Below are 72,089 nucleotides of genomic sequence, written 5' to 3'. Positions count from 1 at the left end.
TTTCCTCTTGCTTCTCTAGTTCTTTTAATTGTAATGCTTGGGAGTCAATTTTAGATCTTTCCTGCTTTCTCTTGTGGGCATTTAGTGCTATAAGTTTCCCTCTACACACTGCTTTAAATGTGTCCCAGAGATTCTGGTATGTTGTATCTTTGTTCACATTGGTTTCAAAGAACATCTTTACTTCTGCCTTCATTTTGTTATGTACCCAGTAGTCATTCAGGACAGTTTGTTCAGTTTCCATGTAGCTGAGCGGTATTGTGTGAGTTTCTTAATCCTGAGTTCTAGTTTGATTGCACTGTGGTCTGAGAGACAGTTTGTTATAATTTCTGTTATTTTACATGTGCTAAGGAGTGCTTTACTTCCACCTATGTGGTCAATTTTGGAATAAGTGCAATGTGGTGCTGAGGAGAATGTATATTCTGTTGATTTGGGGTGGAGAGTTCTGTAGATGTCTATCAGGTCTCCTTGGTGCAGAGGTCTTTTCACATAGTCCCCTATTTCTTGGAGGCTTTGTTCATTTCTTTTTACTCTTTTTTCTCTAAACTTCTCTTCTCACTTCATTTCATTCACTTGATCTTCAATCACTGATACCTTTTCTTCCAGTTGATTGAATCAGTTACTGAGGCTTGTGCATTTGTCACATAGTTCTCGTGCCATGGTTTTCAGCTCTATCAGGCCATTTAAGGACTTCTCTACATTGGTTATTCTAGTTAGGCATTCGTCTAATCTTTTTTCAAGGTTTTTAGCTTCTTTGCGATGGGTTCAAACTTCCTCCTTTAGCTCAGATAAGTTTGATTGTCTGAAGCCTTCTTCTGTCAACTCATCAAAGTCATTCTCTGCCAAGCTTTGTTCCATTGCTGGTGAGGAGCTGCGTTTCTTTGGAGGTGGAGAGGCACTCTGATTTTTAGAATTTTCAGGTTTTCTGCTCTGTTTTTACCCCATCTTTGTGGTTTTATCTCCCTCTGGTCTTTGTTGATGGTGATGTACAGACGGTATTTTGGTGTGGATGTCCTTTCTATTGGTTAGTTTTCCTTCTAACAGTCAGGACCCTCAGCTGCAGGTCTGTTGAAGTTTGCTGGAGGTCCACTCCAGACCCTGTTTGCCTGGGTATCAGCAGCGGAGGCTGCAGAACAGCAAATATTGCTGAACAGCAAATGCTGCTGCCTGACCATTCCTCTGGAGGCTTCGTCTCAGAGGGGTACCCAGCTGTGTGAGGTGTCAGTCTGCCCCTTCTGGGGAGTGCCTCCCAGTTAGGCTACTCGGGGGTCAGGGACCCACTTGAGGAGGCAGTCTGTCCATTCTCAGATCTCAAACTCCATGCTGGGAGAACCACTACTCTCTTCAAAGCTGTCAGACAGGGACATTTAAATCTTCAGATGTTTCTGCTGCCTTTTGTTTGGCTATGCCCTGTCCCCAGAGATGGAGTCTACAGAGGCAGGCAGGCCTCCTTGAGCTGCAATGGGCTTCACCCAGTTTGAGCTTCCCGGCCACTTTGTTTACCTACCGAAGCCTCAGCAATGGTGGGTGCACCTCCCCCAGCCTCACTGCCACCTTGCAGTTAGATCTCAGACTGCTGTGCTAGCAATGAGGGAGGCCCTGTGGGCATGGGACCCTCTGAGTCAGGTGCGGGACATAATCTCCTGGTGTGCTGTTTGCTAAGACCCTTGGAAAAGTGCAGTATTAGGATGGGAGTGATCCGATTTTCCAGGTGCTGTGTGAAACAGTTTCCCTTGGCTAGGAAAGGGAATTCCCTTACCCCTTGCACTTCCTGGGTGAGGTGATGACTTGCCCTGCTTCGGCTCTCCTCCATGGGCTGCGCTTACTGTCCTGCACCCACTGTCCAACATGCCCCAGTGAGATGAACCCAGTACCTCAGTTGGAAATGCAGAAATCACCCGTCTTCTGTGTCTTTCACGTTGGAGCTGTAGCCTGGAGCAGTTCTTATTCGGCCATCTTGGAACTGCTCCCCAGAGACTCACTTTCAAACTAAGACACACATAGGTTAAAAACAAAAGAGTGGGAAAAGATATTCTATGCAGACAATAATCAAAAGAGAGCGGGGTGACTATATTAAAAATGAGAGTCTATTTCTGAACTGTATATTCAGTACTTTGGGTCCTCTGCAGTACTAGAATTACAACACAAAATATTGTAACTTCATCATAAATTTTGTGATCAGAAGGCGTATGTTTGTTTTTATATGCTTTTATGTAACTTCCTTTGCCTTTCAGACATTTTGTCTCTTTCAGATAAATTTTAGAACTATTTCATTAAGTTTTTCAAAAATCCCAATCTGGGTTTGACTGAAACCATGTAAAATTTTTGTATGCATTTGTGGAAAATAGACATCTTTACTAGACTAAGGTATCCTATCCAGGAATGTGTCATGTATCTTCATTTAGCCCTATACAGGTTTTGATATACCAGAAAAGTCTACAAAAGAGTCGTACACTAAATTTACACTTTTTATTTCTATAAATATTTTAGAATTAGCTTGACAATTTACACACAAGAATACAAGAGAACCGACATGCTATTGAGCCTCACATCTCACTAGCATAGTCGTATGTCTCCATTTATTTACGTCTTCTATAAAATTTTGAATACATGTTTGTATTTTTCCCCAATGTCCTTAAATGTCTTTTGTTAGATTTATTTCTAGATCCTTTATATTGTTTATGGTTTTTGTAAATGAAATAATCTCTCTAAAATTTTCCACTTGATTCTGGTATAGAGTAATATAAACGAATTTGGGATATTGCTTCTGTATTCAGGAACCTTGTGCTTCTAATTCTAAAAATTACCTGTAGTTTTTTTTTTTTTTTTCTACAAAGAAAAATCACATCATCTGTGTATGATGATGTTTTTCTTCCTTTCCAAGCATGGGTTTTTGTTTCTTTTTCTTGCATATTGTACTTGCTGGACTCTCAAGCCTGTCCAACCCATGGCCCTGGGCTGCATGCAACCCAGGACAGCTTTAAATGCGGCCCAATGCAAATTCGTAACCTTTCTTAAAACATTTTGAGTTTTTTTTTGGTAATGTTTTTCTTTAGTTCATCAGCTGTCACTAGTGTTAGTGTATTTTGTGTGTGACCTAAGACAATTCTTCTTCCAATGTGGCCCAGGGAAACCAAAAGATTGGACAACCTTGCTCTAGTACAGTGCTAAGTGAAAGCTGTGAAAACAGAAATGTGTAGCTTGTTTCTGGTCTTAAAGGGGACTCCTGCATTTGTACACTTTTTTTTTTTTTACAGAATTTACAAAAAATTCTCCTTACCAGGCACTTTGTCTTCCAGTTTGTTGAGGGTTTGTATCATAGATTTTCTTTAACTTTTATTTTAAGTTCTGGGGTACATGTGCAGGTTTGTTATATAGGTAAACTCATGTCACAAGGGTTTGTTATACAGATTATTTCATCAACCAGGTACTAAACCTAGTACCCAATGTTGTTTTTTCTGATCCTCTCCTTCCTGCTATCCTCAAGTAGGCCCCAGCGTCTGTTGTTCCCTTCTTTGTGTTCATGGGCTCTCATCATTTAACTCCCACTTACAAGTGAGAACATTCTGTTCCTTCATTAGTTTGCTAAGGATAATGGCCTCTAGCTCCATTTGTGTTCCTGTGTTATGTCATTCTTTTTTATGCCTGTATAGCATTCCATGGTGTATACTTACCACATTTTCCTTATCAAATCTGTCATTGATGGGTATTTAGGTTGATTCCATGTCTTTGCTATTGTGAATAGTGCTGCAATGAACATATGCATGCATAAGTCTTTATGGCAGAATGCTTTATTTCCTCTGGGTATGTACTCAGTAATGGGATTGCAGGTTTGAAAGGTAGTTCTTTTTTTAGCTCTTTTTCTTATTTGTATCCCTCTCTTTTTCTTAGATTAGTGGAAACTTACTAGACATGCTCCTCTTTACTTGCTTTTTTTCTCTTAAATATAAAATTTAGTTAAATAATTACATCAATTGAAAAACTTAAACTTCAATTAAAAGTTTTTCTGAGATCACTTAATAACAATATACACAAAGTAGGAGCTAAATATTGTGTACTTGTGGACATAAAGATGGAAATAATAGACTCTGGAACTACTAGAGGGAGGAGGAAGGGAGGGGGCAAGGGTTGAAAAGCTAACTATTGGGTACTATGCTCACTGCCTGAATGATGGAATGATTCATATCCCAAACCTCAGCGTCATACAATATACCCAAGTAGCAAACCAGCACATGTACCCCTGAATCTGAAATAACAGTGGAAATTATTTTTTTAAAATTTAAAAACCAAATATATAAAGATATTCCTCATTTCTTTTTTATAGCTGTTTTCTCTTCCTTGTGTAGTACATCACACATACTTGATAAATACTCACAAAATTATTCAATCAAAATTCCAGGTACAGAGAGATTAAGTAGCTTGACCAAGAGCTCACAGATGAATTCAATAAGAATCTGTTTAATATCATTATGAAAATTAAATCACATCTACTGTAGTAGAGTGAGCTTTTATTATTACTATGTACTCTATTCAGAATGACAAAATTATTAAGATTCAGAAGTGTTGTTTCTTTACTTTCATCTTTTTATAAACATCTTTCCAGCAAATAAATTCAGAAAGAATCAATATTTAAAAGCTCTCAGACTATTAATGCAAGTGAAATAGGAGAGTTCCCTGATTCCCCTCACAGGACATGCAGCAGGGGAATGACTCACCTGCTCGGTAGCCCTGCAGCTCAACCCCCTGGGGGAGCCTGCAGACAGGCAGGTGCAGAGGCCAGGGTGAGCGCTTCAGGCTGTCAGCCCCACTGCAGTATCTAGGAGCTGGTTGGCAGCCTGCATCGCCAGTGTTACAAAGCCCTTTCAGCTTTGCCATCTGCAGATGGCTTGTGTGTTAATCAGCTCAATGGACTCTGCTTTATTGCAAGGGCAGAGGGCCAGTGTGACAGCCTTCTGTATCCCCAGCTCTGACTCAGTGTCCCAAAAGAATCAGATCACTTGTGGGCTCAAAGGAAGAGTGCCAGGTTTTACAGCGTGGTGGAGGTGGCTCTCAGTGAGGACGATGGGGAGCTGGAAGGGGGTATGAAGTGGGAAGGTGTTTTTCCCCTGGAGTCGGGCCGCCCAGCAGCCAGACTCTTCTCCAACCACCCCCAGCCAAACTACTCTTGGCATCTGGACGTCTGTCCTCTTCTCTCTTTCTCTACCACGTCATTCCACCATCACTGGTCTGCTGGTCTGCTGGTCTCAATGTTCAGCTGCTTCTGTGTGTGCCCACCGAGGCCTCAGGTTTATATGGGCACAGGAGGCGGGGCGTGGTGGGCCAGAGTGGTCTTTGAAAATGCAACATTTGAGCATAAAAATAGGAGTGCCTGTTCTCACTTATGCCTGTGGGCAGAGGCCTGAGGGTGGAGCCCTCACCAGGGACACTCCCCCCTACCCCTTGTCTACCCAACACTTCCCTGCCTCCTTCCCATATCACAAACATTAATTAACATTGTTTGGAAAACTGCCTTTTGAACTGATGTTTTTGATGTAGTATTTGAAATTCCTTAAGGTGCTTAAGAAAAAATTTTAATTGTAACCTTAAAGCCAGTAAAAATACATTGTTATGTAAGTGCTAAAATACTGAAATTTGCTGATCTTTTAAAATGCTATGTGAAAAGCCCATTAATTTGCCATGAGTTTCAAGAACACTTCATATACTACTGAGAAACTGAATGAATGTGCAGAAAAAAGGAGAACAAAATGTAACTCCCTCAGCCATTATTCCTGGATGCTACACAAAGAAATGCTGAAGATGAGTGATCTGGCAATTCTTCAAATAATTCAAGTGCTTCCAAATAGCCCAGATAATTAATATGCCTTCAGAGAACTGGCAGTGGAAACAGAATCAAGTAGAATAATTTCAAAATGGAATTCTTTTCTCCAGCTTGTTTCATTTAGATGACTTAGATGTAACCTTGGAATATTATTGTAGAAATAGTTGTATATATGTGTGTGTGTGTGTGTGTGTGTGTTTAAAATAGGCACATAAAACTAATATGAGAGAGAAGCCAGCAAAGTGGCTGACTAGAGATGCCTGGCACTTGTCTTCCCCATAGGACAGGACCAGGACAATGTATAAATGCTAATATTTGACTGGAGTGTCAAAGAAGAGAGCACTGGGCTGCAGTGGAGGGCTGGAGGCGCACTGTGGTGGGTGAAAGTCCAGGAGGGCAGCTTGGAGGCACATGGCCTCTTAAATCCCATTTCTCACAACCTAGATTGGATAGGCCTGGAGACAGGGTGGACTTTCTATTGCAAGGAAAAGGTAAGCAGAAGATCCCCACCAGCCCTTACTGCCATAACAAACACCTGTGTTCCATACTACAGGAGAATAAAACAGTCCTCATAAGCCCTGAGCCCAGTTTGGAGTGCTGCTGGGAATTCAGGCAGTTGTACTGCCCCAGATTAGGAGCACGAGGTATGCACTCTCCAGCCCCAACACACTCCCTGTGAGCCACACTGCTGCAGCACGTACCATCATGAAACCAGAGCCACCTCGAAACTCCATACCTCTGGAGTGCACCCTTCTCTGAGGGCGAGTAGCTGCTGTACCTCTCTAGCACTCAGGCTCCATTTTCATTATGCAAGGCCCACATAGGTGACTGAATGCTACAAAACCAGCTGTGTGGACTCTGGGCCCAGGATTGGCTACACTTCCAGTCAAAGGAACAGTCTGCCAGTCCTGCCCAGGATGAACATACTCTTGAGTCAGCTAAGCTGCTGCACATACTCCCCTATATGGGAGACCCTGAGCTTCCAAGCAGCTGATACACTCTGGGGCCAATGGAATGGCTACATACTTGCTCTCAGAACCTACATAACAGCCCCATAGTACCCTCAACCCCCACAAACTTGCTCCTGGCGCCCAATGACCCTGCATCTCCAATATGGGTCTAAGAAAGAGTCTCACAGATTGCCCTTGGTGGGCACACCCCCAGGTCAGCCAAGTAACTGTGCACTCACATCCTAGGCCTGAAAAACAGCCCCACAAGTTGCTCCTGGCAGCAATGCCCCCAGGTTGACTGAGCAACCATGTGCTTGTGTTCCTGGCTGGAGTAATAGCCCCACAGCTCCAACCCCAGTGAGTCAGAATGCAGTTGGCTGACCTACCATGTGAATACACACACTCTCTACATGAGAAATAGCCTGGCAAGCCCACCCTTGGCAAAGCACAACACTGTCACTGCAAACTGTCTTAACCTAGGCCACTGAGAAACTTGCAAATGCCACTTGTATAGATTACAGCTAAAGAATCTACACAGAGACTACACTAATGCATCCACCTAGAACCAAAGCCCACCTAGAACCACCCCACTGAACTAGCACTCCAAGACCCATTCGTACAAGTAAGTCCTTCCCTGCAAAACCTACTCCATAAAATGGAAAGAGGGGACTTTCCCCCAAGATGCATAGAAATCAATGTAGGGACGCATCAACCATGAAAAAGCAAGGAAACACGTCACCTCCAGTGGAAAACAATAATTTTCCTGTAACAGAAACCAGTCATAAGGAAATTCATGAAATACCAGAAAAAGAATTCAAAACAATAATCCTAAGGTGACTCAATGAGATATAAGAGAACATGAATAGACAATTCAATGAAATCAGGAAAATAATTCATGATTTTAATGAGAAATTCAACAAAAGATATCATTAAAAAGAATGAAATGAAAATCCTAGAGCTGAAGAAATCAATGAATGAAATAAAAAACACAATAGAGAGTTTCAACAACAGACTAGACCAAGCAGAAGAAAGAATTTCTAAACTTGAAGATACATCTCTTGAAATAATATAGGCAGACAAAGCAAAACAAAAAATGAAGAAAGCCTACATGATTTATGGGACACCATTAAGCAAACAAATATTTGTATGATGGGCATTCTAAAAGGAGAAGAAAAAAGTGAGGAAAACATATTTAATGAAATAATAACAGAAAACCTCTCAAGTCTTGGGAGAGAGATGGACATCAGGCCCAGGAAACTAAAAAAATTCTAAATAGATCCAATCCAAACAGGTTCTCTCCAAGGCATGTTACAGTCAAATTGTCAAAAGTCAAAGACAAAGAAAGAATTTAAATCAGCAAGAGAAAAACCATCAAGTCACATATAATGGAATCTCCATTAGACTAACAATGAATTTCTCCACAGAAATCTTACAGGCCAGGAGATAATTAGATGATATATTCAAAGTATTGAAAGAAAAAAACTGCTAACCAAGTATATTATACCAAGGAAGTCTGTAGTTCTGAAATAAAAGATAAACAAAACCTCTTCACAGACAAGTAAAAACTAAGGGAATTTATCATCACTAGACTGGCCTTACAAGAAATACTTAAGGGAGTCTTACATCTGGAAGTGAAAAGACAATAACCACCATCATAAAAGTATGTGAAACTATAAAAACTCACAGGTACAACCAATACACAAAGGAGAAAGAGAAAAGAATCAAACCTTATCATTGCAGAAAACCACCCAACCACAAAAATAAACAATAAGAGAAGATGTAAGGAGCAAAGGAATACCAAACAACAAGAAAGCAGTCAATAAAATGACAAAAGTTCTCACTTATCTATATTAACCTGGAATGTAAATGGATTAAATTCCTCACTTGAAAAATATAGACTGGCTGAATGGATAAAGAAAGACCCAACTATATACCACCTGCAAGAAACTCACCTCAACTGCAAAGACACACATAGACTGAAAGCGCAAGGATGGAAAAAGTTATTTCATGCGAATGGAAACCAAAAGTGAGCAGAAATAGCTATACTTATGTCAGACAAAACAAACGTCTTTAAGTTAAAAGCTGTAAAAAGAGGCAAACAAGTACCCATTGTATAACAATAAAGGGGTCAATTCAGCAAGAGAATATAACAATTGTAAATATATATGCACCCAACCACACAACTCCCACATATATAAAGCAAATATTACATCTAAAGGAAGTGATAGATCCCGATGCAATGATAGTTGAGGGTTTCAACACTCCACTCTCAGCATTAAAGAGATCATCCTGACAGAAAATCAACAAATAAATATCAGATTTAAAATTCCACTGTAGACCAAATGAACCTAACAAACATTTACAGAACATTTCACCCAATGGCTGCAGAACATATAATACATTATTTTCATCAGCTCCTGGAATATTCTCCAGGATTGACCATATGTTAAGAACACAAAAAAAGTCTCAAATTTTTTTACACATGGAAATATATCAAATACATAATCTGACCACAATGAAATAAAACCAGACATCAATACCAAAAGGAACACTTAAACTATAAAAATGAATGGAAATTAAGCAACCTGCTTCAGAATGACTGATTGGTGAAGAAAGAAATTAATAATTAAATTTAAACATTCCTCGAAACAAATGAAAATAAAAGTACAATGTAACAAAACCAATGAAACACAGCAAAAGCAATATTAAGAGCCAAGTTTATAGCAGTATGATGTGATTTGGCTGCATCCCCACTCAAATCTCATCTCGAATTGTGGCTCCCATAATTCCCACATGTTGTATGAGGGACCTAGTGGGAGATAATTGAATCATGGGGGCAGTTTCTCCCATACTGTTCTTGTGATAGTCAATAAGTCTCATGAAATCTGATGGTTTTATAAGGGGAAACCCCTTTCACTTGGTTCTCATTCTCTCTCTTGCCTGCCGCCATTTAAGACCTGTCTTTCACCTCCTGCCATGATTGTGAGGCCTTCCAAGCCATGTGGAGCTGTGAGTTCATTAAACCTCTTTTTTCTTTATAAATTACCCAGTCTCAGGTACATCTTTATCAGCAGCATGAAAATGAACTAATACACAGTAAGTGCTATAAACTTGCCTACATCAGAAATAGAAAGATTTTAAATAAACAACCTAACAGTGCATCTCAAGGAACTAGAAAAGCAAGAATAAACCAAAGCTAAAATTGGCAGAAGGAAAGATATAATAAAGATCAAAGCAGAAATAAACAAAATTGAGACTAAAAAATAACATAAACGATCAATGAAACAATAAGCTTGTACTTCAAAAAGATAAACAAAATCAATAAACCATTAGCTAAACTAAGAAAAAAACTGAAGACTGGGTGTGGTGGCTCATGTCTGTAATCCCAGCACTTTGGGAGGCCAAGGCAGATGGATCGCCCAAGGTCAGGAGTTTGAGACCAGCTTGGCCAACATGGTGAAACCTGTCTCCACTAAAAAAACAAAAAAATTAGCTGGGCGTAGTGGTGTGCACCTGTAATCCCAGCTACTCAGGAGGCTGAGGCAGGAGAATTACTTGAACCTGGGAGGCAGAGGTTGCAGTGAGCTGAGATTGTGCCATTGCACTCCAGCCTGGGCAACAAGAGTGAAACTGTCTCAAAAAAAGAAAGAAAGAAAGAAACCCAAATAAATAAAATAAGAAATGCAAAAAGATTTTACAAGGGATATCATAGAAATACAAAGGATTATTAGAAACTACTATGAACAACTATAGGCCAATAAATTCAAAAACCTACAGGAAATGGATAAATTCCTAGATGCATACAACCTACCAAGATTGAAACAAGAAGTAACTAAAAATCCTGAAAAGACCAATAACAAGTAACGAGATTGAATCAGTAGTAAAGTCTTCCAGTAAAGCAAAGTCCAGGACCAGATGGCTTCACCACTGAATTTTTCTGAACCTTTAAAGAAGAATTTATAATAACTATTCTCAAACTATTCAAAAAAATTGAAGCAGAGGAAATTCTTTCTAACTCATTCTATGAGACCAGCATAATCCTGATACCAAAACCAGATAAGAACACAACAAAAAAGGAAAACTACAGGCCAATATCCCTAATGAACACAGACACAAAAAACATTCAACAAAATACCAACTAATTGAATCAAACAACACATCAAAAACAACACATCCCCCATGATCAAGTTGAATTTATCCCAAGAATACAAGGAGGCTTCAAAATGTGCAAATCAATAAATGTCACATCACATCTGTAGAATGAAGGGCAAAAAACATGTGATCATCTCAATAGATGCAGAAAAAACTTTTGATAAAAAACTTTTCATAATAAAAAAATCCTCTTAGTAAGTTAAGTATAGAAGGAAAGTACCTCAAGTAATAAAGGCCATATATGATAAATCCACAGCTAACATCTTATTGAATAGGGAACAGCTGAAAGTTTTTTCTCTAAGAACAATAGCAAAACAAGAACATCCATTCTCACCACTCTTATTTAATGTAATACAGGGAGGCCTAGCCAAAGTAATTAGGCAGGGGAAAGAAATAACGGTCATCCAAATTAGAAAGGAGGATATCACATTGTCCCTGTTTGCAGACAGCATGATCTGATATAGAAAAACCTACAGACTCTACAAAAAAACAAAACAAAACCAAAAAAAACTTAAAAACGGGAAGTTGCCTTGTTTGATCGCTCTGAGTGTTTATTAAAAGAAACCAGACCTCCATCACAGATGGAGGCCTTAATAGACACAGTGAAATTATTCCTGTTTTTGGTGTTCAGATAATTCTATAGTATAGCAATGTAGTTAGTTCTAGTGTTTCATAAAATACATTATTAATCTTTATTTTCCAAAAGATACAGTCCCTTCAGACTCCTCATTTGGGTGAATAACATAATTCAATCTGTTAAACAGAAGACATCAACCAAAGACATTGTAAAATTCTCACAACTATAAAAGTATTGAAATAGCCAGGCAGGGTGGCTCACACTGGTAATCCCAGCACTTTGGGTGGCCAAGGCAGGCAGATCACGAGGTCAGGAGATCAATACCATCCTGGCTTACATGGTCAAACCCTGTCTCTACTAAAAATACAAAAAATTAGCCAGGCATGGTGGCGGGTACCGAGTAGTCCCAGCTACTCGGGAGGCTGAGGCAGGTAAATCGCTTGAACCCGGGAGGTGGAGGTTGCAGTGAACTGAGATCATACCACTGCATGCCAGCCTGGGTGACAGAGCAAGACTCTGTCTCAAAAAAAAAAAAAAATGTATTGAAATAACATTTTGTAGTTATTTCTAGGAAAATTTTTCTCAATTCCAAAATTTTATTATTTTCCCTTAAAACATTTTCTACTTTGTCCTAATAAAATCTGAATTTGTTCTTTTCAGAATCTGATTAAGCAAATGAAGATCATAATTACCCTATATGGCAATTTTGTATGAATTAGAAAAAGGTACTTCCTCTGGTAGACAGCAATCTGGGCTTACAGCCTTGCTGAGCAAAAGGCACATTTGCACACAGAAAAGGATATCACCTCTCTGTGCTGATGCTAACTAACACTAGGGCATGTAACTTGAAGAGGAAAGCTTGGACTAATTCAAACTCCCACTTATCCTGTCCATTATTCTGGTATGTAATTTGTGAAATGGAAGGTGAGGTGAAACGTCATTTAGGTCAGATCGAATTATGAAAAATATAGCATAAATTTTTTTTCTGTTTTAAAATTAAAATAGTAAAATTAAAAATATAAAAAGTACAATGAAGAAAATAACAATCTTTCATATTATGACCACCTAGAATTCCTAGAATTAATCATATCTTGTCACATTTATTTGCTTTGTTTTCTCAAAAATTATCTTATTACTTTTGTTTTATTCATTATTTTAATCAACATATAATAATTGTACATCTTTATGGGGTACAGTGTGTTATTTTGATATATGTAAACCATGTGTAAGAATCAAATCAAGGTAATTAGTGTATTTTACATCTGGAGATGCAATCTTACTAGTTGCCCGGGCTGGTCTCAAACTCCTGAACTCAAGCAATGCTCCCAGATCAGTCTCCCAAAGTGTTGGGATTAAGGATGTCAGCCACTATGCCCAGTGTAATTAGTACATCTATCACCTCAAACATTTATTGGTTCTTTGTGTTGGGAACATTCAAAACCCTCTCTTCTAGCTGTTTGAAATGTACAATAAAGTACTGTTAACCATAATAACCCTACAGAGCTGTAGAACACTAGAGCTCTCATGTAGCTGTAATTTTATATCTGTTAACTGACCTCTCTCTATTCCTCCTCCTCCCCTGTCTTATTACGTTTGTATAAAAGTCATGCTCATTATGAAGAACTAAAATGATAGAAAAAATATGCAAATTAAGGGTCCCACCAAATTCTGCCACACAAAAATTACAACAGTTAACATTGGGGAACATTATTTTAGATATTTTCCTATACACATATTTATGGAAAGATAGAAATAATTTTATCATGCAAAATCATATTATAGGTGTGATTTTTAAAATAAAAATGATTCAAAAATAATAAATAACAAAACAATTTTTAATTTTTGGCAGTCTCTATTAATTTCCTGCTTTGGAAGAGAAGAACACCAGTACTCTCATTTCTTTCCATCTCCTTTTCTCCACCTACCTCCAAATACTTATTAATGACTTTATGCATCATAGATTTAGAATATTAGAATTCTCTGTGCAGCTATAATTTATGTCATGGTTCACTATTGATTAGTTCTACAGATAGATTCAGGAGTCACCACCAGTCCTTTCACTGCAGCTTCTCCTTTCCTGAGTTCTTTATTCTGATTCACCTTTTGATTGGCTGGATTTTTTTAAGGAGGCTCATGAGGACTATATTCCTGAATATCTTTATTACAGTTTCATCTGGTGACCATTTTTCTTGAACTACATCTTAACATCTTAATTGGGTATAATAGTCTTGGGCCACATTGTCTTTTCTCAGCACGTTGCTTTCTTGTCTTTTGATTGAATGTCCCACTTGGGAAGTCTCTATCATGTCTTATTTAGCACCTTGTCGATGATGTGTACTGTCGTTCTAGATATAGATGAAATATTTTCTGTCACTGAAGTTCAATAACTTGCATAGGATGTATTTTGGTGTTGAGCATTCTGTATTAACTATCCCTCAAAGAGCATATACGTCTTAAAATTATAGATTAAATTATTCATTTCAGGAAAATTCTACTATATTATAAACATCTTCCCTCTTTCCTTCACTGATTTTTTAACTTTAGGGATGCCAATTATTTTTATGTTGGACCATCCTTGTCTTTCTTCCTCTTTCTTTCTTTCTTTCTTTCTTTCTTTCTTTCTTTCTTTCTTTCTNTCTTTCTTCCTCTTTCTTTCTTTCTTTCTTTCTTTCTTTCTTTCTTTCTTTCTTTCTTTCTTTCTTTCTTTCTTTCTTTCTGTCTTTCTTTCTGATTTGATCTTCTCTTTTCAAAAATAGTCATTGTGATTATTTCAAAATTTTTATTTTGGTCAATAATTAGATTTTCAGCAGTCTCTATTGTGACCTTTTCTGTTTCTAACTTACTTATTAGTTGGATATTGGTATTGTTTTGAACCTTGGTGTATCTCTTAGGACTCAAACTTCATTTTATTCAGTTGTTTCATCATCTTACCATTGATCATTTGTTCATGGATATTATGTTTTTGTTAAGTTATTCTACAATAAAGAGAATATTCTGAGTTACATTTTATTTCACTCAAACTTTTTGTGTTTTTATGCCATCTCTCTGCTACTCCTTTTTTCCTTCTCGTTCTCCACCCTGTCTTCTCTTCCTTTTTCTCCCTCTCCTCTGGTTTCCTGTCACCCTCTTCTCTCTTCCTCTTTCTCTTCATCCTCCTCTTTCTTTATCTTTTCCTTATCTTCCTTCTTCACTTCCTTTTTCCTCTGCTATCTGTTTACATGGTTTTTCTGCTGTGTCTTCTCATCCTGCGCATGTTTGGGTGCCTCCAGACATGTTATTTCTCCTGATAAAGTGTGAGTAATATCTCTTTCTGTTGTATCTATCACCAGCTTTTTCCTTGGTGAGTAACTTTCCTCCCTGAGTGAGAAGTAGTCACTTTGTATTTTTTCCATATTTTTGTAGCCTGAGGGAATAAAAGTGTATTATGTGGTTGTATAAAAGTGTATGATTGAGAAAGGCTTAGTGAAGCAGTTGCAGTTAATATTAGAATAACTGGGCTCTGCCTTTTCTTCCTATGCCAGAGTTTATTCAATCTAGATAGATGAAAAATACTATCCCATGGAGAGATTGCCTTGCACTTCAATTTCCTCAATTTGGTATATAGACCTGAAGCCTTATTTTTATTACATTGTTAGTCCTGTTATTTAGTTTCTTAACTTTATATTTTTCTCTCCTACAACGGTCTTTTTAAAAATTTTTTAACCAGAGAATAACAAGATAAGGCTATTTCTGGATTTATTTATTCCTATATTTGAGGTATAAGTGACAGATCTCAGGATTTTGTGACTTTACCAAAATAATTTTGGAGAATGGTGGTGAAGTTATTATATTCCATTTCTTTTGTTATTCCTAGTTTTGGAAGCTTATTGCTGTTGTTTTTTCTTAATAGTTGTTCTTGGAATTTTTATCCCCCTCACCCCAACCCATTTTGTTAAGCATTGTGAGAGATAAATTCTGTAAAGTTTTGCTTACCATTTTAAACTCAGAACCATATTGTGTTTTCAATAAGAACAATTTCTTTCTGGAGTAATTCCTCAGTACATTTTCATAATTTTTTAATGGACTCCAAATGTTGGAATGGGCCTTAGGGATAATTTTATTGATATTGTTCTATCCATATGCCCAGCTGACTTCCTCACTGAAACTCTCATAGGCCTCTTAGACCTAATGTCTATGAAGAAACTTTTGGCTCCTCCCTGGTCCCATTGATCTGCTCCTTACCTAGTCTTTTTCCATGTCACTAAATGGTACCACCATTTCTCCTGTTGCTCAAGCCAGCAACTTTGATCTATTTGACTTTTCTTTCTGTTACATCACACATCCAATCTATAAGCAATCCCTAATAGCTCTGCTTTTCAAATATAATCTAATTTAGATAATCTCTCACTATTTCCTGTTCACCTTGATTACGATAGCAGCTTCCTAACTAGTTTTACTGTTTCCTCTCATTCTATACACCATCTTCACACAGTGACAACAGTAATCCTTTTAAAATATAAATCGAATTTACTCCTTGTTCAAAAAACACCACAAGATTCCCACTAGCCTGAAGCAAAATCACAAATCCTGCAAGGTCATTATCTGGCCCTGGCTGCCTCTCAATCCTGTACCATTTTTCCTGTGTTTGCCAAGCTCCAGTCCTGTTGTCTTCATTTCTGATGCCTCAACATGCTTTTTGCCTGGGGGCTTAGCACTTGTTACCTCTCCGACTTCTAAACCCTTCTTTTGTGTATTTTCATGGCTCATACCTTTACTTTATTAAAGTTACTTCCCAAATACCACCTCTGCAGAGAAGTCTTTTACTCCACTCACTGTCTCCTCAACCTGCTTTACTTTTCTTCAGAGGAGTGTCACTACCTGATATTTTAAAAATATATTTATCTATTGGTTATCTGCCTCCTCTTCTAGAGTATAAGTTCCCCAGGGCAGAGTCTATTTTGTGTGCTTCTGTTTCCCCAAAGCTGAAGACAATGATTGACACATTGTTGACATACAGTAATTTTTTAAAGTAAATGAATGAATTACTATATGATTCTGTTTTCACTTGAATCATATTTCTATGAATGGTGACAGAAGAGCCAATTCATTCAATTCTATTATTGATGCTGCTGGTATGTTCTATTTTCATGAATATGTCAGTAGAAAACGACATGGTCCTTGTATGTCTCTGAAAAATATCGAACACTTCACTTTGAGAAACTATATTCTCTCCATTATTCCTACTAATGGATTCACTTAGGTAAAAACACTGACCTACAGCTTGAAGACATCCAAGCAGAGAGTAAACTCCCCCTTCCTCAGCCCTTTGTTCTGTTCAAGTCTTCCACGGATTGGACAAGGCCCACCACTATGAGAGAGGGCAATCTGATTTATTCAATTGAACAACTTGCATATTCATCTTATCCACAAGCATCTCCACAGACACACCCAGAAATGATTTCTAACAAAGCGACTCAACACCCTGTGGCCCAGTCAAGTTAATGCATAAAACTAAACAGTGTAGCCCCTTTTCATAGTCTTCTGCCCAGAAATATTAGGTTCCTATTGGACTTTTAGCCACCAGCTCCAAGACTGGAGACTGCTGCTGTTGGGGAAAAAGAAAAAGAGAAAACCATCTTTATGTAGGTCCTCTCCAAGTTGACTCACCTTCAAAATCTTTCCATTTTATTTTTCAGAATCCTCAGGTGGTTATCTTTTTTTCCAAATTTGTCCAGAGTTTTTAGTTGTAATCAGCGAGAAAGATGGACTGTATTGGGCTTCCCCCACCACATGGAAATTGGAGCCAAATTACCAAATTAAAAAAAAATCTGGTAACTTTTATGTAATCTGTCTTTCCTATTGGACTAAAAGGGGATCATATTCATTTTCTAGTATATCTCTTATGTGTAGGATACCTTATATCCTCAAAAACATATAAATACGTAAGTAAACCTGGAAAATTTTCTAGCACAATATTTAAAAATTGAGAGCTACTGACACTTGGAATTCTCCCAGAATGTCAAACATTTCCCACCTTCAATTTATATGTTTGTCTTAGTAATTTCTAGGCATACTGAAGTTTTTTTTATTAAGAATTCTAGCAGTAATTTTTAGATGATGAAGCCTCCACAAACATAAACCAGCCATTCATTGGCAGCTGATGAGTGGGCCATTGTGTTCCATCATATTGAAATTCAATCAGACACGAATTGGGGGTTTCCCTGAATAGACGAATCAGAAACATTTTGTGCATTTTGCTATTAAACGGATGACACATTTAAGGCAAGTAGATTTCTCAATTTCATATCCAATGTTTACGTTCTCTTTAGTAAGAATGAAACAGTTCTACAGATCTAGACAGACTCACCGGACACAACTCCATGCAAGAATTTGAGTGGGTAATGGACTCCTGTGGAGAATGAGAGAGGAGTCTCGCCAGTAACAGAGACCTGTTCAGCTTTGGGTAAATTCTCTCCAAGGCCCTGGATTTTTTGGAAGTAGTATCACAAATAAAACTGTTTCTTTTTTCAAGGGGAAAAAATTATAGGTTGAGGGAGGGCAGGCAAAAATGTAGTGGTTTCAACTCTGTGAATATACTAAGAGCCATTGGATTGTATACTTTACATTGGTAAATTGCATAATATGTAAATTATATCTCAATAAAGCTGCTTCTATATATATTATATAAATATATGTATAAACATAGTGATATATTATATATTATATAAATTTATATTATATTAGTTAATATATTATATTATATTATTAAATTTATATTATATATATATATATAAATGTAGTGATTTAATCTGCCTGACCCCAGCAGGAAGGGAGAGGCCAAATCTGGGTTGCCACAATGGTGCTCTGCTTTTGTGGCTATGAAAGTCTACTGCAGAAATAATCAATCCGCCAAAACCATATGTTGAGAATTTGAGGATGCTTCAGAAGCCATTTTACAGATAAAATTGTCCTATGTTTTTTCCCAAGGTGATTCTTCACAGTGTCATAATAATGCCGTGACTCAATTAGTAAAGCTATGAGAGGTGTGAACTGCGAGTAACGTGCTGTCAGCCTAAGTAGCTGCTGGTATCACAGCAGTGCCCAACAATTGGGAATGCAGACTAAGAAAAGACAGATTTCTTTCATCAACAACTTTCCATTTGTATTGTATTCATAGAATGAATCTGGCATGATTCAAATTTATATGGAAATTGATTCCTTTTCTACTGGGATTTTCTTTATTTGTAAAAATCGAATTCTTGATGTTTTGCACAAATACAAGGGTGTAGGCAGATATCAAAATGTAAATGACTATGTTTTTGTTTTGAGTGTGTGAGTACAACATTTATACCTGAATATAGACATTCAAAATAAATTGCTAGAGACTTGAATCAGACCAAATTCAGAACCAAAATAGGTATAAATGGCACTCACTATTGTATAAACTTTGAATTGAAATCATCAGTTTGCCATAGTGTCACACATAATTGTGTGGTCTTTGAGTTCAAATCTCAGTTCCCTCATTAACTGCACCGTATGATTCCGGGAAGCTACCCCACCTCTCTCCACCTTTGGTTTTCTCATCTATAAACTGAGTTAATAGATTGTTCAGAGAATAAATAAGAAATTTATATAAAGTACAGTGTAAATATTCAGTAAATTGTTCTTGTGACTTTTTTTTCAAATTATTGTTACTAGAAACTGGACAAAATAAAAATATACATAACATAATTAATTAGTGTAAGTCAGAATAGAAATGATCTGTCCAGTTCTTCAAAACCATCCTCACCAGGCTGATAGTTCATTTGATTCAAGTCCCTGAGTTCACAGTGTTACCAAACCGAACTGGTTCCATTTGCCCACATGTAGTGGAAAGCCAAATACTGAAGCACTGGAGTTTTGCAGCAAGAAGGGATTTTACCAAGCAGCTGAGCAAGGACACAGGAGTTGGGCTCAAGTGTGTCTCCTGAGTCAGCGGTTGGGGCAGGTTGTATGGTCAGAGGGTAGTGAGGCATCATCTGATTGGGTCTTGCAATGAGTGGTGCTGGGAAGTGTGGTCTGACTGGATCCTGCCATGGCTTATGCAAGGGTTCAACCTGATTGGATCCTGGACCCCACCATATTGTGTCCACTTCTTAATTCAGTCTCTGCTCCTCAGCCCAACCACCGAGGTTACGCCCATGTTGCACACTTGGTTTATCTGGGCGTGCTCAGGTTATGTGACCTTTAACATGGGGGTCTGTGGAAACTGAAAAATAATTCAAAACTTAGTCACATAAAAGTTGAACCAGATTGGTTTAGTTACAACAGACCCAGCCAGCAACTCCCTTTGAAGGCTCCCTGGCTCTCTCCTGTTTCCACTCCAAACCCTCCCAGTTCATTGTTCTCTTTTTCCCCCTTTTTTCACATCTGTCACTTTTTAACATATTGATTACTTTATCTGCAAACAATTCTGTCTTTCCTCAGGAATCATATTCACAAGTCTCAGGGCCCTTTTGGAAAGATCCTTTCTGGTTTTCCTATGTGGTGTTTTGGTGGCACAACTCCTTAAAACACAGTATTTGGAGTTTTCCCCACCTCAGAGAGTGGTTTGAATAAACAAAACTCGGTAGATTTCTAGGAGGACAAATAAAACAGCCTTGAGGCAAGTTGTAATCTGTAACTATCAATCTTTTCTTTTTCTTTTTGAGACAAGGTCTCGCTCCCTCACTCAGACTGGAGTGCAGTGGCTCAGTCATGGCTCACTGCAGCTTTGAACTCTTAGGCTCAAGCGATCCTCCCACCTCAGACTGCCGAGTAGCTGGGACTACAGGTGCACATCACCACGGAGCTAATTTTTTTTTTTTTAACTTCTTGTGGAGAAAGGGTCTCACTATGCTGCCCAGGCTGTTCTCAAACTCCTGAGCTCAAGTGATCCTCTTGCCTTGCTTCCCCAAAGTGTTCGGGTCATAGGCATTCGCCACTCTACCTGGCCATGAGTCTTCTTCATCAGAGATATTTTGCGTGGTTTATTCCTCTCATTGATGCTTTTCTTTGTATTACATTTGAGTGTAGGAGGGCTAAATTTAATTCTAAGTTTATTATGCAGAATATTTGGTAAATATGAAGGTCCCTAGTAATTTACTTTAGAGAATTAGTTTTTTAAATTTACAAATTTCGGGCAGCAATCCAATCTCATTTTTTATTTAGTTCATTTTCATATTTGGAACTCTTTCTCTGTTTGAATCAAGTGAAAATACACATTTCCAGAATTTCTGTTTATACCTTTTACGTACAATGTTAAGCCACTGGAACAGCATTTGTGCCGATTATGCCTTACAACGAAATAAGGAGAGAAGAGTTTATTAGCTTTTGATTACATGGAAAACTATATTTTGAATAATCACATAATGATTTTAACATTTCCAGGAGCGTTCAGAAATCTATCTCAACATCTATTTTTGAAAGTCACAGAAAGCTTGAAAATAGGTGTAATAATCTGTCTCTTGCCTGCAGGCAAGATTATACCCACATTATCCCCAGTAAGTAGTTGTGGCACTATGGAAATTTTTTTAAACTGCTTTTATATGTACTGTAAGTATTTACAACAGAAATACAAAAAAAAAAAAGAATAAAAGGTAATCATGTTATTTTTGAAGGGCTGCTGATGAGTCTTATTTCCCCACCCTCATTGACTGGAACGAATTTTGCTCATTTTGGTTTTTTTTCTTTCATACTCTCCTCCTCCTTATGGATCTGATTATTTTTTCCCAAGGAAACTAATGATTCAGGAAAAGGAGTGACAGTTTGAGGGCAGTTAGACGTCAGTGATGTAGTGGGAGGGCCGTGGTGCCGGCACAGGGAGAACTTTTGTGGTCCCCACAGTTCCAAAGACCGCTGCTTCCCAGGAGCGTCCATCCGTCCCTGCCGCCCACAAGAATCAGGGTTGCTGATGGACAACTGATTAGCGAAGCTTTTCTAGGTCCTTCAGGTTGCCAGGTTGACTTGGGTGCTTTGAAATGGAAGCCAAGTGTACCTGCCCAGAACCAAATTCTGTACCAGCCTGTCCCAAACCGCAAATCTTTGGAGGAGGAGAGGGCTGTGCAGGGGTGGAGTGAAGACAGACAGTTTTCTGAAGGTTTTCCAGCCCGAGGGTTGTGAGGAGTGAGAAGTGGGAAGCCTGGTTTGCTGAGAATTTCAGTTTAGTCGAGCAAATGAATGAGGTGGATTTGGTGCTTATGCTGCTACAAATTTAAAAACCACTAAGTTCTTACAAGTATCACAGAATATTCTTGGCTTTCAAATTCTTAACCAGCAGCTCATTTTAATGATAATAAGGTAGGATGAGGAAGGCAAGGCTCTTCCTCCTAAAGCTTAGGCTTTGTTCGAACAATCGTTTGCCCCTTTTCCAGTTGGACCTGAGGGGTCCACACGGATTGGATTGCTTCCACCCCAAGGGAACTGCATCATCTGCAGCCTGTGGCATTCTTCGGGCCCTGTCGTGGCTTGAAACTGCTGTGCGTTCACGCTTACAAACTTGCTCATACCCACCCACAGCCTTGTTGAAACACACCTTCCAGAGGCTCTGGAACCTCCCTGCTCACCTCCCCACATCATGACTAACCACCCTAACCCCTGCCCCACCTTCACCCGCTCTTCAATTTGGTCTCATGATGTCCCTGGGGACCCTGAGAACACATCACTGTCTTGTCTGTCTTCCACGTTCACCTTCCCAAGATTCTGCTTTCCTCCATTCTATCCGAGGCTGTTGAACATAGCTGGAGAACTGAATAAACCGAACCCCAAACCTTGCATTACTGATTTGCTTCCACCTCTCAAAACCTGCAGACCTTGATCTCACTTTCCTCCATTTTTTCCTTGTACGTGTGTCATATACTCCTTCAGGACGAAGAAAATGTCTTATTCACCTTTTTATGCCTCATAATAACAGATCAACATCTAACAAATAATACATATCTGATAGATTAAATGTGTTTAAAAGTGTTTATTAAATTGAGTAACAAAGAATAATGAGAAAAATGATTTGATTATTGCTGAGAAAAAGTCTACACATGAGAGTCGTGTGAATTGCAATATCTGGTTGGATATTGTCTTATGCTATAAACTTAGCGTTTCTTAAGCATGAATCTTATCTAAACAAGCTCACTGGCCGGGCGCAGTGGCTCAAGCCTGTAATCCCAGCACTTTGGGAGGCCGAGACGGGCGGATCACGAGGTCAGGAGATCGAGACCATCCTCGCTAACACGGTGAAACCCCGTCTCTACTAAAAAATACAAAAAAAATAGCCGGGCGAGGTGGCAGGCGCCTGTAGTCCCACCTACTCGGGAGGCTGAGGCTGGAGAATGGTGTAAACCTGGGAGGCGGAGCTTGCAGTGAGCTGAGATCTGGCCACTGCTCTCCAGCCTGGGTGACAGAGCAAGACTCCGTCTCAAAAATTAAAAAAAAAAAAAAAAAGCTCACTGTAAGGTCTGTTAGTTAAGGAATGGCATGTTGTATTTCTCTTTAAATTCCCATGTTATTTATCCAATGGGCTAAATAATTCACCAAATTCCAGAGTAAAAAGGGTCCCTAGAATTATGTCCAATAACTGACTACATCAGGGTCACCTGGGGAGGCTTACAGAATCGGCTTCTTAGGCTGTAATCAGGAACTTCTGAATCAGAATCTCAGAGGCACAGGTACACATGACTTTAGGAATTCCCAAAGTAATTCTGTTCTGCAAATAGGTTGGCAGCCATGAGTGTACTCCAGTCTTCCCAAAATGCAGATGAAAAAACCAAGAGAGGACCAGAGAATTCAAGCGATTCTCTGAAGTGGGGGGTGTCAGTGTCCTTTCCTTGGTGTGTGGGCTTTGTTCATGTCCAATTTCTTGTGCAGAACTCGTGCCCTCAGTGTCACCTTACAGAGGCAGGGGGCTGTCTCCTGGGCCCTTGGGTTGAGTCTGTGCTGACAGTGCCTTGCCTGACACTTGGCCCACACTTCCTGTCTTAGGCTCCTTTGAAGCCTGCCCTGCGTTCCTGTGAGCACAGACAGAAATGGCAGGGAGTCTACACTCCATGACACACTTCTCAACTGCTGGGAGTGGGTTGACAGAGACTGCTTCTAATCTTCAGTCTGCTAGCAGATAATTCTGAGAAGTGTTTTATATGCTCCCAGAAGGTCCTGGTGACCAACGGGTAATGCCTTCCTGGGTCAGTTTCCCTCTTTTCCATTTCACTTCCTCTGGTCTTTCATTCCTGCTCTCTGGAATAACTTTCCAGGAAACTGCATGGACAGAAGTCTTTGCCTTGGGTTCTGATTTCGAGGGAAGTCCAGATCGAGACAGTTAGGCCCTTAGGATGAGATCTGAAGCCAGAGCTGACGGCACTGAGGCCCACATTGCTAGGAAGTGTCACGCATTGGCATCAGAACTACTGAGCCCTTATCTGTAGAGAATACGAATGGAAGGAGTTGTAACATGTGAACCATTGGGCTGTGTGATAGCCCTGATAGTTGGATGATTTAAGGGCAACTAATCATTAAAATAATTTTAATGATTTTGAGTTAGTTGGCTTTTAAATGCTTTGGAAGCCTTGAGAAACCAGTGGCAGGCTTAGGATTAAGCAACCTGGTGAGAACTGGTCCTTGTGGGTTGCTGGGATGGCCCCCGGGACACAGTGTGTCCACAGCAAATGAACAGGGGCAGCGGAACTGCCTGGGCCAGATGTTGAGGGAGGGTCAGGAGGCTCTGAGAGTGGGTTTCTCATGTGATGCCGGTATACTCTGCTGGGAGACCCTGGAGAACGTGTCCCCTGATAAGGCTACTGAGGATTTTCCTGAGGAGCAGACACTGGTGTAACTGAGAAGTGTGGGGTGCTGAGCCCTGGAAGCTGAGGCTAGCAGTGGGAAATGCAGCCACAGAACTGGGGTCCTGGTATCAGTTGGGACGCAGGGTTCCGGAATGACAGCAGTCAGTTGTTACAAACTGCCAGAAGCAGGGTGGGCAACAGCAACACAGCCACAAGCAGCAAGAAGGAAACCTGGGGACGTGTGTGTCTGGAGACCCGGGGGTCAGGATGGTGGCAAGTCACTCACGGTGTGGAGAGACAGGTGGACAGCAGATGCTGACTGAGGGTGTTACCTGAATTGCATAACAGAAAAAAAATCGAGTTGCTGAGATGTCTGTGTTGTGCTGTCACAACGTCACTTGGCATTGCAGAAGGTAGGAAATAAGTATCCGATCTGCCAACTTGTGGTCCAGGCTAGCAGGGTTGGAACTGAGGAGAGTAGATGGACAGGGTCTGTCCAGAGGCTCTAGAGTTTGCTGACAGATTAAACGTGGGGCAGGGTGGAAGTGGAATCAAGGATAATGCCCGTGTTTTGACTTAAGCAGTTTGGTGGACAGTGGTGCCAAGAATGCCAGGGTAGGGCAGGAAGAGGAGCCAGCAGTGGAGGAGCTAAGAGTTCTCCTTAGAACAGTCAACATCTGAGGCATCTGCAAGACAACCAAGGGGAAAGCCAGATAGGCCGTCAGGTCCAGGAGTCTAAGACTCGACAGAGACATAGACTTGGCTAAGACTGACACAGAGGTAATCATCACTGTGTGAGAATACCTGAAGAGAGAGTGTGGCTAGGGTGGACAGAGAGCCAGTGGCACACCCCTGGTGCATGCTAGTGTTTAAGTTCTGGTAGAGGAGTAGGGTCTAGCAAAGGAAGCAGAGCAGGCAGAGCCAGGGAGGCTGCAGGAAACCCAAAGGATTCTGGAATCGAGAAGTGGAGAAGAAAGTATTTGAAATGGGAGAAAATACAAAAGGACAGTGCGACCAACTGTTTTCAATCCTGCTGAGAGTTTGGATAACAGCTGAGGACAGAGGAGTAACTGGTGGCAAAGTGGAGGCCAGTGATGATGGCAAAGTGGAGGCCGGTGATGGTGTTGACAAGAGCCAGGTCAATAGAGTGGGACACAGTAGGCTTTTGAGAATGGATTGAGGAGAACCTGGTGCTACCACTCACGGTCATGGTGTGGAACAGGAAAAACATGGGGTTTCAAATGTGCAAGTCTTCATGTTCATTACAAAGAAAGATCAACCATACTTTTAAAATATTTTGCTATATTTGGTAGCTTAAAATACTTAGAAAAAAAGATCCGATTTCCTAAAAAGACCAGGTGTTACAATGGAAGACCTACTTTCTAGGAAATAGAATTCTCACATGAATCCTGAGGAGTACCAGATTGAACTGTGTTTCTCTATTTTGAGAGTGAAAGTTCAGAAAGGTAGTAAAGAGTAAACAAAACAAATTGGACACAGATCTGGAGGAGAGAAAAATGGATGGCAAATCATGAGTGTACAGGAAGAGATGGAGCTAAGGCCAAGAAGCTGTACCAAGACCGCTGCGAAGGGGAGAGAAGATGTAGCCGGGTGGAGCCTGACACATTTGGCTGTATGAATGACACACTATTTGAACCTTGTAATACTTCAGTTCACTTTTTTTTACTATTTAATTTTGAAACAAAAGTAGAAGTCATGAAATATCCTAGTGATACAGATATATATTTGTGTAGATAAAATGTGTGTGTGTGCATTTTATTATTATGCATTATGCATTATGGATTATGCGTTACACACCGATCCCTTCATCACTGAAGTCTAAACACAGCTTACGTGTTGTGCCTCACCACGCACTGTTATTCACTGTGCTGCAGCTACATGAATTATCACCATTACAGCTGGATGGCATGGAGAGATGAAACACAAATACTCCCTGAAGATTCCATTTTCTAAGCATGAGAACATGCAGTGGAAATAAATTAAATGTGGTCAGTGAAGTTCAAGTCTGTTCACTTGGAATAGCTTTATTTGTAGCTCCACCACTACTCACCCTTACAAGAATTTTAAGAGCAGGCAACAGTCGTTGCCAATCTTACTTGTAGCCAGTCATGAACCCTTTAATGCCAAAAGATGCCTTGGAGTACTGGGAATTTTGTTAATGATATTTTGACAGGCTAAAATGTTTTACAGCTTCTAGGTAAGGATGCTCCAAGTCTTCTGCAGAATGAAAACAGGTTCTTAGCCTCAAATCAGGCTGTCTGGTTTCCATCTAACTTACCATAGGCTGCCTAGAATGGGGATATTTCATCTGACCTGGCTTTCTCTGCAACGTTAATGATTATCCCAGGAGAATGTTATTTTTCCAGAGCAGATCCTGTTTCATTTTCAGTCTAGCTACATTTGGCGTCTTTGAACCATAAACATCAAACCCATGAGAGGGAATGTTATGTTGGCTTATTGTGTGTGAAGCTGCAATTGAAGTTGAGTTCACAAGAGAGTCCACATGTAGGTTTAATTATTCCACAGCTTTGCTGGAGTAATTTTCCCTTGTGTTCCCACAACTTTTATAGAAAATTAATGTCTACAGTAGTAACATAAAGCTAGAAAATCTATCACATTTGACCTCTATGTTTTCATCTGTTTGAGTAAAATTCTGTCTTTGGTAAATAAAAACATAATTTGAATTACCAAAATCCTGTTTTTATACCAGAAGTGAGGCTCAGCTAACATGTAAGTGCTAATTCCCCTTATCAAAGGAAAATACCACAGTGAGAACACTTGTAAACTGATGAATTAAAATGTTTTTTTTGTGTGGTTCTTCTCTGTTGTGAACGTTAGCTGTCTCTGTTTTTCTAAATAAGTGGATGTAGCGAATGCATTCAGCCACCTACCTTAGGCTTCTCCAGATTTGCATGTGAACAATGCATGAATACACAAGATGAAGACACCCTGTAACGTGATCGTGAGCTATGATTTATCATATAAAGAAAACATGTGACGTGAGTAGATATTGAATCTCTTGGGGAAAATGGGGTCTTGCCTCCAATTCCCACAGACAGTGTTGATGTCTTGTGGGAGCGTCGTTTGCGTGGTCACTACTTTCTCTCACGCGCCAGGAACAAAGAGCAGCCGAGGATTTGGGATCCAGCAGCCAGAGCCTCAGAATCTTGGGGCTGGCTATTCAAATTTTTCCGTTTCTGTCTTTGAGAAGTCAAGTGAATTACAGGATTATGTGCAACTTTCCAATTTATCTCTGTCTGGCAGCTGGAAAGTCCATGCTTCCTGGAATTTGCTGAACAGAATGATCTGAAGCCACCTAACTTTCTGCTTGAATATGTTCACTACTTTACAGCAAGTTCAAAACTGACCTTTCTCTTGGGAAGAAAGAGTAGCATCCGGCTAATTGCAGAGTTGTTTTGAGTATGTGTCATGCAGCATGTAGTAAACACCACCACAGAGATGACAGGATCACACAAAGCCAAAATAAACCCTTTCTTTGAGCCACAGGAACCAAAATTGTCTGAATTCATTCCCTAAAAGATAATATGTGCTTTGAACAGAGTTTGACTGAAAATGGCCTAAATACATCCCAGATTCGTATAGAAATTAGAATGGTGTAGAATTTTTTTCTGAAATGAGTAATTTCCCCATCTGCACCCTGGTGATAAGCATGTTACTTGCCTCTTGGGATTATTGTGAGAATTAGATGAGAGGAGACAAGCTGCTCCATGCAGCAGGCTGTTGAGTCCCAACCTGAAAACAGAGACAGGCGCATATCTGAACATTGCCCTTTGAATAAGTTGAACTTCTTGAAACAAACTGGTGATCAATAAGTGCTTTCACTTGAACAGAACTCATTTAATATGAAACAAATTTCAGTGAAAGTAAGAACTCTTGAGTAGAGTTTCCAGAGATCTGAACTGAACATAGAATGCCTAGATTTTTTCTTAATAATTGTTTCTTATCTATTTTTCGTTTATACATGTTTGAATTGTTATTGATTTCTTTTTACATTTATTTTTTAATTTTAATGACAAAGTATAATTGTGTATATTTATGGAGTACAATGGATGTTATGATAATGTACACAATGTAGAATGACTACATCAAGCTGATTAACATATCTATCACCTCATATACTTATTTTTGTGGTGAGAACATTTGAAATTTACTCTATTAGGAATTTTGAAATATGCAATACATTATTATTAACTGGGGTCATCATACTGTGCAGTAGATCTCAAAAACTGATCCCTCTTGTGTAACTGAAACTTGGCAACTTTGACCAACATCTCCTCAACTCCCACCCCAGCCCCAGGTAAACATCACTCTGTTCTCTGCTTCTGAGTTTGACTGTTTTGGACTCCACATATAAGTGAGATTATGAAGTATTTGTCTTTCTGTGACTGGCTTATTTTACTTAGTGTATGTCCTGCAGGCTTGTCCATGTTACTGCATGTGATGGAATTTCCTTCCTTTTTAAGGCTAGACAGTATTCCATTATGCGTATATACCACCTTTTCTCTATCCATTCATCTGTTGATGGACACAGGTTAATTCCATATCTTGGCTATTGTGAATAGTGCTGCAATGAACATGAGAGTGCAGCCATCTCTTCAACATATTGATTTCAATCCCTTTGACTATATGACCAGATGTGGAATTGCTGGATCATATGGTATTTCTATTTTTGTTTTTCTAAGGAAGCTTTATACAGTTTTTCATAATGGCTATACTAACTTCCACCTATAACATGCGAGAGTTCCCCTTTCTCCACATCCTCGCCAAGACTTATCTTTTGTCTTTTTGATAATAGCCATTCTAACAGGTATGATATACTCTCTTATCGTAGTTTTAATTTGCATCTCTCTAATGATTAGCGATTTTTTCATATACCTGTTGGCAATTTTTATACTTCTTATTCTTTGCCCATTTTTAACTTTCTGTTTTGGTATAGATTCACAGGAAGTTGCAAAGATAGTACAGAGAGGTCCTGTGTACCATAGTACCATATCAAAACCAGAAGAATGGTTCTTGGTACAATGTTTGTGTATAAACCTCTGTTGGGTTTGCATTCATAATCATAGCTTGAAGATACCACGTCTACTTGGTTGGCCACAGAAGTAGGTAAAAATTTAACTGCCCCCCAAAATTATCTCTGTAATCTCATTTGAATCACTTTGAAATCTATGAGTCAGGTCATGATCAAAACAGGACTTTTACCAGTCCTCTGAAATTTTTTTTGTAGTTTTTATCAAGCTTGTGGAATGATAAGCCAATTCCAGCCAAAAGTTATTGTGCCAAAGTTAGAATATTTGAAACTAAAACTTAATTTGTAACATTAAAAAATAGAAAATTACTTGAATATTTAGCAATAGTTAGTTTGGTAAATGATTTTTACAAACAGATTGAACTATTATGCAGTCATTTAAAATGACAGTATAGGAAGTCTTTATTGACACAGAAAGATGTTCACAGTGTGTCATTACATGAAAAAGCTTATAAGGCAATATATTCAGTATTTATTGAAAACAATGGAAAGATTATGAACTAACTTGTTAGAACTGTTTTATCAGTTTATTTTCATTTTATTAATATCTTTTTTTCTGTAGTCAGCTATATTGTTTTATAATTTGCATGCAATAACATCTCCTTATTTTAAGTGTGTAGTTCAGTTAGTTTTGAAAAATGTGTGCAGTCATGTAAACACTAGCATAATCAAGATAAAGAACATTTCCATCACCCTCCAGAATTTCCCCTTTCTTACCACCGGCCACGGGCAACTGCCCATCTGCTTTCTGCCACTATATTTTGGGTTTTCTAGAATTTCGCACAAAATGAAATCACACAGTACATAGTCATTGTGTTGCGTTTTTCTTCTTCCTGTCACACAGCAGTTCTGAGCATCATTCGTAGTGTCATGTGTATCAGTAGTCCATTCTTTTTTATTGCTGTGTCATTTGCCATTGTGTAAATATACCACAATCTCTTCATTCATTTCCCAACTGAAAGGCAGTTACCTGTGTCCAGGTGTGACTATTATTTTTAAAAGTTGCTATGAACATTTGTATATAAGACTTTGCATACACCTAGAGTAGAACTGCTGGGTTAAATGATAGCTATGCATTTAACTTTATAAGAGCGTGCTACACTGATTTTCAAAGTGGCTGTAACATTCTGCATCCCACCAGCAGTGAGAGTTTCCATTTCCCCACATCCTCTTCAACAATTAGTTTAACACTTTTTTGTGTAGCCATCCTGGCCGTTATGTAATAGCATCACATTATTTTTCACCTGCATTTTCCGAAGGACTAAGGATGTTGAACATTTTCTCAAGTGGTTTATTCTTTATTGTCAATGTTGTATCTTCTATTGGTCACGTGTCTGTTCAAATTTTTGGCCTATTATTTTAAAATCGGATTGTACATCTTATTATTGGCTTTTGGGTGTCATTGACATAGTCTGGATACAAGTCCTTTATGAAATACACTTTCCTTCCAGCCTGAACTTTGACTTTTTAGGGTTTTTAAACAGGGTTTTCAGAATAGGAGTTTGAATTTTGAAAAATCCCAATGTTATCAATTATTGCTGTTATCCATATTTTTGGTCTCATATCTGGTTCATGTTTGCCTAGCCCAAGGTTATAAAGATTTTCTCCTACATTTTCTTCCTGAAATTTAAAATTTTTTTCCTGTAATTTTTTTTACATTTTCTGTTTATGTCTGTGATGCATTGTCAGTTAGTTATCTTTGTGTTTTGTTTGGTTGGTTGGTTTTTGGTTTTGGTTTTTTTGAGACAAAGTCCCTCTCTGTCACCAGGCTGGAGTACAGTGGTGTGATCTCGGCTCACTGAAACCTTCTCCTCCCCATTTCAAGCGATTCTCCTGTCTCAGCCTCCCGAGTAGCTGGGATTACAGGTGTGCACCACTGCACCCGGCCAATTTTTGTACTTTTAGTAGAGACAGGGTTTCATCATGTTAGCCAGTGTGGTCTCAAACTCCTGACATCAATTGATCCAACCGCCTCAGCCTCCCAAAATGCTAGGATTACAGGCATGAGCCACCATGCCTGACCAACTAGTCATCTTTGTATATGGTCTGAGGGTGAGGGTCACTGTGCTTTTTATCCATGTAGATGTTCAATTGTTCCAGTAACATGTACTGAGAAGTCTGTCCTTTCTCCATTAAACTACCTTAGCTTCTTTGTCAAAAATAAATTATATTTGTTTATAGCTGGTCTGTAGTTCCGTTGGTCTGTATCTCTGTCCTTACACTAAATCCCATGGTTTTGATTAGTGTAGTTTTATTATACCTTTTTAAATAATGTATTGTAAGTCTTCCAAGTTTGTACTTTACCAAAATTGTTTTGGCTATTCTACATCTTTTGAATTAGCATGCAATTTTATAATAGGCTTATAAATATGTACAATCAATGCTGTTGGAATTCTGATTGAGGTTTTGTTGAATCTTTAGATCAATTTGAGCACAATTGACCTTGTGACAATAAGTCTTCCAATGTATTGACATGGTATCTCTCTTCATTTATTTAGGTCTTTAAATTATCTTGGTAATATCTGCTAATTTGGTATACAGATATTGTAATACTTTGTTCAATCCATCCTTGAGTATTTCATATTTTATGATACTATTGTAAGCTGTATTATTAATGTAATTTTCATTTCCAGTGTTTATTGATAGTATGTAGAAATACAAATGGTTTTTGCATTTTGATCTTGTATCCTGAGACATTGCTAAACTCACTTTTAAAGTCCAGTAACTCAAAATAGATTCTTTAAGATATATTATGTAGACAATTCTTTTGTCTGTGAAAAAAAGGGAGTTTGGTCAATTTCTTTTCAATCTCCAAGGATGTTATTTCTTTTTTTTCCCTTATCGCACTGGATAGGACCCCAATTACAATGTTAAATAGAAGTGGTGAGATCATATATCCTTGCCTTGCTCCTAATCTTAGAGGAAGGCAATCAACCTTTTACTATTCAAAGAATGTTAACTGTAGGTATTTTGGAAATTTCCTTCTATTTCTAGTCAGCTACATTTCATTGATGTTGAATTTTGTCAAAAATGTTTTCTGCATGTCTTGGATTATTTGCATGTTTTTGTCTTTCAATTTTTAGTCTCTTAATGTGATGAATTATACTCATTATTTGAAGGCTAAAACAAACTTGCATATCTGGGAAAAACTCCACTGAGTCATGCTGACTTCTCCTTTTTATATACTGCTATATTCAATTTGCTAAGATTTTGTTAAGGACTTTTCTGTCTATGTTCATGAGGGATATTGGCTTTCGTAGTTTTCTTAAGATGTTTTTATCTGGTTTTGGTATCAGGATAATGCTAATCTTATAAAATAGATAGTGAAGTGTTCCTTTTTTTCTTCTTTTCTGGAAGGGTTTGTGTAAAAGTGGTGTGGTTTTTTTTGTTGTTGTTGTTGTTGTTTTTTAATGTCGGGTCAGCAGAGACTAGAGTTTTCTTTTTTTAATGTTTTACTATGAATTTAATTTTATCTAAGGTAATGAGATATCTAAATTTTATATTTCTTCTTAAGTGAGCTTTAGTAATTTGTGTCTTTCAAGAAATTCATCCACTTAAATTATCAAATTTATCAGCTTCCAGAGATTTATAGCTTTTCCTTATTAATCTTTTGTATCTATAACATCTGCAGGGATATCCTCCCTGTTGTTTCTGATACTGATGATTTTTTATGTTTTCTGCTGGCGTTTCTTTAAATCAGTCTGGCTAGAGATTTATCAATTTCATTGATTATTTCAAAGAATCCAGGATTTTCTGTTTTTAATTTTCTCTGTTGTTTTATTTCCTTTTCATTGATTTCTGCTCTCTTCTTTATTTTTTCTTCCTTCTGCTTATGTTTGGCTTGTTTTTCTAGTTTCTTATAGCTAGAATTTAGACAACTGAGTTGAGAATTTTCTTGTCTATTTGTTTACTTGTTGTTTGTTATTTAAGTTCTGTTAGATTTTGCTCCACATCTTCTGACACTTCACTGTTAAGTGCATACACATTTAGGGTGATCTGTCTTCTTAATAACTTGATCCATTTGTCATTATAAAATATCTCCCTTTATACCTGATAGTATTTTCTTTTCTGAAGCCTACTTTCAATATTAATATAGTTTATCAGTTTTTTTTTAAATTTATGTTTACATGGTACATTTCTCCCATTTTTTTATTTTAAAAAATAGGGACAAATGTTTTCTTTTTACAGTACATTTTAAAATTTTAGTTATAGTAAGTAAAACTATTTTAGTGTGTGGTTCCACGTGTTTTGACAAATGCACTTTCACGTAGCCTTCACCAGTATCAAGATACAGAACATTTTCATTAACCTCTAAAAGTCCTCATGCTCAGTCGTCACCACCTCCGCATCCCCATCCCCAGCCCCTAGCAAATAGTGATCGCTTTTCTATACCTGCCAGTTTGCCTATTGTAGATATTATATAAATGGAATCATAGAGTATTTCACCTTTAGAGCCCGTTTTTTTAATTACTTAGAATGAAGCATTTGAGATTCACCCATGTTGTTGTTTATATCAATATTTCTTTAATTTTATTATAAGTAGAATCCCATCGTATTGATGCACCACAGTTTATCCATTTATCAGTTGAAAGGTATTTGATTGCTTCCCATTTTGGATGATGATTAATAAAACCTCTGTAAACACTTGTGAGCAAGTTTTTATGTGAACCTAAGTAAACTTCACTTGGTTATTCACGGTAGAGGAATTGCTGTGTCACATGGTAAGCATATGTTTAACTGTGTAAGAAACTACCAAGCTGTTTTCCAAAGGGGCTGTAACATTTTGCATTCTGAGTAGCAATGTATGAGAGTTGCTGTTACAACTCATCCTTGTCAGTACTTGCCAATACTTGTCAGTATTGGCAGGTGTTTTGTTTGTTTGTTTGTTAATTTTAGATATTTTAATAGGTGTATATTACTATAATTTTAACTTGCACTTCCCTAACGATTAATATATGTCCTTTTTAGTGAAATACACATTCCATTTTTTTGTTCATGTAAAAAATTAGGTTGTTTTTTACTGTTGTGTTTTAAGAATTATTTATATATTCTTAAGACATAAAATTGTTATTAGGTATTTTACAAATAGTTTCTCCCAGCCTGCGCATTATCTTTTAATTTATTTAACTGTGTCTTTTGAAGAGCAGAAGTTTTAGATCTTGATAAAGTCGAGTTTATCAGTTTGTTCTTCTATGGCTCATGATTTTTGTGTCCTATCTAAGCAGTTTTTGCCTAACCCAAATTAAATTTGTTTTTGCTGTTTCCTTCTAGTGGTTTTGTAGTTTTAGATTTTACATTCAGAATTATGAATAATTTTGAATTAATGTCCCTGTATGGTTCAAGGTATAAAGAGAAGTTTATTTTTCCTTTTTAAAAAACATATAACTAGGCCGGGCGCAGTGGCTCATGCCTGTAATCCCAGCACTTTGGAAGGCCGACGCTGGTGGATCACGAGGTCTGGAGTTCGAGACCAACCTGGCCAACATGGTGAAACCCCGTCTTTACAAAAACACAAAAATTAGCCAACCATGGTGGCATGTGTCTGTAATCCCAGGTACTCGGGAGGCTGAGGCGGAAGAATCTCTTGAACCCAGGAGGCGGAGGTTGCAGTGAGCTGAGATCGTGCCATTGCACTCCAGCCTGGTGACAGAGTGAGACTCCGTCTCAAATAAATAAATAAATAAACAAATAAATAAATAAATAAATAAAAATTAAAAAAATGACTTTTCAGTTTTTTTCAGAACCATTTGTTGAAAAAAAAATCTTTATTTCATTGAACTGCTTATGCGCCTTTAAAAAATATTTTGCCCATTCAGACGTGAATCTATTTCTGAACTGTTTATTCTCATCCGTTGGTCTATATGTCTATAACTTTGCTGATATCACACTGTCATGATTACTATAAATCTTTCAACTGATTCTTTATTCTTATTTTTCAAAATGGTTTTGACTGTTCTAGTTCTTCTTACTTTCCATATAAATTTAGAATCAGATTATTAAGTTTTACCCAAAAAATCCTGCTGGGATTTTCTTTGTAATTCCATTGACTCTGTAGTTTAGTTTGGAGAAAGATGACATTTTAACAATATCAAGTTTTCCAAACTTTGAACATGGCATGTATCTCAATTTATTTAGGTCTTCTTTGATTTCTTTAATCAGTGTTTTGTAGGTTTCAGCACATAAATTTTGCAAGATTTTGTTGTATCTAAGTTTTTATGTTTTCTTATTGCTTCATGTTTAAAACTGAAACATGCAATTTCATTTCCAAGTTTTAATTGCTAGTATTATACAAATACAATTGATTTTTGTATATTGACCTTGTACTGTCTGACCTTGCTGAACACACTAGTTTCAGGAGTATTTTTATTTATTCTTTGGAATTGCCTAAAGAGGCAGTCATGATCATACTACCTGAGCATAGGGACGGATACTTTTTAAATCAGCTTTATTTTTCTAAAGCAGTTTTAGGTTCACAGCAAAGTTAAGCAGGAGCACAGGGAGTTCAGTTTCCATAACCCCCTTCCCCCACACATGCACAGCCTCTTGCATTATCGATGTCCACCATCAGAGTGGTACCTTTGCTACAACCAATGAACTTACACTAACACATCATTGTCACCCAAAGGCCACAGTTTACATTAGGGTTCACTCTAGTTGTTTATTCTATGGGTCTGGTTAATGTATAATGATACACATCCTCTATTACAGTATCATACAGAGTCATTTCACTGCCCTAAACATCTCAGGTACCCTGCCTGTCCATCCCTCCTTCCCCTCACTCAGTGGCAGCCACTGACCTTGGTACTGTCTTCATAGCTGCCTTTTTCAGAATGTCATCTCGAATGTCATTAGAATCAACAGTATGTGGCCTTTTCAGCTTGGTTTCTTTCACTTAGTAATATGCATTTAAGGTTCCTCCATGTCCTTTCATGGCTTGATAACTTGTTTCTTTTTAGCACTGAGTAGTGTTCCACTGTCTGGATGCACCATCATTTATGTATCCATTCACTTACTGAAGGACATCTTGGTCACCTCCAAGCTTTCGTAATTATTAGTAAAGCTGCAGTAAACATCTGTGTGCAGATTTTTGTGTGTTTTCAACTCATTTGGGAAAATTAAAAGGAGCATGATTGCTGGATCATATGGTGAGAGTATGTTTAGTTTTTGTAGGAAACCACCAAGCTGTCTTCCGCAGTGACTGTGCCACTTGGCATTCCCATCAGCAATGATGAGAGTTCCTGTCGCTCCATGTCGTTGCCAGCATTTGGTGTTGTCAATATTCTGGATTTGGATCATTCTAATCGGTGTGTAGCAATACTTTGTGGTTGTTTTAATTTGCTATTCCCTAATGACATATGGTGTTGAGCATCTTTTCACATATTTATTTGACATGTGTATATCTTCTTTGGTAAGGAATTTGTTCTGGTCTTTTACCCAGTGTTTAATCAGTGTGTTAATTATAGAGATAGTTTTATTTCTCCAGTTCCAAACTGTGTCTGTTTTTGTCCCCCATTCCTCCCCACCTCCCGCACACACTTTTTATATTGAACTGGCTAGGATTTCTAGTATGATGATATAATGTTGATTTTGAGTTGGAGAGGTGAGAGTGAATATCCTTTACTTGTTCTTCAACTTAGGGTGAAAGCACTTAGCCATTCAGTGTTAACTATAGTGTTGCAGGTGTTTGTAGATGCCCCTTGCTTTGTTGAGGAAGTCTCCTTCTAGCCCTACTTTGCTGTGAGATTTTTCTTCTTATTTTAAATTATGAATGGATATTGAATTTTGTCAAATGCTCTATCTGTATCTATAGGAATTCATGTGGTTTTTCTTCTTCAGTCTATTTATATAGAGAATAACTTTGATTGATTTTTGAATGTTGAATCTGTCTTGCATTCCCAGGATAAACCACCCTTGGGTATGATGTATTGTCCATCTTATATGTTGCTGGATTTGATTTGCTAGTATTTTTGACAATTTTTATGTCTGCATTAAAGAGGAATATTGAACCATGTTTTGTTTTGTTTTTTTCACTTTGGAATATCTTTGACTACTTGTTATCAATGAAATGCTGGTCTCAAAATGAGTTGGAAAATGTTTCAGTCTCCTCCACTTTTGTGGAAGAGTTTTGTAGAATTGTGTTATGTCTTCTTTAAATGTTTGATGGAATTCAGTAGTGAAGCCATTTGAGCACAGAATTTTCTTTGTTGGAAAGTTTTTAACTTTGAATTCAATTTCATTTATAGATTTGGGATTTCAGATTACTTCTTTTAAAGTGTCTTTCAAATAATTTCCCCTTTCGTCTACATTTTCTAACTTGTGGAAATAAAGTTGTAGACTGCATTCCCTTTTTTTCCCCCTGTAATGACTGTAGAGGTCTTTGGTAATGTGGTTGAGGACCCTCTTCCAATACTGATAATTTGTGTCATTGAGTCATTTTCCTCCTCTTTGTCTCCCTTCTCTCTCCCTTCTCTCTCTCTCTCACTCTCTCCTTTCTCTCTCTCTCTCTCTCCCTTCTCTCTCTCTCTCTCCCCCTCTCTCCTCCTTTCTCCCCCCCCATCAGTGTGACTAGAAGTTTTTCACTTTTATTAATCTTTTAATGGATCAACATTTGCTTTTATTGATTTTTCTCTATTGTTTTCTGTTTATATTTATAATTTCTTTCCTTCTGCTCATTTAATATAGTCTCCTTTTCTAGTTTGCTATATGAAAATGTTGGGTTATTGATTTAAGACCTTTCTTCTGTTATAAATGGGCATTTAATGACCATTGTTTCCCTCTAAGCACTGCTTCAGCTGCATCCAATGATTTTGGATTTGTTTCCTTTAACATTCAGCTCAAATTTTTCTTCTGCTTCTTATTTGACCCATGGGTCATTTTATGAATCATTTAACTTCCAACCATTTGAGAATTTTCCAGAAATATTTCTGTTTCAGGAAACATACTTCGTATGAATTCAATTTTTTGAAATTTATAACAGTTTGTTTTTGTCTCTCTTGGGTATGTTGTGTGTGCTCTTGAGAAGAACATGTACTCTGATATTCTCAGACAGAGTTGTGTAAATGTCGATTGGGCCAGCTTTGTTGATTGTGTTGTTCAGGTCTTCTGCATCCTGACTTATTTTCTGTTTATTTGTTCTATTGATTACTGAGACAGAACCTTTAGTCTCCAACTAGAATTTTTCATGTAACTATTTTCTCCTTCAATTCTATCAGTTTTTGTTCATTTTCATATATTTTGAAGGCTTGTTAAGTACATACATTTAAATTGTTATACCTTCTTGTTGAATTAACACGCTGATTACTATTTCTCCCTTTGTATCTGTTTGAAATCTATTTATATTGGTACAGAAACTGTAGTTTTCTTTTGATTAGTGTGTGCATGGCATATTTTTTCTGTCCTTTTACTTGTAACATACATATCTATCTCTCTATATTTAAAGTGGGTTTCTTATAAACAGCACTTAGTTGAGCCTTGCTTTTTTGTCTAATCTAAACATCATCGTCTTTTAATTGGTTTGTTTAGGCCGTTTCCTTTTAATGTAATTATTGATATGGTTGGGTTAAAATCTATCATCTGACTCATTGTTTTCTATTTGTTTTGCCCTTTGTTTACTCCGTTTCTCATTTCCATTTTGGTTTCAATTTTACTGTTTTGTTTTGTGCTTATCCCTATCAGTGCTCTACAAGTTTCTCAGATCTGTTGTTTATTTCATTATTTTTGAAAAATTCTCATCCATTATCCCTTCAAACACTTCCTATGCCCTGTTCACTCTGTCTTCTTCTAGGATTCAAATCCCAAGTATTTCAGCCTGTTGGTGCTGTGCTACATTATTCTGTTTCCATTCTTCATAAGCCGTGTCTTTCAGTGTGACTTGACTGACTTGTTGGGGTGTTAGGGTGCAGAGACTGTGTTGGGTCTGCTAATGAGCCATCTAATGACCCTTCATCTCTGTTACTATTTTAAATTTCTATCTTTTCTTTTTGATTCTTTACTATATTTTTCATCTGTGTTTAAAATTTACCCTTTTCCTAGTGCTTTAAATATACTAACGCTATTTTTAGAAATTCTTACCCAACAGTAAAACACCTGGGTCATAGCTGGATCTAATTCTGTGCTTTGTTTCCTGTCATATTTTCTTGCTTTTCTCATCTCATACTTTTTGTTGGAAACCTGGACCACATGTGTGGGACACAGAAGCTAAGGCGTGTGGTGTTTATGCCTCAGGATGGATGGGACTCTTGTGAGGCCTCTGTGCGGGGCTTGGATGCATTGGGGTCTTAGTTGAGACGGGTTTGTTTTCAGTTTTGTTTCTGTTGTTGCTATGCAGCCCTTATGCCTGATGGACTTCAGTCTTGCTAGTGCTTCCTTGGGCTTAGTGTGGCAACTGGTTGCCTGAGGGCTTTCCCTCTGAGCCTGACCCTCAGGCCCGGGTCTGTGCACTCCCTCCCCACAGTGGTAGTCGGAAGTTGCCTTTGATCCAGCGCTGGGTGGCCTGGTGGCTGTAGCTGGGCTGTCCGCTCTGCTCTCCCTCCTCACTCAGCCTCACACTCAGGCAGGCCTGAGGCTCTTTCAGTAATCCCACCCATGGCAACTGAACCCCTGGAACTGTGTGTGAGTCAGGTTCCTGCCTGTCTCCCTGCTGCAGGGGATCTGTAGGAGTCAGGACTCTGCTTGCTTTCCTTTCCTCCATGGCCTCTTTTCCCCCCTTTTTCTCCCAGCTGCAATAGCTCTTCCCTGCACCCTGAGGTCCTTGGGGTTAGCTTCACTTTGCAGTGGTTCTGGAGTCTTACCCCACTCATAACAATCTCAGCATTCAACCAAATATGCAAGTGTTCCCCACTCTAGGTACCTGAGGTGCTCTTCTCTCTTTGTGCAGCTCACTCCTTTCTGGACCACCAATCCTGGCAGCCTCAGTCTCCCACGTCTGATTTGTGTCTCTGGAGTTCAGTGAGACACTGGGTTCTGTGGGAGCCACTGTCTCTGCCCTGAGTCTGGAAGGCTGCCTCTGGGTAAGGGGGGATCTGAGGGTCACTGCCCTTGCTAGCCTCTCGTAGGTGTTTCAGTTCAGCACACCACTCGCTCCATACATTTTGTTCAGTTTTCTAGCTGTTGATGGCAGAAGGGCATTACCACAGCAGTTAATCTTTCAAGAGTGAAGACAGAAGAAACAGATGCATGTTCTCTTTATATATAAAAGTAAATAGTTGAAAAACAAAAATCTGCAAATCTAACCTTAGTCTGCCTTCCTGAAAACACTTCCAGACTCCCCAGAGTCCAAGTTGCTAGAGGAGCATGGGAGCCTCTGCACTGCCAGAAGCTCCTGTTCTAAGCTTTGGTGGTGCAACCACGCCCCCACCCTTCATGCCAGGTGCGACTCACTCATGCCGTCCAAGTTCCTCAGTGACCTGGGCCACCTTCTCTCTCCTTAGCCTTGCCAATTCCCACTCACTCCTTGGGTTTCCTCCAAGAAGTCTTCCCTGACTCCTGCTGGTCCTGCAGCTTCTGGGTTGGTCAGGGGCCCCTCTCTGGTGGTCTGATACTGTCCTCTGCATGTCCTTTCACTGCACTTGATATGTTGTGAAACCTGTCTGATTATGTAGCTGCCCTCCTCACTAGACTGTGTTCTTTGAGTATAGATCTGTGGTTTGTTAATCTTTAGATCCAAAATGCCTAGTATAGTATCTAGTTGTATTAGTTAGGGCAGTGCCACATAATGTAACAAATACCCCCAAACACAGGAAGCTTAACACAATGAAACTTTATTTTTATCTCGATTAACAGACAGTTGAGTGTGTTCCTGGTCATCAGAAGAGTGGAGTCTTTTCCATGCCATTCTGCCGTCCAGGGACCCAGACTGACGAGGACTCCTCTACCTTCAGCTCCCAGTTTCCAGCGTCGCCCAAGAGGCCACATGCAGCCTTTAGGATAGAAAGTGGAGCCCTCTGCAAGGAGGTTTTCATGGCACAGGCCTGGGAGAAGCATAGACCACTCTGCAGTATTCCATTCCCAAGAACCGGTGCACATGTTGGAAGTGAGGTGAAAGGCAGTTGAGAAATGTGTAGGGCTCAGTGTCCCAGGGGGCAGCCACCTCCGCAGGACAGGCGTGGGAGGGGGAGTGCGTCGTGGCACCAGCTGGGTTCTCCTCTCCACCACACAGCACAGAGTGGGCACTCAGTGCATTGCTTCATGAATGAAGCCCATTTCATTTCAGCGTTGTGACTCTGGGCGAGTTTCTTAAATATTTTCACATGCTGAAGCAACTGCAATTCTGGGGTCATTTGTGGAATACTATAATGTATTTAACGATGTAATTTTTCACTAAAATTATGTTATAATCATAATCAGTTTTTTATTTTTAATTTTATTTTTTTCTGAAAAACTGATTCAAGTTTAATACATTAAAATCGTGTAATACTTTTATATTGCATTTGCCATTTCTGAACAATACAAAGTAGAGGCAAATAGTGACACTTCATGAAAATGTTGATTCCCCATTCCTTTCCCTAAGACCTAGCCCTCTCTCAAATATTCCCTCCCACCCCTTACAGAACTCTATCCATAATAAAACACTTAGATACATCATAAATAGTAAATCATGAAAAAAACAGCAATAATTGTTTCTTTTCTTCTTGTATAAAAGAACATGGCAACAAAGACAGGCAGCCAGAAACTGACTGGGGGTGTCTGATATAGACAGTTATTTGGGGTATGGGCTAACCTACTATCAAGGTGGGGTGGGATGGAGAAGGGATAGAACAGGAATTCAACAATCTGTCTGATACCAGGCCCCCTTCCTCCCCTAACAAGAGTGGAAGGATCAGATGGGAACTCTTGTAGAGGGGAAGAGAGGGCACATGCAGCTCCCATTTCCAACTTCCCTGCATGAAGACAGGGGGTAGGACATATGGCACAGCAATGACTTCACTGAGGCAAGAATCTGCTGTTTCCTCATGAGTTGAAGAAAATATCTGTGGCAGGGCATGGTGGCTCATGCCTGTAATTCCAGCACTTTGGGAGGCCAAGGCAGGCGGATCACAAGGTCAGGAGTTTGAGACCAGCCTAGCTAACATAGTGAAACCCCATCTCTACTAAAAATAGAAAAAATTAGCTGGGCATGGTGGCAGGCACCTGTAATCCCAGCACTTGGGAGGCTGAGGCAGAAGAATCACTTGAATCCAGGAGGTGGAGGTTGCAGTGAGCCAAGATCGCACCACTGGACTCCAGCCCAGGCGACACTGTGAGACTCTGTTTCAAAAATAAAATCAAATAAAACAAAATATTGGCTAACCTCATAGATACGGACTGCCTGTTAAACAGAGGTGTCTCCACCTTAGCTCCACAAGCAGGAGAGCACTGTTGGAAAAGACAGGAAGAGCAAAGAAATCGCCTCTGGAGAATGATCTAAAATTCATTTGATAAGTCTTCGTATTTACAAAAACAACCAGAATATGTTTCAAATTGCAATAATCATCATCAGAGCCTGGCAGTGAGTAGGACTCTGCCTAGGAAGGGCTATGATCTCCCAGCCCATGGCTGCCCCATGTTTTAACAAAGGGGTAAAGATTATCCCATGTCCCACTCGCTCCATTCCTTCAGCCTTAAGAAATTCATCAAGAAAGGAAGAGTTTAAAGAGGAGCTGTCCTGGCAGAGCAATCACCACACTTCTCTTCACAAACACCATCTCTCTTCGGAGGGAATCCTATGACTAGGCATCTCGTCAACACTTTTGGAGTTTTGATCTGAAACTGACTTGAAATTGTGTGCTGTGCGCTTTTTCCTTTATTCAGGATAAAAAGAAGAAGAAGAAAGTTGGGAGGTGGTTAAACACCCTTATCCCCTCAAAGCCTTTACAGAGATTACAGGGATCTTCTTCCAGGGATCAGAGAGAAAGAACTGAGGTGGGGATAATGTGCTAGCAAGTCTGTCCTGAGGAAATTATGAGTCCAGCTCCTGGTGAAAGACAAGTGGAAAGAAAACTGCCAACTTCAGCCATCCCATTTCCAGCATGAAGAATGGGGGTCTTCATGCAAGTTTCAATTGTGAAAGCCAAGATTAGCCCATTGAAAATCCATCCACCCAATTCTGGAGTGCAGGGGTTGCTGCAGTCCTCAACTGTCTGAGGCACTAATGCCCATTCATGAGGAAGGGGAAGGAGATGAGGTTCTTCTTCAGGAAGAAGATGGAGAGCTCCCCCCGTTTCCATTACATTCCTTTTTGATGGCCAAGTAGAAGAAAACTCAGCATTGCTGGGGCAAGGACTGACATCTTGGGATCACAGAGATGGCAGAATCTTGTTTCAGGTCTTCTGAGGCTTTGTGCTCAATGGGTGAACTCTTACTCTGCAATGTCAAGTTTTTCCAAGGTTGTACTTGTAGTTAAAATTTGCAAAGTCTCTCCAACTACAGGTGAGAAACTGGGGTCAGGAATAGGTGTGCCCTCACTGATTTCCTCCAATGGTGGAGTCTGAGGTAAAACATTAGGACAACCAAGGTGAACACCTGGCTCCTCTTCCGCCTTTGTTGTGGCTTGTGCCTTGTGTTCCCCTGAGACCGATGGCTGGTAAGTAATGCAGGGGTTGTCACTGGAGCTTGCTCACCCAGAGAAAAATGAGCCAGACTGAAACTTTTCGGAAGGAGAAGGCTTCAAGGGGATCTTCTTCCTTTTTTGAGACAGGGTCTAACTCTGTTGCCCAGGCTGGAGTGCAGTGGCACAATCTTGGCTCACTGCAACCTCCGCCTCCCAGGCTCAAGTGATTCTCCTGCCTGAGCCTACCAAGTAGCTGAGATTACAGGCATGCACCACTACCACCCAGCTAATTTCTGTGTTTTTAGTAGAGATGGGGTTTCACCATGTTGGCCAAGCTGGTCTCAAACTCCTGACCTCAGGTGATCCATCTGCCTTGGCCTCCCAAAGTCCTGGGATTACAGGCATGAACCACCACGCCTGGCCTGGATCTTCTTAAATGCTGTGTTGCACACGAAGCACTGGAACCGTTCAGTGTAGAAGCCTGGGCGATGCACTGAGACAGTGTCCCCATCATGTACCAGGGCTTTCCGAGAGTGCTCCAGCTTCTTAACAAACCTGTAAGACTGTAGAATGTCAGTGATGCCAATACAAAGCAGGATCCTTTCCCCTCTACTCTCCTGGGCAGGGATGCCACCCGTATGGTCATCGGTCTCCATGGGGCTGCCCCATCAAGCCTCTCCCTGGATGGATTCCATGGCTGTGGAATACAGAGCCTTCTGGGGGGCTGGTCTTCAAGTGTCAACTGAGCATTGTGCTTCACTGCTTCAGGGCTTTCGTGCATGATCTATGTTGTGGATTGACATCAAAAGGCTATAGTCCATTATCTCGAAGTCACGCTGCAGGGTCTTACAGAAAGCATTGTACATGTCAGCCTCCAAAAAAAAAAAAAGGACCATCGGGATGTTTTGTAAGAAGTCTAGGTTTTTAAATGTGGGAAGAGGCTTCTCTCACTCTTTCTGGGAAGCCTGCTTTTTGTAGGTTGAACCCTTGAAGTAAAATTTGATACGCATTTTGACCAGTCTTAGTAAGAGATTCTTCATCACCACAATCTGAATGTTCTTGCCACCTGCCTGCACACAGCACAGTCCATAGAATTTAGGCAGAAAAGTCCAAGGGTTCTTGTTGAGGTGGATGTGGTATCCTGGAAGCAGCTTCTGCAGAAACTCCACCTCTTTATGTTGGACTGTTTTAATAATGAATTCATCGTGGCTGGACACATAACAGGGAACCATCAGCTCCAGAGCTACTGAGTTCAATCAGTGGCTCACTGCAGAGGGAGTACAAGCCATCATCAGGGCGGATACCAAATAGCTCCTGAAAGTAGCGGAAGGCAACAGGTGCATAGGTCTTGAAAGGAAAGTCACTGCTGTGATGAGCAGGGGTCAGGTCGCTCCCTTCACTGGGGAAGAAGAGACTCTCCACCATGCAGAAATCTTGCATGAGGACATCACGCTGGGGTGTGGGACCCAGGCTCCCCACAGTGAGTAATGCCCAATCCCATGGCACATTTCAAGGCTGATGCGGTTGTCTTTCTACAGGTTGTCTCTCCTGAGGAATCAACACCTCAATGGCCTATTTCCTTGATGGGCATGCCTGAGACACAAGGCACCTCAGACGCAATGAGTCTCTTGATTCCAGATGCTGAGGACGAGGTACAGGAAGCGACCCCAGGATCAAAGGATGAAAAACAGACCGCAGAGGAAGCCCTGAGGAGGCCGACGCCATCTTGGCAGCCCCTCCCCTCGGCGGCCTGGCCTCTTCCGATCCGGCTTTTCCTCTGCTCCAGTGGAATCTTCCTTCCCCAAGCGCCTTCACAGAACCCGCGTCTGCGCCACCTGCCGGCCCGGCGGACCCCCCGCAGACGCGTGGAGCCGGCTCTGGACCAGCTCAGGCCCGCCCCATTCGCCGGGCCTGGGGAGAACTCCTGCCTCAAGTCCAGCCGCGAGTTTACCCGCTCTCCACAGGGGGCACTTTCCCCTTTCACAAAAGACTAAGCTCCCGGGAACAAGCCACACCTGGAAAACAAACGGGGCATGAAGAGCCCCAGCAGAGCGAACGCCCTGCTCCGTCCTCCTGGATGACCTGTTTATGCCCAACCCGGTCGCTCCACTCCAGTGGCCCAGAAAAATCCGAGCACTGCTGTAATAGATTTTATTATGAAATTACAATCATGAGCCTAGATATCCACTAAAAAGCAATCAAATCAAACATAATTAGTCAATCTAATTAATTTAAATTAATGTTTATTCACTCATTCACTGTTCATCTGCTCACACTTGCTCACACACTGGTAATAGCAAGCGCCAAAGGCTTAAGAAAAAATAGTGAGAGAAAAATAAAATTGAGATGCAATATGCAAATCACTTGCTGACTATGTGTTCAAAGAGACAGACAATCACTGCTCAGAGTCGCCGATGTTCTGGGCAGAGAGCCGATGTTCCCTAGGACCACAGCTGAAAAATCACTCGTTTTGTGGAAAGTTGCGTCCTAGGAATTGGGGTACGAGACTGGACATTTTTAAAGGGGAGAAAAATAGAAAGTACCCAGCACAGCCAGTGATATTTGAGGAGCACAGGCATGAGCGAGGTGCCTCGGGACAAGGCCATGAGCCGAGGGCGCTCCTGGAGACTCGGTGCTGGCCTAAGGTTCTGGCCAAGTGCACAGATCCTCACCTCTAGCTCTGCCTGAGCCTCTGTCCTGAGCCTCCGTCTTCAGTCAGTAACTGCCTCCTGGCCGTTTCCACCTGCATGTCCGGTCATGATTCAAACACTAAAGCTCATCCCGAAGCAGCGCACCCTCCGAACACCCCATTTCAGGAAACAGTGCTACAACCTTCCGTCCTGTTGGTCAGGCTGTTCCCATCCCTTCCCTGATTACCCAGGCGCAGACACCTCACTCTGACAACTCTTCTTAGTTAATAACTCTAGTCAGTCTCTTTCATTCCCATTCTTTCAGTCATCAATGTAGTCTTTGTCCCTAATCCCGCCACTCAAACGTGTGTGACAGGATCTCCTGCTTGGGTCTTCCCTCTAATCAATTCTATATGCTCCCATCATAGTCGCAGAATGCACAGTAACAAATTGAAGATACTGAGATACCTGCTTCACTGCATATAATTCATTGTTTCCCAAAATTTTAAATCTATGGGTCCTCCCTTCTTTTTTTGGTGGACACTTACTACTAACTCAATGAACAAGTGTTTTACAGAACACCCTATAGGGAATGTTTTCATAGCACAAAGTCCACACCCTTTTGTTTGACATTGAAGGCTTTCTGCAAACCTCCTGTATCTCCTGCTCCAATGTTATCTCTCATTATTCCCTTTTACTTATGTTCCTTGAATGTGCTATGTATAGCCTCCATGTGTGTTTCTGTGTCCTCCATGACCAAGGAATATCATCTCTATGTTTCTGGGGTTACTTAATGCTCCGTCTTAACTCAAAGGCCTGGTCCTCTTCACTTCATCCTTAACAGGACCCCTGACAGCTCAATCACCCAGGAAATGTCTTTCTGCTGATTCATGTGTCACTCAATGTCGGGGCCACTCATGGCACTTTGGAGAACTTCTACTGGTAGAGATTATTTTGTCTCATCAGGGGCTGGTAGCTCTTCCTCAGTAACTCAGCCTAACGTCTGCTCTTGCTGGGGCTGCAGACATCTCAAAGATTCTATCATATCTTCCATCTGTCCCACTGTGCAATCTGCCCCTCTTCTGTGGAGGCCCTTGGCAGGTCCACCGTGTTCTAGCTCAGCTCCTATTTGTACCCTGCCCAGGATATGGAATATTTCTGGTTTCTTTCATAGCATGCCACACAGGAGCTGTGGGAAGCTTAAGACTAATGATTTTCTCTCTTTGCCCAATCACTATCTTTATTCTGTTAGAATAACACATATTGGCTGGGAAATGAAGGATATTCCCAGAATTCTTTTTTTTTCTTTTCTTTAGAGACAAAGTTTCACTCTGTTGCCCAGGATGGAGTGTGATGGTACAATCATAGCTTACTGCAGCCTCAAACTCCTGGCTCAAGTGATCCTCCTGCCTCAGCCTCCTGCGCAGCTCAGACTACAGGCATGCACTTTTTTTTTTTCTTTTTGGTAGAGACAGGGTCTTGTATGTTGCCCAGGTTGGTCTCTAACTCCTGGGCTCAAGCAATCCTCCCACCTCAGCCTCCCAAAGCACTGGAATTACAGGCCTGAGCCACTGCACCTGGCCTATTCCCAGAATTCTAAATGGGGATGGGGCACGCATCCCTATGCATCCAGCATCATCCTCAGGCTGCCCAACAGCCTCCCTGGGCTCTGTCATTTCAGTCTGGACAGTAAACGGCAGTGGAAGCCAAGACACATTGCTCTAATGTCTCATTTCTCCTCCTTCCCAGTCTCCAGGCCAAAGGGCTCTCTTTTCTTCCCCTGCCTGCAGGAGGCACTTTCTCTGCCTTTTCTCTTCAACATGGATTTGCCCCCCCTCCTCCATGATTTCAAGAAGACAGAAGGACAACTGGAGGACATGCTCTTCACAGAGGCAAAGAATTTTTTTAAAGCTATCAGTTTAATATTTTCAAAATATCAATGTATAACACATATGGCTGTGTTTTATAAATTATAAAGCTGGTAAAAATAGAAGGAGTATAAATATTGTTAGTAATTACTTGAAGAAATTGAAAATGAGGAGAAACATGTTAAAGACAGTCTTGCCTTTTGTCCAAGTCAGCCACTGCTGTGCTCTGGGCCCAGTGAGGACAGCAGAGGATCCGACTCCATCCTCCAATCACTGCAAAGATCCTACGAGGGTGGCGGCTGAGGAGCAGGGTTGGCAATCCTGCAAGTTCACTGCCAGCTGGGGAGAGGATACTTCTCTCCGTCGTGATTGCTGTTTATGAACTTCCCGCCCCAGGTCTAGGGTCTGCCAGGGATTGGCTGCATGTTTCAGTTCTGAGAGGTCCACACTGAAGAGTCACAATGAGCCTCTCTGTCCCTTGTTTATCACAAAAACCAAGTGTTTCCCCCTGTCATGGGTGCGTCCATCTGAGCCTGACCCACCCTCAGCACCCCATCTCACTACAGAAGCCAGAAATTCTAATGCCCAAGCGAAACAGAGATTTGGGCCAAAATATGCTCTAAAGTCAAGGCTCAAGTTTCTGAAGAAGTAGATTTATGTTACTAAAATTAGCATCTTTCCAAATTAAATCATAATCTGTAAAGCATTAACTATCACAGCCTGAGCCTGAATTTGGGTTCCTTGGTGAGAGGTGGTCAGCCCTTCTCAAAAACAGACTGAAGTTTTGTAGGTGATGGGGCTTTGGGTGGGCAAATCCTGATGTTGACCTTCCTCTCATAATGCACTCCTACAAAAGAAGACTCAGAAAGGTCTCAAGCACAGTCTTAATCAGCATTCAAGTGCAGGGGCCACCTGACAATTTAGTCATCCTTTAATTAATGACCTCAACGTGCACTGTGTTTGAGTGGGTGCCAGGCGGTGCCCTAGGAATGCAAAGCTGAGTGAGACAGAGCCTCTTCTCCGGAACACTCACCTCTGATCCTAAACAGAGACTTGCAATTCCAAGAGTTAAGTGCTCTTATAGAGGGAAGCACAGGGCAATTTCCTGGACTCTGCTCCCACAGCTTTTATATAAACCACTGAAGACCGAAACCCATGTCGAGCTCCACTTCCACAGAAACAAACCATCTCATTGACTTTATCCATCTCAGTCCAATACAAATCCAGGAGTACAAGAAGTTCAGCTAACATGGAGCACTGTCTTTATTTGGTGTTGTATCTGAGTTGACATTCTATGTTTGGAACACTTGGACACATTTTAGAAATTTTTGTTAGTCAAACAAATTATATTTAGGGACTGAATTCCAAGGCTGGTGACTCCCCCAATGCTGAGTCCACCTGAGGAATCATTAGAACTGCCCCTTTCTCCAGGGAGCCCATGAAAACTTCCTCAGGGTCACAGATTCTCTTACCAGGGCCTCTAGCACAATTCTAAAAGCTCAGAAGCCGCCCTTGCTGTTCAGAAGCCTGAGTTACCTCAGAAATGGGCAGGTTGAGAAGCGACTCACAGGCGTGTCTCTGTCACAGCCCAGGATGTGGGATGGAGGTCCATTGCAAACCCTGAGCCTGCAACGCCCTTAGGTGGGGATGGGGATTCCAGGCCTCCTTGGAGGGCGACCAGCACAGCCACATTAATGTGACATCTTGAAGCTGGAGGAGAGAAGGAGAAGACTACTCCCAGCATGATGAGCCTGGGCCTCTTTCAGCGCTGGCCAGCATCAGAGGGATTCCTCCGGGTGTCTTCCTCAGGGCTACCTGCGGCTGATCGGGAGCAGGGAGCTCTGCGCTAACCTCTGTCCTCTCAAAACACCTGAGGAATTGACTCCTTTCCTGTCTGCTCCCATAGTGACTAAACCAATTTAAAGAAATTAAGAGGGAGCCTGGGAGCCCCATAGAAAGCGGCAAACAGCCCCTCGCTCTAGGCCAGGCCTGCTCTGAACCTCCTGCAGGCATTTGTGTGTCTTCAAAGCCCTCTAATAGTCAATCCATCATATGCTTAACATAAACTGTTATTCTGTACTGTGTATAGTATACAGATATAAAATCCTAAATCATATTAAACCACAAGTCATTAGCAGATGCCTGTGCAGCTGTCTCACACACACACATTGAGTGTCTTCACAGCAGACACTTCCAGGATGGGTGCCACCTCCCTCCTGGCTTCTACCCTTCCCAGGGCACCCGTTTCTCAAGTCACAGCCCAGCCCTTGCCTGGCTGTCCTCAGAACGTCCTGCCCTGTTGCCCTAAGGCAGGCAGAAATCCCATCTTCTCCTTCTGAAGCTGGAGGAAAGAAAGCACATGCAAATTCTAAAACATTCCAAGTCCTAACTCTTTACAAGTCTTGCAGAAATTTTTATACCTGACTCATTCTTGTAATCTCATGACTTATCTGGAATTGGAAATGAACTGCAGCTAAGTGTGAGGGGTTAGGAACAGGAATCGGAGGCTCCTGTAGAGATGAAATGAGGGGACAGGGGCGCCATTTGCAGGTGATGGGAGGAAGCTCAGCCAGGAAGAGGTCAGAGGTAACTGAAATCAGGCATTCCAGCGGGGAAGCAGAGACTCGGAGGCACGAAGCCTTGGGAGTTCTCAGTACAGGTAGCAGAGGTCAACCATTGACTTGGGGAGGACCCAACCTCCTGGCAGGGCCCCGCTAACTGGATAGAGGTGAAGACTCAGTCCAGGGGTAAAGCTGCCAGCACCAGTGAGGTCTGAGCTGGTCAAGATTACTTGGCTCACCTCTGAGTCAACTAAGGTAAACTCTTGAGTTCTTCAAGTTCTCCAACTCTCAGCCTCCTTCCCAGGTCTCAGAGCAGAACCCAGACTGAAGGTGAACTCAAGGACTGCCAGCTGTGTGCAAAGCGTGGCCTTCAGATCAGGAAATGGGGCTGGTCATGACAGTTTTATGATGTTTTGCTTGCTGCAAGAATTCACAGTCTGTCATTATTAGTGTCAGACACCAAAATGGAGCCTCCCTTGCTATGTATTGCAATAAAGACCATTCTCATTTCTCTAAGTTTGCTCTTCATAACCATTAGTGAATGCTATATGGCACTTGACATCATAGCAGACAGTTTTAGGGTGGTAAATTATGTTTGAAGAGAACATTTTGAAAGAGTTTAAAACTTAGTCAAGAAAACAGTTAAATAGAGATGGAGCATGTTTTCCTCTGTGATAACTGAGAGGAGCTCAGGGGTGCTGACAATTTTAGGTCAACAGGGAGAAGAAGTAGCGTCCTCCTCCTCGCAGAAAACCGTTGTGCAAATCAAGGCGCTGGGATGATGTGTGGGCGCTTAACACATTTTGTAATGAGAACATAGAAAATAGCATAAAGATAAAAACAACAGCAACCAGGCGATGACCTCTCAGGATAAGAAATATTACTGAATAGCTGGATCGTCCTGTGCACCTGGGTGCCTCCTACGCCATTTCTCTTATCCTGGTCAAGCCTGTGGGGAAACATCTGTTATCGTGTGCCCAGAACTAATTCTTGACGCCAGGACCAAAAATATTAATGATCGGTGCTTCCTTCTCAAAGACCCGCATCCTTTACAATATTTTATAATGTGATGTTTTGGCAGGAACGATTACCATTCCAAAGTGGAACAGTGGCTCTCAAGCTGGAGAGAGGACCAGACTCCCCGGGAAGGCCAGTTAAAATGCAGGCAGCTGAGAAAGTACCCCAAGTTTCTGATTCGGTAGGTCAGGGTGGAGAACCCGGGCAAGGTCCGAAGGGATGCTGATGCTGCTGAGCTGGGAACCACCCTTTGAAAACCTCTGCTGTGTGGAAAGTGGGTGGGAAAACTGAGAAAGGACAAGCCACACCAAAGACGCAGCTGCAGACAGAGGCCAGCCTGAACTGCTTTCTGGAGAAAGTCCCCACAACTCAGCAGCCTGGACAGAGGGTTGGAAGAGGTGAGTGGACATTCTATTTTATTTATCCAATCATTGTCCACTCATGCCTTGAAGTTGGAAAGGGGTAAATTCAGGGGAAATAAAGACCTTAGGACTGTTAACCTATCAAATTACATCAAGAGAAACCACATGCTAACTGTCTACACAGACTCAGAAAATTAGAATACACGTGTGAATGACAGATCCCAGCAGAATAGTAAGGGTCTCTAGAATGTTTCATCAACTAGTCTAGCCTTCAGAATTATTGTAAGAAGAGTATCTGTCTGTCCACAGTGTGTCTTTTGGGGAAACTGATATAGACAAGATGCTGGGCTAGATGCACCATTGGTCTGACCGAAAGTGACCATCATGCTTTTAAATTTCTATTAACCATTGTCTGGGAGAACAAAAATATACTGGCATCTGGATGCTTTGATAGAAAGAACATAATCATTTTTCTGTATCTTGGGCTAGTACCAAGCAGGAACTTTACTTGTCTTAATCCCTTAAAATTTTATTTGTTTTTGTTTGTTTGTTTGTTTGTTTTAGATTTAGGGCCTCACTATGTTGCCCAGGCTGGTCTTGAACACCTAGGTTCAAGTAATTCTCCCACTTCAGCCTTCCGTGTAGCTGAGACCATAAGCATGAGCCACAGCACCCGGCTTGTCTTACTCCCTATTTTGTCCAAATAACTGCCACATAGAATGCACTTAATGTATACTTTTAATATATACTTTACCAAGACAATCTTAAGTCAAAAGAACAAAGCTGGAGGCATCATGCTACCTGACTTCTAACTATAGTAGAAGGCTACAGTAACCAAACCAGCATGGTACTGGTACCAAAACAGAGATATACACCAATGGAACAGAACAGAGCCCTCAGAAATAATATCACACATCTACAGCCATCTGATCTTTGACAAACCTGACAAAAACAAGAAATGGGAAAAGGATTCCCTATTTAACAAATGGTGCTGGGAAAACTGGCTAGCCAATGTAGAAAGCTGAAACTGGATTCCTTCCTTACACCTTATACGAAAATTAATTCAAAATGGATTAGAGACTTAAATTAGACCTAAAACCATAAAAACCCTAGAAGAAAACCTAGGTGGTACCATTTAGGACAAAGGCATGGGTCTAAAACACCAAAAGCAATGACAGCAAAAGCCAAAATTGACAAATGGGATCTAATTAAACTAATGAGCTTCTGCACAGAAAAAGAAACTACCATCAGAGTGAACAGGCAACCTACAGAATGGGAGAAAATTTTTGCAATCTACTCATCTGGCAAAGGGCTAATATCCAGAACCTACAAAGAACTCAAAAAAATTTCCAAGAAAAAAACAACCCCATCAAAAACTGGGCAAATGATATGAACAGACACTTCTCAAAAGAAGACATTTATGCAGCCAACAGACACATGAAAAAATGCTCATCATCACTCGCCATCAGAGAAATGCAAATCAAAACCTCAATGAGATACCATCTCACACCAGTTAGAATCACGATCATTAAATAGTCAGGAAATAACAGGTGCTGGAGAGGATGTGGAGAAATAGGAACACTTTTACACTGTTGGTGGGACTGTAAACTAGTTCAACCATTATGGAAAACAGTATGGCGATTCCTCAAGGATCTAGAACTAGAAGTACCATATGACCCAGTCATCCCATTTCTGGGTATATACCCAAAGGATTATAAATCATGCTGCTATAAAGACACATGTACACGTATGTTTATTGCACCACTATTCACAATAGCAAACACTTGGAAACAACCCAAATGTCCATCAGTGACAGACTGGATTAAGAATATGTTGCGCATATACACCATGGAATATTATGTAGCCATAAAAAAGGATGAGTTTGTGTCCTTTGTAGGGACATGGATGCAGCTGGAAACCATCATTCTCAGCAAACTATTCCAAGAACAGAAAACCAAACACCGCATGTTCTCACTGATAGGTGGGAATTGAACAGTGAGATCACTTGGACATGGGAAGGGGAACATCACACACCAGGGCCTATTATGGGGAGGGGGAAGGGGAGTGGGATGGCATTGAGAGTTATAACTGATGTATATGACGAGTTGATGGGTGCTGATGAGTTGATGGGTGCAGCACACCAACATCACACATGTATACATATGTAACAAACCTGCACGTTGTGCACATGTACCCTAGAACTTAAAGTATAATAAAAAAAAAGAAAAAAATGCAAAAATATATATATATACACTTAGGTCTATAGTTTTCTTACGACGTCTTTGTCTGGTTTTAGTATTGGGGTAATGCTGCCTCATAGAAAGAGTTAGAAAGTTTTCCTTCCTCTTCTGTTTTCTGGAAGACTGTGTAAAGGATTAATATTAACTCCTCTTTGAATGTTTGGAAGAATTTATCTGCAAAGTCATCTGGGCTTGTGCTTTTCTTTGTAGAAAATGTTTTGATTACTAACTCAATTTCTGATTGTAGGTTAACGCAGATTTTTCTATTTCTTTTAAAGTCATTTTTGGTAGTTTGTGTTTTTTTCCAAAAAGTACTTTCCCATTCCATCTAAGTTATCAAATTTGTTGACATACAGTTTATTTTAGTCTTACTTTAAATCCTTTTTTATTTCTGTAAAGTTAGTAGTAATGTATCCTATTTCATTCTTGATTCTGGTAATTTGAGTCTCCTTTCTTTTTCTCCTGTTCCGTCTTACTAAAAATGTACCCATTTTCTTGATCATTTCAAAGAACCAACTGTTGGTTTCATTTGTCTTCTCTATTGCTATTCTTTTCTCTATTTATTTTTGCTGTAATATTAATTATTCTGTTTTCTGCACTTCTTTTTTATAATTTCTTAATGTCAAATGTGGGCTTATTCACTTGACTTTCTTCATTTTTAACATAGATGTTTAACAGTTATAAATTTCCATCTAAGCACTGTGTTAGCTACATTCCATAAGTTCTGGTGTGTTATGCTTTATTTTACTTTATACTGTCTTTGACAGATGTTTTGAGGTCATAAAACTGTTGCTTTTGTAGTATTTTTACAGAAGCAGAAATACTGATTTGTCTGTAAGCTAAAGCTCTAAGGTCTGGCTGTGGGGCTCCTGCAATGTGTTGCACACATTGTACTGAGAGTTCGTGTCGTTGGTTCGAGCCTTTAGATTCTGGGGTCTGGACAAATGGTCATGGTGAGGACCAGGAACCTAAGCGTGGCCACAATGCCTGGCCCCATCCTCCCTGCCCTAACTGTGCCTACTGGCCTTGCTGGAGAGGTCAGACCCTCCAGGAATTCATAGCCCTATCCTCTTTCCCAGGCTCTGCATCTGGTACATAACAATTAAAATTAGCAACATCCTAAAAATAAGGGTTACTAACATTAACATTATAATTAATATATATAATTAAAACTACTACATAAAGGAGAAATCCTTTTGTAAGCAAAGTGTACAAGGAAAATTGGGTGTGTTTTTGGTAAGGAAGGTTAAAAGAAAGGCATGAGACTGTGATGTTTGTTGAGAAAAAAATAATTTTATCTAGTTTAGAAGTTATTTAAATGTTTCAAATTGAAGGGGAAATGATATAGATAAAACTAAATAAATATAGAAAGTTTGGGAAAAAACTTTTAAGAGGTTATAAAAGGTTTATGAAAATCTTATGTATTCAAAAGCTGACTGGGATTGGATTGATTTGTTTGTAAGATTTTATTAAAATTAATTTAATATTAATAATACACTGATGCAATCGTAAAACTTGGTTTTCTCTTTTGAATGAGATTTTCATGTAGTAAAAGATTTTTACTCACCTTTTGAGTAAAATGTTTTTTCTTTGTGGGAAGCGTGATTTTTATTATTATTATTATACTTTAATTTCTAGGGTACACGTGCACGACGTGCAGGTTTGTTACACATGTATACATGTGCCATGTTTTGAGTAAATTTTTAAGAGGGCGGGAAGGAGAGATTGACTTTAGTAGTTCTCTTGATTGTTTAGAAAACTGAATCACCTCTCTCTCAAAGAGTAAAAGTTTCAGCTTTTTAAATTTTTTGAATTATCACTTTGACTAAATGAATGACTATTATTTTGCAGTGACTTATGATCTCACTTTGGTCAAGTATTGTAAGTCTTTCTTATTTTAATATCAGATATTTTAAACCTTTGATATTTGACAAACCTCAAAATCAAATTTCTAAATTCAGGCTTTTTGACTTCAAACTTACATTTTGAACATTAGAGCCCTAGAAATCCAAGAGAGACATATTAGACATACTTGATATATTTAAATTATACAGAAAATATTGTCAAACAAGTGGTGTTTAACTTTCTTTGAGTTATATTTGTATAAATGTGTTGTTAATGCATTCCAGAACTGTATTAGATTCCTAAATTTCTGATGTCTTAGTATATGTTATCAATTACAATTATGGTTGTTATGTTAAATTATTGTAGGCCACAGAAATAACCACAGTTTATTGTCAATTATGCCTTTAACCATGACCATATTAAGTCTTGTCCACAGTCAGTTACGTAATTCTCATGTATTTTTCTGAAAACTCTTTTTAAGCAATTATAATCCTAAAGTGTTGAGTCTTCAAGGAAGTTCACAAAAAGGATGGAAAAGATAAGCACTCTTGAATACCAGTTTCTGGTAACTTTAAAATAATATTATTTGGAATGGGTAAGAATTCCCAGAACTCTAATAAAGAAACTAACTGGTTTATAAAACTATTAACCCAAGCAGGACAAGAATTGATTGAATTCCAAGAAAATACTTTGCCAGATTTTCATGCTAAATCAGTCAGTACTGATATTGTTAAAATATGCAATTTGAATACACTTCATGGTCCAAATCAAATTACCTATGATAACCCAAGTAACAAACAGTACTGTGCATTTGCATTAGAGTAACAAAATTGGTACTTAAGACAATATAAATCCAATATTTAGCATGGGCTCATGTAGAACCTGGGTGGCCACCTGCTTCTTCCTGAGTCCTAAAACGTATTATTATTAAAAGCTCTGTGCTCCATGACTTGTCATGGAAGAGATAAAGCGATCTAAATAGAAAATACACGTATATATTAGTGTGGTGACTTCTAAATTCCTAAAATGGTTTCTAACTGATGTTTGGTTTGTCAAATCCATAATCCTGAGAAGACAATAAAAAATTTAGGTAAATTTTTGCCACCTGATATGCCATTTAAACATTTATAGAGGAATTCCATTTAGTTGCCATTTTCAGTGCAGGTTTACTAGTTGTATAGAAACCTTTGCATGCAAGAAGGCTGATACTTCAGTAGCTAAAAGCTACACACACTAGTAAACGTTTTTCCTTCGTGGGGCATTCCTGGATAAATATTTAATGACAGAAGTACTTGTTTCAATGGATGAGTTGTAAAACAGTTAGGTAAGGTATTACAGATGCAATAATATCAGGCAAAGTTAACTGAGTCAACTGGATTGCCTTGGTTAAAGGTGTTACAGATTGACAACAATCAGGTCCACTTCTAGTGGAAAACACAAGTTGACCCCTTATGAAGTAGTCACTGGAAGGCCTGTGCCCCAGTAATAAATCTCATATTTTTTGCTCCTAAACTCTGATTTGTCTAAATGCAATTAAACTGTCATGCATTATGCCAAAGTATATTTTCACCAGGTGAAGGAAGCTTTCTACGGTCCGCTGACGGAGAATAATCAAATCCTCACGATCTACAACCTGGAGAGTGGGTGTTCAAATAATGACGTCAGAGAAAGACTGTACTTGCCATCCACACTGAAGCGGAAGCACTGGGGGTGTCAAACCTTGGGTCTGTAATCTTACAACTCAGAAGGTCCCCTCCAGACTCTTGAAACAGTCCACCCGTTGTTAATTTTATGGTAAAGACAACCAGAGAAGTTTCTCCCTGAAGCAGACAGCATTCTAGATGTGGGCAGCTTTCCCAAATTCATGGATCAAGACTCCTCTACCATCAGGAAACTTACCCCTCTTTTTTTTCTCATGCCTCTGTGAACAATAGAACTTGGAAAGGGGTCTTGTGTGCACCCACAGGGTATACTTTTATTTGTGGTGGATTTCACGGCCAGCGTTATACATGGGCAAATTTATGCCGCAGTGGATGGAAGATGAAGGGCTAATGCAGGCTAGGAATTTTAATGGTACTTTTGTTGCTCTAGTCAGACAGAATCAGAACATTGGCCCTCTCCCCTTAATCTACATCAGATGTCAAAAACAGCACTGCCAGGCGGCCTTCCTCTTTCTGGGTGGGCGTGATTTTTAAGTCTCCTTTATCATGATTTAAAGTAAATGAGGTAATAGTTAGAAATATATCCCTCATAATAGGTTCTGGCTGATTCTATTACAAAGGCCTTGGTTGTACAATAGGTTTGTTTAAATTCTCTTTTTGACTATAATGCTTATGTGTGCTTCTTCTAAGAAAACGAAAATCATGGTATTTCAAAGACTACAGATGATTCAACAAGTGCCAGCAGCTACATAGATGAAGGACTTGGTTGAGGGCTGATTTTTTTTGGCCACTCTGTGATGCCATCCCAATTTGGCTTTTAGGTGCTCTTAAAATCCCTCACCGAGATGTATTCTCTTTCTTCTCAATGTTGACAAGGCTATTTGGGAATAAGCCTTCGCATAAACAATGACATCTTGACACTCAGACTTTGATCATCGATGCTTTCAAGAAGAAAGCTTTTTGATCAAAGAGGGAAAATGAGAATGTGTGTGTGTGTGTGTGTGGAAAGTATGCGTATATATGTGTGTGTATATTTATATGTGTGTGTATGTGTACAAATATGCCTTTTATCTGAGGAACTGGAGCCCTCTTAAACTATTAGGCCTGAAGAGGCATTAAAATGAGACAACAGTCACGTCCTACTTCCCCCAACCCTTGAGCTACGTAATCGTCTCTTTAACCTGCTTGTATGGCCACATATAACTATAAATTAACCTAACTAGCCGGGCGCGGTGGCTCAAGCCTGTAATCCCAGCACTTTGGGAGGCCGAGGCGGGTGGATCACGAGGTCAGGAGATCGAGACCATCCTGGCTAACATGGTGAAACCCCGTCTCTACTAAAAATACAAAAAACTAGCCGGGCGTGGTGGCGGGCGCCTGTAGTCCCAGCTACTCGGAGGCTGAGGCGGGAGAATGGCGTGAACCCGGGAGGTGGAGCTTGCAGTGAGCCGAGATCGCGTCACCGCACTCCAGCCTGGGCGACAGAGCGAGACTACGTCTCAAAAAAAAAAAAAAAAAAAAAAAAAAAAAAAAAAAAAAAAAAAAAAAATTAACCTAACTATGCCACAACAGACACCATAACCCACATCCTATAGCTCAACAATGTATAGCCAATCACTAATCAATGTTATTTCTGCAAACCAATAAGAATTCCTGACAAAAACTGTATCAGCCCATCCCTTGTCCCCCTTTTTGTCTTTAAAAATCTGCTTGTAACAAAGACTGAATGAAGCACTCCCCAAGGTAACTTGGAAGTGTGTCTCAGGCAGCTGTCCTCAACCACGGCCCAAGTTAACTCTCTATATTAATTTTGCCTCAGCTTCTTCCTTCAGGTCAACAGCTAATATACTGAATTTTTTATTTCTATCATTCTATTTTTTAATTTCAAAAGTTTTCTTTGGCTCTATTTTACAATTTCGATGTGTTTATTAATATTCTCTATTTGATGAGACTTAATTCCTGTACTTTTCTTTAGTTCTTGACACCTGGTTTACCTTAATTCTTGGGCATATTTATAATAGCTGATTTAATGCCTTTCTCTACTAACTCCAATATTTATGTCCTCAGAGACAGTTTCCGTTGACTATGTTTTCCTGCTTTGGGCCAGATTTTCTTTTTATTTGGAAGTCTCCTCAGTTTTGTTGAAAACTAAGCATTTTAAATAATATAATGTAGCAACTCTGGAAATCAGAACACTCCCTTCTTCACAGAGGCTGTTCTGTCTGTTTGCTATTTGTTTTGTGACTTCCTGGGCTAATTCTGGGGAACCTGTGTTCTCTGTTGTAAGTGGCCACTGGAGTCTCAGTTGGTTTGGAGGTCAGATAATCACTGAACATAGACTTCCTTAAATGTATTGAGTCTTCCTGCCGCTGCCATGGGGCTCTATTTCCTTACCTGCCTGGCAGGCTGTTTACAACCCTGTCTTCTGCATCGCTTCCTGCCTGAGGCAATCACGAGGTAAGAGGCGTGGACCCTGCGGCACTCTAGTAGGCCTGTACAACCCTGCACCTGTACAGGACTTTATTCCGGGCATTAGCTTGGAACTTTTCAAAGCCCCTTCAGGGCATCTCAGTCTTCAGACCTCAGATTGTCCTTTTTTTTTCTTGTCAACCTTTTTGTTTGTTTACCCCTAATGCTAGTGTTGCCTCAAGCATCTGCTGTCACTGATTTTTTTTTTTTTTTTCAATAAATACCCCAGGGGAAAAGCTGTCCTCACTGAGTGAGCTCTGAGTCAGGTCAAGTAAAGACAAGCCCTTGAGTGGAGGTTTCCAGGGAACTTCCAGACATGTCTGTGAAAGGAAAATAAAATCTTGGGACCCCAAACTCACTATGCCAAAGGGAACATTAAGCGTGGGTACTGAGTCATGTAAAAAAGAAAACTGCTTTCCTTTTGTTCTCAAACAGATGGCTGCAACATCGAAGGCTGCATAGCTCCCCAGGGGGCCTCCCTCACAAATTGCTCACAAGGAAATTCCTTGTAGGCCCCCAAATCTTTGATAATATATATTCGCCCTATAAATGAACCGTAAAGCACAGTTGTGTTGAATCTCACCCTGACAATCTAAATTAACAGCTTGTCTCACAGGTATGGGACAAAGTCAAGACTAGAAATTATTCCTCCGCCCACCCTGAGGTAAATGCATATTTGACATCTTCCTTACACTATGCTTACTTCATCTTATGCAAAATGTAGACCTACGGGCCATGAGATGAATGCATAGCTGACCTTTCCCCCACTCCTCTCTTTCCACATGTCAAATGTGGATTCAGCAGGCACTAATCGGAGCCTCACAAGAATGCAACTGGTTGACTCACAGCCTAACTCCTGCTCTTTTCTTCTTACTTCCTTTCCCTCCCGACCACTCTTTCCCCCTTAAATACTGAAGTCCTAAAAACAGTGTTTGGAAAAAGCACAGGCCACAGATCCTACTGTAACTTGTTCTCCTTTTTCCCAGGCATTTCACCCACTTTGGCAAAATAAACCTTCAAAACTACTGACATCTGCCTCAGACACTTTTTAGTTTACATATCCAATGTCCAATCCCAGAGAGTTACCTGGGCACAGGAGTTGGGGAGCTCAGGCCCATGCTACCCCCTCTAGTGGCTGGTAGGCTGCTAATTTCCACAGCAATCGTAATTGTGTGGCTGCCAGTTTTCAAGGCTCCTGCAGAGCTGGTGGACGAGTGTTGCAGTAGGAAAAGTGAAAATGCCACAAAGCTCTTAGGAAGAGTCAGCACTTTTCTTGAATAAAAGTTCTTTGGGTTGTTGCAAGAGTGGTTAATTTCTAGAGTCTTAAAAAGGTTTATTCTTACAATTTTTCCAGTATTCATACTGCCTCGTGGAAGAACATATTTTTGAGGTCCTTACTCCACCATTCCGGAAATGCTGTGTTTAATCTGCAGGTGGACACTTTAAAACAAAGAGCACTTACCTAGTAAAATGTCTAGTAGTTAGGGACTACTAAATCGGTAGAGAAGTAGCAAATATAGAATGCCTGATGGGGAATGAAAAAGACAGAAACTATTAGCTTAAAAGAGAACCTCCCAAGACATGGCTGAGATACAGATCCCTCGGGGAGGGTGTGGCTTCTCCAGGCAGCGAGGGCCCTTGCTGGGGGCGCAGACCAGGGGGAGTCAGAAGCGAGCACGGCCATGCCTCTGCCCAGCCAGCCACTGGAAGCCACACTGAAAGCACCTCAGATGTGAAGCCCCTTCTTCTTGCTATGGTGCCTGCAGTCCCTCCAGCACCCATTATTGACAAATCCTCACATCACCAGCTGGCAAAACAGATGTTTACACTGTCCAGCTCCAGCATCACAAAACAAAGCCAAGAAAAGTGAACGTGGAGCATGAAGGCAAAGTATACTGATAACGGGCACTGCATCTCTTGATAATGGAAATGCCATCCTCTGTAGTGCACCCAGCTCCAGCCCCTCTGCTACCCATGCAGAAGCCGGCAATCTGTAGGAATCCCCAGAATGGAAGGTTCTTTATTCAAATGATGTCTAGTCTTATCAAGACTCAAATCCATTTGATCCAGGAAGCCTTCACCCTGTTAGTAGATTTTCACATTTTTTTATGCTCATCCAGTAGGTTCTTCAAATGTGTGAATTTGTATTTAGGTTAGTATTCTGTATTTTAAACCTGAATAGCTGGCAGCCTAAAGTTGGTGAGCTTTCAATTCAATAATAGAATTGGCCACTTGGTGAAGCACATTTTATAGTCTTGGAGATTGATTCAGACTGATTATATTTGGGTGGTATAACTAAGTCCTTGAGCCGCTATCTTCAGTTCCAAAGTGCAACCAAGTTGCCAGCCGCTCTTCCTTACAGCAGGAAAGGGCTGCGGGGCAGCGTCGGGAGCCAGCGGCCACTGCAGACAGCTCACCGCAGCTGGCTCCCAGGGCGTCCCGCAGGGAACCTCCTGGGAGAACTTTTCAATAACTTTATTTGAGAAGTCATCTTCCAAAACGGCTGCCTAACTGCATGTTTATTTATAAAACAAAGAACTGACTTGGGGAAAACATGACAACTAAAAGCAGTTGGCCGTAGGATACTGTAAAGAACAACCATTTGAATTATTTTTCCCGCAGGAGTTTGACTGCTGCAGAGAGCGTGCAGTTGCCTCCGAGGTAATGTGCTGTGAATATCTTGCCATCCTGGTGGTTTCACTGTGGATTCCCTTTATTCTTCGCCTGGGAATATGATGAAAGTCACCCTAAAATTCACCTGCATTGGAATTTAAGGATGAAAGGTATTATCAACTGTAATTTTTTAGAATGTGAAATGGCAGCAACAGGGTGAAGAAGGAGCAGAAACAAAGTCACTTCAGAGCACAGGCGCTAACCCAGGTCAGTGGGAGCGACGTTGCCACATACGCGTTTTAATCAGTCGGGAGCCTCTGCTTTTGAGGAACAAATCGTCAGTCTTGTTGGGGCAGTAGATGGGGCATAAGAAGGGAAAGCGAAGATTTGAAATGATGGAACATGGCGTTTCTCCAATTGCCAAGATTATTCTGTAACCAGGGTCTGAGGCATTGCAGGGAAATGTGTATCTTTGAGGACTTGCCAGGAGATTATTTTCGCCCTTAAGGTAGAATCGCAGACAGAAACTTCTGTTCCCTCATGTCAGTAGCTGAGGCAGCTGTGACCCCCACTGCTCTGAGGCCCCTGAGGCCCTCTGCCTTTCCCATTTCCAGTTCCAGCAGTGGGTGTTGGGCATGTGGCTGCCCACAGCTCGCAGGTCAGCACGCAGTGTCGCTTTTTTTTTTTTTTTTTTTTTGAGACGGAGTCTCGCTGTGTCGCCCAGGCTGGAGTGCAGTGGCGCGATCTCGGCTCACTGCAAGCTCCGCCTCCCGGGTTCCCGCCATTCTCCTGCCTCAGCCTCCCGAGTAGCCGGGACTACAGGTGGCGCCACCACGCCCGGCTAGTTTTTTGTATTTTTAGTAGAGACGGGGTTTCACCGGGTTAGCCAGGATGGTCTCGATCTCCTGACCTCGTGATCCGCCCGCCTCGGCCTCCCAAAGTGCTGAGATTACAGGCTTGAGCCACCGCGCCCGGCCCCATGAAACTTTTCTAAGATTTAAAACTATTGGTCTCAGTTGGGGTCTTGACGTTATCCCCTCTTGAAGAGAGGATATAGATAACTCTGCACTTTTGTTTGCTTATCTGCTCAAAAGAGGGGTGGATTAGGGATAGGCCAAAAGTCTATGACTGCCCATGACTAAAGCCAGCTTTCTTTTCCCTTTACAGATTGTGGCCTAGGACAGTTTTGTACAAACAACGCCAGTTAGGGGCCTGGAGGGTAACACAGGCCTGATCACTGTGAGTGTCTTACTTCGTGGACGGCTGGGTTTTGAACAGTCCCATTTCCTTACCTTTATAGCAGGCAGGCTCCACGCCCAGCCTTTACAGCTCCCTGCTAGGAAACAGCCCTACCTGTCACTCTGCTGGAACGGCTGGACCTGTGGACGAGAAAGGACCCCTCGGAAAGTGCAGAGTTCTGCACGCTCAGTCTGCAGTTCATCACCCATGCTTGCTTTATGCTCCTCGCTTCAGAGAGCGTACAAACGGCCAGTGCCATGCCTGCAGATCCCCTCGTGTTCCGTTTCAGTCTTTTCTCCCCGTGGACATTAAACTCTCTATGGAAAATATGTTCTGCAAAAACTATCTCCTCATTTTTAAAACTAGCTGAGAAGTAGAAATAATAGCTTTCCACTTTTATTCTTCAAAGAGATACAGCACTTGGCCAATTCAAGGGTAGAAACTCTCTCTCTTAACTGCTTTTTTGGGCCTAATGCAACTTCAAATTGAGACTATCCTCAAAGACACATGGGCTTAGGAACCGAAAATAATTCTGTTTTCGGCAATCACCACTTCTGAGCAAACTCGGATCTTTATCCAGGTCTAATGGCAAAGGACTATAGAGTCCATGGGGAATCATCTTTTAAATGTCTGAAAAGAGTATCAATGCCTAAATTACTAATAATTACACTCAGCTTCCTTTCAAGCAAAGACATTGAATGCAGAGGAGAGAAAACGTACTGCAAGGCTGAGCCGTCTCTGCACTTGGCTTCTCATCTGGTTTAAGAAAAGTGTCTCAAGGCCAACCTAATCTTTGGGTTGAAAAGAGGCATTTTAGGATAAGATAGCAACTTGGGCTGCCTATGGGACGTTGGCTTCTCCGTGGATCTGTGTGTCAAGCTGCACACACCCTTGTGAGTTATATTCACATCACCGTGTGACACCCACAGAGACACTTCCCTCACACAGACTGATAAAAATTCCATGTTGGGCCAATTTTTAATCTGCACCCTGTAAATTCAAATTCCATGGGTAGTTTGGCTTAATACAACCAGCCCACCCCGTGGCTCTCTTTGGCCAGTTAACTCCACTGGCTTCCAGGGAATTCCCACAGATCTTCCCAAGGCAGAGTCTTCCATCCCAGGCCCCACCAGCGCCTGCCTCCACCCATCTGGAGCCATTCCTTCTCCTTTCTGGTCCTCCTGCTAGTCGTCAGCATTAGGGAGGTCCTGCTCAGCACTGCAATCTTGGGGTTCTTTCTTTGAGGCTTATGTCATTCTAGCCTCATTACAGGAGAAACAATTAAACCAATATAGTTATCCAGCTTTCACGGGCTGTGGTCAGGGTGGGTGGGAGGTAGTGGTGGGAAAACAGCACCTGCCTGTCTGCTCGGCTTCCGCAGGGTAGTCCTATAGCTTAAAATCACTTTCATGTGTCATTTGTTGCTCTTCAGGACTGATATTTGATTTAAAAAATTTATTTCCTTTCAATTAATCTTATATCTCCTTAGAGATTTTTTTTTTGCAAATATACACCATAATTTTGTCCTCCCTAAGCTTACTTTAAAAGTAAATTAAAAAGACAGTCAATAACAGTACTTATTAAAAACTTGTTTTATGGGAAGTATCGCTATGCTGGGACTTGAGAGGTACATACAACAAATCTCTTTCCGGAAGAATGTGTAAGAGAGTGAGCAAAGAGCAACCAGGAATTCAATCAGCAAGTAATAAGTTCACAGCGATGTGGAGGTTCACAGAAGGCCCTGGGAAGTTGGATGGGCTGTGAGTCCCATGGCAGCCCCTGCCCAGAGCCACGGCTTGAGGCCCTGGGTCACCTTATGCTGCTGATGCAGAGTCCCCCGAGCCCAGTCACACCAGCACACTGTGCCTGCCACTGTCCCACACGGAGGGATTTACTCCCGCCCCTTCTCTGAGCACATTTTGTAAATACCTTTGTTTTATAACTTATTGCTCCAACAGAATATAAACTTATAATTGTGGGAATTGTTCATTTTTTAATGCCCAAGTCACAGCATCTGCCAAACACAGAATAGGTCTTCAATAAATGATGAATTGAGTTGGCCCTACTCATGAACTCTATTGACTGGAAATGGTTTCACAAAGGTGGTAAGATTCCAACTGAGCAGTGAGGATTTGGGGTAAAATTTGGCCAGTTGAAAGCTGTAGCAAGCGTGTTCCAGTGCATGGGACTGTGAGAGCAAAGGAGCGGAAAATACAGGAGAAGGAGCTAATAAAAGGCAACTGTGAAAATGGGGCCAGATGTAAGGGACCCTGGAAGTGAGCAGATGTGCCCCCACTCTAGCTGGTAGCTAATGGGGGCATCTGGGTCTTCTGTGTGGGACTGTGGCACACAGACGAGGGAAAGCAATTCTCACAGCAGCCCGGTACAACGATGATGACTTTTCCTAGATTTACCCAAGCCAGGAGGCAAGGGACTGGGATGGAAGATACAGAGACCAGTATTATGAGAGACTAATCAAATATGAGAACGGTTGGCCTGGTAGGTTAGAAAAAAATGATTTAATATAGCTGCCTTTAACTGATGTTTGAATTTATCTCCCCATGACTAATTTAGTTAAGAAATTACACAAAATCTCTGTTGGTTCTTGGAAATATGAGAATCCTTGACCAAAGGAGCTATGAGCTCCCCTTGTCTGCCGCAGTTCCCTGGGCAACACAGCAGCAACACCCAGCCAAGCCTGTGCCCAGCACAGCCGGAATTAGACACAGTCCGCGGGTGAGCACACGTTGTAGCCTCGGGGAGAGGCCAGGGTCAGCATCAGAGGAGCAGCGCGGCCATCAGGCTCGACGCCCGCGGGCAGCTGCAAGCCGGTGAGACCCAAGTCCAGGCACCAGGAGCACAAAGCAAGACGCACAGTCGAGACGCACTGTGGCAGGGGACACAAACGTTGGCTTCACTGACAGTCACTGGAAGGTCAGTGCCAGTGTCCTGGGCAGTGGCGTCCTCCCTGCTCGGGTGCTCCCTCTCCCGGCTCCCTGCTCAGGGAACACGGCTGTCACCAGAAGGCCAGGTTCACACACTGGTCTCTCAGCAACTCCTGCAGAAAGGAAGGATTTCCACCTCCCTAGAATCCTGTCCAAACCCAGAAATTATGTGTTTCTTGGCTCCACTAGGGCCACAAGCCCATCCCTGAACTAACTGTGGCAGCCAGAGGGGACGCAGAGCCCAGAGGGCCAGGGCCGTGTTGTGGCCACTCCTGGGAATATGGAGAACGGGTGATTCCCCAAGGAAAACGCAGGTGCTGTCATCCTAGGAAGAATGACTGGATGCCGGACAGACAGAGAGAGAGGGGGATGCTCACTGCAGGAGAAATGGACTGTGCAGCGAACACAGGTCCCACCGGGTGCTGGTTCATGACCCAGGCTGGGCCCCCCACTCAAAGTTTGTAAAGGGCTTTGGAGAGTTCAAAGAAAAGGAAGATAGTAATTTTTCTTAAATGGTTTCCCTGCAGACTTGGAAGTAGAGGAATAAATGAAATGACTGCCCTCCACAATGCTTGCACCTCCCTCCAACCCCCTGGTTTTCCAGTCAGATTTAAACCAAGCTGAATATACTTACTCTGGGCCAAATTAATTTATCATTTCTTCTGGGATTAACCTCTGGAAATATGCCATAGAAGAAATGGACTGTTAAAGTGTCCCTGGATGAAAACACACAGCCAGGATTTAGCTTTTACCATCAGCAATGCTTTGCTATCAAATCATAACGTATCATATACATGCCATTGTATGGGCATGTGTGCCAACATCATTTACACTCAGGATTATACTCAAATCCATGACTCAATGACCTTCTAATGACTTTTAATACTAGTTTATACAGTAGTTGAACTTTTTAAAGTTTTGTTTGTGTAAGAGATATCAATGATGGCTATATTTTCATAAATCTGAAAAAAATAAGTAAACTATCCTGGAAAGATTTATTCTTAGTGAATCCAGAGTCACTGAGTTCCCATGATACTATTCAACTCTTGGAGCAGAGGCCATATTTTTCCTTCATTTTCTTTGTTATTTTATAGTAGCCAAATATTAAACTAAGAGTTACATATGCAGAAGCAAAAACAACACACCTCTCAAATCAGTGGACTCAGACTATTGCGGCCATGAGTGGAGGCGTCTGGTCTCCTTCAGGACTGTGAAATATCGTTTGACATTGGGTTCTGGGCGCCGTAAATTAAGAGGCCCACTGAGAGGTCTGGAGTGGCCAATGGGAAAGGGATAGAGCTCGCTAAACACGCAAGGGAACTTGTGAACTCAAAGGAAAAATGACCCTTGCAGTTCCACGATGGGGAGGAGGGATTGCTCTGTTCTAGAAGACCCCCAAGGAAAAGTGACAACCAAGGGAAAGAAAACTCAGGAAGAGATTTTGGCTCATGCAGAACTGTTCAAAGCTGCTCTGGCTGGCCATTGGTTGAAAGCATGAGGGATTTCTTAGCCCTGAATGTGCTCAAGAGGAATGTGGATGATCACAAAATAATCTTGTTATTAAAAAGAATCCTACTGCCGGGCGCGGTGGCTCACGCCTGTAATCCCAGCACTGTGGGAGGCTGAGGTGGGCGGATCACGAGGTCAGGAGATCGAGACCATCCTGGCTAACACGGTGAAACCCCGTCTCTACTAAAAATACAAAAAAATTAGCCGGGCGTGGTGGCAGGTGCCTGTAGTCCCAGCTCCTCAGGAGGCTGAGGCAGAAGAATTGCTTGAACCCAGGAGGTGGAGCTTGCAGTGAGCCAAGATCGCGCCACTGCACTCCAGCCTGGGTGACAGAGCGAGACTCCATCTCAAAAAAAAAAAAAAAAAAGAAAAAAGAAAAAAAGAAAAGAAAAAAGAAAGAAAAGAATCCTACTATGCAAAACTAAATTCTTCACCTGTGCCTGGGACTCTGTCCTTCCACAGGATTTTGATCAGCCAATCAGTTTCAACCCACTTCCTGCCATCCTTGTTGCCACCACCCTCATTCCTCTCCTGGGTTATGTAAAGGAAAATAAGCTAATCAGCTTCAACATCTATTTCTCCATCAGCCAATCAGCTTCAATAGCTATGTCTCCATCATCTCCTCCCATTATAATGTAGGTTTCTCATTCTTAAAAACAAGCATAAACCAAAACCCGGCACTTCCCATATCTCCTTCAGCTGCCAGCCTTTCTCCTGTCACTTAGAGCCACACTTTCTGTATGCGTTGTCTAGATGCAATCGGCGTCATTTCACCCTGAACACACCTCACAAACCACTCAGCCTGTGGACCACTCCTCTGAGTGTGACCTTGCCAAGGTCATTCATGATTTTCATGTCAATCAATCCAGTGGACACATGTCAGTCCTCAGGCTGAATGATCTCTCATGGTGACTCTTGAGACATTCATATCCCTGAGGCTCCCATGACTACATTTTGCTGCTGTTCTTACCATCTTCCCGACCACCACTGCTCAGTCTCACTTGTTATCTCTTCCTCTTCTACCCACTCCTTAAAGCAGAAGCTCAAGAACGTGAATTTGAACAAAGATCCCAAGTGATCTGATGCCATGACTCAGGGGTCACACATGAAAGAATGCTGCCACACGTGGAACCATTCAGGGGCACACGTGGAGAACACGGCTGTACATGGTGGTGTTCTTCACGGCTCCTTCCTGACCCTGCCCTCTCTACCACACATTCCCCTGGTTTCAAGGACATATAAGGTAAGGATTTCCAAAGGACTCTCCCTTGGCCCCTGAGCTGTAAATAGAACTGCTTTCTCAACGTCTTCACTTGGACCTGAGTAGACACATCCAAACTTCTCATCTCCATCTCCTAGCCTCCTCTTCTTTCAGATTCTCTGTCTCAGGGCAGCCTCTTGGGCACAGATCAGGTGAAATGGATCCTGGAGTGGAACAGAAAATAATGCAAGTCTACCTACCATTCGTCTAGTTGCTCATGCCAGAAACCTGGAAAACAGCTTTCATAGATCCTCTCCCTACCATCCAACAGGCAGTGACTCACCAGATTCTCTTGGCTCTGTCTCCTAAACGCTACACTGAGCTACCCACTTCCTGCCATCCTCGTTGCCACCACCCTCACTCAAGCCACCCTCATTTCCCTCCCGGACTATGTAAAGGACAGTAAAATCTCGGGACCCTCAAACTCCTTACGCCAAAGGGAAAGTTAAGCCTGGAACTGAGTCGGCCACACAGCCATCCTCTCCCCAGATGAATAGCTGTCACTTCAAAACCTGTGTCAAGACATTATACGTTGGCCAGACCCCCACAGAAAGGCAAAAGGCCTCAGGCGTCTTGGGATGACTGCCCCCACAAAATCGCTTTCAGTACATTCTTTGCCAGCCTGTAGACTTTAAAAATGTATATCCTCCCATAAAACATGAACCTGTCAATTGTAGTTCCACATCTGCAATCTAAATGTAGCTCATACAGCCAAAGCCTGTTCGCCTCCACAGTGGTGATGCAGATTGCTAGTTTACCTCCACACGTGCAGAACGAAGGCACAAGGAGATCCGTCCTTCCTCCACCCACACAGAGACACCTGCACAATCGATTCTTCCTTTACTCTGCTTTCTTCAAATGTTCAGCGTATGTAAAATGTAGATTTACTGGGCACTAAGTAAAGTTTCACAAGAATGTAACTGTTTGCCTCACTGCCTTCCCCCCGATTTTTTAAGGAAAATGTACAAATATTAAACATCCTGATCTGAAGAAACAGCCATAGATGCATCTGTGACTCATGTTTTTTCCTGGGCATACTCTCAAGCTGGCACAATAAATCTCAACTGAGACACCGGCCTCAGCTACTCGTTTTGGTTAACAACTACTACCTCCCCCTGCCTGGTACCCCTTCTTCGGGGCACCAGTCACCCTCTGAAGGGAATCCACATTCTGCATCTTGTTCTCCAAGACTGTCCCCTCTCTCTCTCCTTTGCACCATGCTGTTCCCCCCCTCCCTCTCTTTTGCACCATGCCGTCTCCCCTCTCCCTCTCTTTTGCACCATGTTCCAGTCACCAGGGCCACATTTTGGGCATCAGTGCACACATTCTTCTTCTCCTACAGGCTTCAGCACATGTTGTATAATTTTTCTTTCTCGAACAATCTTTGCCTAAGTCCCTGTCACGACTTGGGTCTCAGCTTGAAGGTTGATTCCTCTAGAAAGCCTTTCCTAACTCCTGAAAAACGCAGCAGGCTCTGTGGTGGCCCGAGCACACGATTTCCTATTTACCTTCGCGGGTAAACCATAAGCTCTCTGAGGGGTTAGCTGTGTGTGTTCCCACCACAGAAAGTTGTAGTTTGGATCAGGCTTCAGAGGCTCTTCAGGACCCAGAGAGAGAAAAATGCACGTGTTTGCCGTTGCCTCATCTGGCCTTGGGCAGGTGCACCTTGTGTTCCCATTGCGTCTCTGAGTTGGGCCCCAGCAGAGTCCGAGGGGTGCCCTGCGTGCTGTGGTGTGTCACCTGCTGTGCGGGCTGCCTCCTTCCCACTGGGCTCCTTTCCTTCTGCTGGAGGTATTTCTACAATCGTCTTTGTCCTGGCTCCATCCACGGCAGCCCCCTTCTCTGCCATGGCCTATCTCCAATCCGGGACTGGACAATCTAGGTGACGGGGTGGAGGTCTTTGGTGCCTTGTAACGGATTCTGTGATCCTTCCTCCTTTGCTTTCCTTAGAACCCGCATCTTCCCTGATAAAGTCTACATTTGACTGAGCTTTGTGAAATGGTCATAGGA

At 41.1% G+C, this 72,089-nt stretch overlaps 1 pseudogene; it reads right to left on the bottom strand.

The window, feature by feature from the left end:
• Positions 1-43,652: 43,652 nt before the first annotated feature.
• Positions 43,653-45,584, bottom strand: LOC112621256 (annotated as a pseudogene).
• Positions 45,585-72,089: the final 26,505 nt, after the last annotated feature.

The sequence above is a fragment of the Theropithecus gelada genome, chromosome 3 (genome assembly GCF_003255815.1).
Source record: "Theropithecus gelada isolate Dixy chromosome 3, Tgel_1.0, whole genome shotgun sequence".
Taxonomy (NCBI): Eukaryota; Metazoa; Chordata; class Mammalia; order Primates; family Cercopithecidae; genus Theropithecus; species Theropithecus gelada.
The sequence above is the reverse complement of the archived record's forward strand: the minus strand, read 5'-3'. Positions and strand labels throughout refer to the sequence as shown.